The sequence below is a fragment of the Oryx dammah genome, unplaced genomic scaffold, assembly GCF_014754425.2.
Source record: "Oryx dammah isolate SB20612 unplaced genomic scaffold, SCBI_Odam_1.1 HiC_scaffold_24, whole genome shotgun sequence".
Classification (NCBI taxonomy): Eukaryota; Metazoa; Chordata; class Mammalia; order Artiodactyla; family Bovidae; genus Oryx; species Oryx dammah.
This window is the reverse complement of record NW_024070208.1, coordinates 21,874,757-21,945,331: the sequence shown is the minus strand read 5'-3', so window position 1 is coordinate 21,945,331 and position 70,575 is coordinate 21,874,757. Positions and strand designations below refer to the sequence as shown.

General features: G+C 41.2%; 2 protein-coding genes and 1 non-coding gene across 3 annotated transcripts in view; all 3 read right to left on the bottom strand.

Moving 5' to 3' along the window:
* FOXO1 (forkhead box O1) overlaps positions 1 to 453 on the bottom strand; it is a 92,763-nt gene extending 92,310 nt beyond the window's left edge. The window contains exon 1 of the mRNA XM_040267017.1: positions 8 to 453. Within this exon, the coding sequence (XP_040122951.1) occupies positions 8 to 376 (369 nt within the window). The 5' untranslated portion in view covers positions 377 to 453. The remainder of the gene's footprint in view (positions 1 to 7) is intronic.
* Positions 454 to 34,857: 34,404 nt separating this feature from the next.
* MRPS31 (mitochondrial ribosomal protein S31) lies at positions 34,858 to 61,555 on the bottom strand. Its single transcript, XM_040267016.1, has 7 exons — positions 61,255 to 61,555; positions 56,277 to 56,561; positions 51,959 to 52,114; positions 51,078 to 51,218; positions 48,489 to 48,568; positions 44,857 to 45,000; positions 34,858 to 35,165 (listed from the first exon to the last, which is right to left on the bottom strand). The coding sequence occupies exons 1-7, from the start codon at positions 61,377 to 61,379 to the stop codon at positions 34,936 to 34,938; spliced, it is 1,161 nt and encodes a 386-aa protein (XP_040122950.1). The 5' UTR covers positions 61,380 to 61,555; the 3' UTR covers positions 34,858 to 34,935.
* Positions 48,332 to 48,463, bottom strand: LOC120883426. The gene has a single exon (XR_005725783.1). It is a non-coding gene; the product is annotated as a small nucleolar RNA SNORA71 (small nucleolar RNA).
* Positions 61,556 to 70,575: the final 9,020 nt, after the last annotated feature.

The following is a 70,575-nucleotide window of genomic DNA, read 5'->3' as shown; positions in this document are numbered from 1 at the left end:
AGCCCGCCTCCGGGCCCTGGAAGTCGCCACACAGCCCCCCGGTGGCAGCAGCTGCGGCCGCTGCGGCCGCCGCCGCCACCGCCGCCGCCGCCGCCGCGGCCGCCGCCACGGAGCCGGGCGCCTGTTGGAAGTCCCCGCTCTCCTCCAGCAGGCTCAGGCTGCTCATGAAGTCGGCGTTGACAGCGGCCGCCGAGGCCGAGGACAGGCCCGCGGCGCCGTCGGGGTTCGCCGCCGCGCCGCCCGACGGCGCCGGGCTGGAGGTGGCCGAGTTGGACTGGCTAAACTCCGGCCGGGGCAGCGGCCAGGTGCACGAGCGCGGCCGGGGCAGCGGCTCGAAGTCCGGGTCGATCTCCACCACCTGGGGCGCTTCGGCCATGGTGACCCCCCCACCCTTCCCCCAGCCGCGGAACTTGCCCAGAAGTGAAAAAAGCGCAGCACCGGGCGGGGGGGGCGGCGCCGAGGGGAGAGAGGGCACCGAGAGCCTGTCCGAGATCTGCGGGAAGGGGTGAGGTCGGTGCAGCGAGCGGACGGAAACCCGGAGGGAGGCGCGGCGGCGGCGGAGTGGAAGCGCGAGCCCAGAACTTAACTTCACGGCTCCATCCGCATCTAGGCGCCTCCGGGTCCGCTGCACTGACGGGACGGTAGGCCAGAGTCGTCGGGGCCCCGACAGCGCTGGCGTCGCTCTCCGCGCCGAACGAAGGACGGACGGACGGACGGACGCCGCGGGCCGCTTGCTCTCCCCGGGCGGGCGCGACCGCGGCGCTGCTGCCTGTTGAATGCGGCGGCGGCGGCGGCAGCAGCAGCGACTACGCGGCCGCCCCGACTTACGGGATCTGCCGCCGCCCCCCGCCGGCGGCGGCGGCGGCGCGCGCGCCGGCCCGCCCCTGACGGACGGCCCCTGCAACCAATGAGAGTGCGGCGGCGGCGCCCGGGCCGCCAATGGGCGCCGGCCTGGGCGGGGCTCGGTTTTCCACGGGGAGGCGGCAGTGGGTTGGTGGGGGGTAGTAGGGTGTTTTTCTATTTGACATGCACACTCTCTCCCTCGCTCGCTCGCTGTGTTTTTTTTCTTTTTTTTGGCTCTCTGTTATTATTTTCTGGTAATTCTCGAGTGTTTCTGTGAGTCTTTCGCCTTCTCAGTGTTTTGATTGCTAGGAGGCAAACCAACGTGGAGGCGGCGGCGACACTTTGTTTACTACTGAGGAGCCCAGCCGAGTACTCGGGAAGCCCGAGTGGAACGAGCCGCCCGCTTCGCCTCGACCTGTGCTCGGGAGCCCGAAGCTGGGCGGGGCGGGGGCCGGGGACAATCAGCGCTCAGGGGGCCGCCGGGTGGGTGGGTGCGTGGGCGGGCGGAGGCGGCCTCGTCGGAGTTCTGCTCACTCGCCCCCTCTCGACTCCGCCCACGATTTCTCTGCAGAGAAACGTGGGCAAGTCGGTGGGGTTTGTTTTTGTTTGGTTTGGTTGTTTGTTTTTTTTTTTTCCCTTTCCCTGCGGTGTATCGAGTTCTCCGGCCCCGGGCGCGGGGCCGGGGTTATGACTGCCGAGTCGGCGGGGAGGACCCAGTCGCCGCCGCAGCGCCGGGAACCCACCTGTCCGCACCAGCGAGCTGAGCCTCGGCGGTCGGTGTAGACTAGTGGGGGGGTTGGCGGTGGGGGGCGCCGTTGGCCAGACGAGCCGCCCCGAGCCGAGTTCATGGGGGCTCGGCCCCGGCCGAAGACGATTGCTCATGCACACGCATCCTCAGAGCCGAAGGCAGCCTAAACCATCGTGCCCTCCGTGGGAACCTGTTCCCCTGGGCAGGAACCTCAGACTGTCCACTGAGTCAGTCCGGGACGACGGGGAAGGCGGGGTCAGAAGAGAGCACTTAGGGAGAGCCTTGTCACTTTATTACTTACTTACACTAAATTCGATTGTTTGCTTGTCATTGCTTTGCTATTTAGAATGCAAGTGCTGAGACGTTGAGAGGTGAAAACCTAACAGGGGACAGAACCAAAGGCTTGAGGCGAAGCCCTGCCCCACTCCCAGGTGTTGCTTTAGGCTGCTTGTCCCGCGTGTCAATCACTGCCCCCTCCCATCCCACCCCACCTCGCTCCATCTGGGCTCTAGGTCCAGGCTGTCCTGCCAAGATCAGTGGGGGCCAAAGGAAGACAATGGCCCTTGTGTCTCAGGGAGCAGAAGAAATACTTGTCAAGTTTTGTTTTGCTCTTTTTAGAAAGAATATGGAAGGCATTTCCTTTCAGAGAGAGGGGATCACTGAAGATGTACGACTGACGGTAGAGTTTTAAATATCTTTGTCCAAAATGACAGCTTCCAATCCACCACCACCCCACCCCCCGGCAAAAAAAAAAAAAAACTATGACAGTTCTTCAATTGAAAAAGTGGCATCTAAAGCAAAGGAGGCCTCGTTTAGAAAAGTTTGAAAAGACTTAGAGAAAGATTTGGTCCTCGTTGACATTCTCACCCGTCCAAACTCCAATTTCTTCATGATCCGATTATCACAACAGCTTCCCACTGATACTGGGGGTAGCTGGGGGTCGTGAGCGTGATGGATTGAAAATAGGGTTGGTTCCCACTCGCCTCCCGTGGTCTCAGCGTTTTCTATCAGATTGAGACTGTTCCGGCCTCCTCAGCCAGCCGCTAGAGGACCTCAGTAACCCAGAGGATGAGCCGAAAGGAAGGCGGTAAAGTGTACAACCACTGCTACCCTCTACCTTTCCGACTACGCTTTATACAGGCAGCCCCCATTCAGACGGCCGCACCCTACAGATAGGCGGTGCCCAAGTGGATCATGCCTGGCAAAGGAAGCCAACTGCAAATTTGGCCTTGCCTTCATTTCAATTCCGGTTTTTCAAGACCTCAATTGGAGGAAGGTATTTGGTTTAAAGTTTTCTTACAGACTTTCTCTCCAGATCCTTGAAATCTTCTGAGCTGTCATACCCAATTGTTTCTTTAAATGACAAATTTGCTTTTCTTTGGTCTTTCTTGAGTACCTACAGCACCAATGTCCCTGCCACATGGTTACAAAAAATTAATATATATTTATAGCTGCCTACCATACCATTGTATGTATCAGTTTACTCAGCCTTGCTGGAGGACATTTTGCTTGTTTCTATTCTTGAGGGATCACAAACTGTTCTGTAATCTCAAGAGAACTAAGGGATTTTGCATATGTGCAAATACATCCACAGGAGGAATGTCCAGAAAGATCACTGGGGTCAGCAGTCAAGTGCATTTGTAATTCTGAAAGTGAAGTTGCTCAGTTGTGTCCAACTCTTTGCAACCCTGTAGACTGTAGCCTACCAGGCTCCTCTGTCCTTTTCCAGGCAATAGTACCGGAGTGGATTGCCATTTCCTTCTCCAGGAGATCTTCCCATACCAAGGACTGAAACTGGGTCTCCCGCATTGTAGACAAACTTTACCATCTGAGCCACCAGGGAAGTCTGCCAAATTGCCTTCCATTGTGGGTATATCACGGAGAAGGCAATGGCACCCCATTCCAGTACTCTTGCCTGGAAAATCCCATGGACGGAGGAGCCTGGTGGGCTACAGTCCATGGGGTCGCTAAGAGTCGGACACGACTGAGCGACTTCACTTTCACTTTTCACTTTCACAAATTGGAGAAGGAAATGGCAACCCACTCCAGTATTCTTGCCTGGAGAATCCCAGGGACGGCGGAGCCTGGTGGTCGCACAGAGTCAGACACGACTGAAGCAACTTAGTAGTAGTAGTAGTAGTATGGGTATATCAAGATGAACTTTATTTTCAGCTAGACCTAGAGGATATTAAAGTTGGAAGAAAATCTGGAGATCATCCTAGAGGTGAGGCACCACACAATGAACTGAGACACAGTAAAGTGAACTGATTTGCTCAAGTTCACAGAAGTAACAGTGATGCTGTCGCGGTTAGAGCTTCAATTTCCTGCTTTCCCATCAATAATCTCAGTACGCAGATAGAAAATTATAAATACCACATAATACCAATGTGGGTTTCCCTGGTGGTTCAGACGGTAAAGAATCCACCTGCAATGCGGGAGACCTGGGTTGGATCCCTAGGGTTGGGAAGATTCCCTGGAGGAGGGCATGGCAACCTACTCCAGCATTCCTGCCTGGAGAGTCCCATGAACAGAGGAGCCTGGTGGGCTACAGTCCATGGAGTCGCAAAGAGTTGGACACGACTGAGCAACTGAGCACAGCTCAATCCCAAGGTATCGATAATCACAATAAAACTTTGTAGTGTATTTCTCAGTCGATCACATAGATTTTAGTAATTTTACTTTGAGGAAAGTAAAATTTACTGAGCTGGAAGTTTTGATTTAAAAGACTTTTTAAAAGGAGACACACAAAAAAATGATAGTGATAGTAAGATAAAAAGATTACAAAAGAAATTTTGTGGGTTTGGGGTTTTTTTTTTTTTTAGTCAAAACATGTAAATGTTTTCTTTGAAGGATGGAGAAGGATTTAGGTTGGCACTAGTTCTTCTTAAGAGAAAAAGGTTTATTTATTTTCTCCTTCAGTTTTTTTTTTTTTTTTTTTTTTAGGTAGCTGTTTGTTTTGAAGGCTTTTTCTAACGACTCTCACTTCTTAATAAGTAAGTGGGAATCATTATCATTGGTGCGTGTGGCCAAACTGGGAAGAAAAACATTTCATGTCAGGTAAGGACAATTAAGATGAAAAAGGAAGTTTATGCTCACAAAGTCCATCTCACAAACCATAGTGATAGTCTTTCCTCTGCCGCTTTTCAGAGTAGTTATTACATCATCCTTGACAGGAAGACTGAGGGGATGGTTTCCTTTGATCAATTCCAAGGCAGAAATTTCTATATTTACCCCTCACCACCACCACATTGATCTCTGGTTTAAATTCTTACATGTCAAAATAGGTAATTTAAGTCCAATTTAATGAGCAAAAAGCTTGGATGCTTATTCTTCTTAAGTGGATGGCACTTAACTTACTACTCCACCTTCTCTTCCCCAGAACTGCTCATTTTCAATATTCTGTCTGAATCGTAGGATACATTGTTATCAACTAAAAACTCTTTCTTCCAGTTGCCCAGAGAAAATAATCACCTGAAACGACACAGCTTTGGCTTCTTAAACGCATGTCCTGAAACCTGGCCTATAGCAAATATCAGAAGCAGTCATTCATTTTTCTTGAGGAATAATTCTCTTTGGATTTTCTTATTCATTCAACAAATATTTATAGAGCACCTACTATGTACAGGCTAGGTGCCATGTATCTCAGAGTACCCTATTTAGATGGCAAATTCCTTGAGGTCATAAAAGAGTGAGTGAGTGAAAGTCACTCAGTCGTGTCTCACTCTTTTTGACCCCATGAACTGTAGCTCCTCTGTCCGTGGAATTCTCCAGGCTAAGAGTATTGGAGTGGGTTACCATTTCCTCCTCTCGGGGCTCTTCCTGACCCAGGGATCAAACCTGGAACCCGAGTCTTTGGTATTGCAGACAGATTCTTTACCACTGAGCCACCAGGGAAGCCCAGGTCATAAACAGTTTATGTTATTTTGCTATACACGATATTTGATGTCAGAATTAAAACCGTGTCACTCTTTAAAGAATCAGCAACGCATCTTGACAATATTTTTTGAAGGAATTAAAGTATTTCATAGATACAAGGAGTGCTGAGGCAGAAAAGAATTGAAGTATTATCATAGTCACCATTTTGAAGAAAAATAATAAGATGAGGTAGAAAAACTGAATAAATGCATTTCTACATGTGTTGGGAATATGAGCTCTGAGCACCAGCCTTGGAGTTGGGATGATCAAAAAATACAGGCTACATCAGATTGTTTGTCTGATACAAGTGACACTCACTAATCTGTAACTGGAGACAAGCACTGGTCAAATCATAAACCAGAGACCCAATATTTTCAGTTCTCTTGTGAAGATGTTTGTCTTCTTCAATAAAATCTGTTCCTTTGCTTTAATTGTTAGTGAGAGGCTAGTTGTGGGTCCCTACAACAATACTAAAAATGTGTTTGGAAATAATCTAAATGACCAACAATAGAGAATGATTAAAGAATGACATATCTGTTCAGTTCAGTTCAGTCAGTCACTCAGTTGTGTCCGACTCTTTGCGACCCCATGAATCGCAGCACACCAGGCCTCCCTGTCCATCGCCAGCTCCTGGTTCATTCAGACTCATGTCCATCGAGTCGGTGATGCCACCCAGCCATCTCATCCTCTGTCGTCCCCTTCTCCTCCTGCCCACAATCCCTCCCAGCATCAGAGTCTTTTCCAATGAGTCAACTCTTTGCGTGAGGTGGCCAAAGGATTGGAGTTTCAGCTTCAGCATCAGTCCTTCCAATGAACACCCAGGACTGATCTCCTTCAGAATGGACTGGTTGGATCTCCTTGCAGTCCAAGAGACTCTCAAGAGTCTTCTCCAACACCACACTTCAAAAGCATCAATTCTTCAGCGCTCAGCTTTCTTCACAGTCCAACTCTCACATCCATACATGACCACTGGAAAAACCATAGCCTTGACTAGATGGACCTTTGTTGGCAAAGTAATGTCTCTGCTTTTGAATATGCTATCTAGGTTGGTCATAACTTTCCTTCCAAGGAGTAAGCATCTTTTAATTTCATGGCTGCAGTCACCATCTGCAGTGATTTTGGAGCCCCCAAAATGAAGTCTGACACTGTTTCCACTGTTTCCCCATCTATTTGCCATGAAGTGATAGGACCAGATGCCATGATCTTCGTTTTCTGAATGTTGAGCTTTAAGCCAACTTTTTCACTCTCCTCTTTCACTTTCATCAAGAGGCTCTTTAGTTCCTCTTCACTGTTAGGTAGAATCATATATAGTCATTTAAAATAAAGTGGACCAAGCATTCGCAATGGCATTGTGACGACACTGGTGATAAGATATTTAAGAGGTTAGAGGTATCACTATTGGCTAAAAATGTTAGCAATGGTTGTATCTGGGTGATGGATTTATAGGTGATCATTACTGGGCCCACAGAAACCCCTCATTTTACAAGTAAGAAAGCAGACACTGAGAAGTTAAGTAATAGACCCCAAGGCAATGGGGTCAGAATTCAGGCCTCATACTCTTGCCTGGAAAATCCCATGGACTGAGGAGCCTGCAGTCCATGGGATCGCTAAGAGTTGGACATGACTGAGCTACCTCACTTTGACTTTTCACTTTCATGCATTGGAGAAGGAAATGGCAACCCACTCCAGTATTCTTGCCTAGAGAATCCCAGGGATGGGGGAGCCTGGCGGGCTGCCGTCTATGGGGTTGCACAGAGTTGGACACAACTGAAGCGACTTAGCAGCAGCAGCAGCATTCAGGCCAAAAGTCTTTGTATCGCATTGCTTTTCACTTTAACTTTCTAACTGGAGGTTTTCAGATCACTAATGAAATTCAGCCTATTCTAAACACTAGGTCTTAACTATCTTCAAAACAATAAAATTACTCTCCCAAACTCCCAACATTACATTTAAATTTTTTCTAATGCTAAGGACTGCAAGTTGCCCTAAAAACGAATGGGTGGCACGTGCAATCCCAAGTTCTTTGAATGTCATGAATCTGAATTTTGCATGCATGGTTGCATCACAATGTGTTTTTACTATTTTATTTCTGTTTCATGTCATATTAAAGCTCTTAGCATGCTTCCAGAAAGGGGGGGACATATGTATTAAATAAGAAAAAGCTGCCATGTAGATCACAGATGGTACTACATTTTTGGCAGAAAAGAAGTTTAACAAGGCGTCCTACTTATTTACTTGGAAAACTAATATGTATGAATGTTCACGTTAAGCAGTAAGAATTAATCACCGTTTTACACTAATCCATTTTTTCCCAATCAAATTGCCCTATTTCCACAGCATAACAGTAGGGAAAGGGAGTCCAGTGGGATTGTAAACAAAACCCTAAAAAGAAAGTCCACAACAGTAATAAAAGAATGAAGCGAGAAGAAACAGCTAGCATTGTATAGTAACTACGTTAGTTACGTCATTTGTTGATGAAAATCAATAACAAGAGGTGATGACTGTGTAGTGGGAGCACGTGTTTTTAATATGATATGGATCGTCACCGGCTGCATCAGTTATGCTGTAGAAACAGGAGGGAAGAGTTTATCAAATTTCAGATTTGGCTGACTCATCAGGCCCACCCATATGTGAAGTCTGCAATGCCAGAGAATAAACATAGATGAAGAATGAGTATTTCTCTGGAATATCAGGTTTTTATTTTGTGGTAAATACAGCCTTTAAGACACACAGAGATACTCTACATTCTAAGGTTTAACATTTAAAAATGGAACTTCCAATTAGTTGATCACTGATATCACACTGGAAGGAAAACCTGATTTGTCTCCTGTGATGCTGTATGTACGTTAAATAATTTTGTGTTTGAGCAACAAACTGAAAACAGAACATTTGACAACTACATGGCACGCTTGCACTCCAGAAGATTCCAACCTGGAAAAATTCTTTCCACAACCCAGAACTAGGCTGGGTGAGATCCCACCCTTCTGTTTTTCAGATTTACATATCATCTGAGGTAAGATGATATGTATATTGATAAATATAAACATATATCTTCACTTCAAAATGTTTTCATTTCTAAGTCATAAATCATTCTTCACCCAGAATCAGAATATACACATTTTCTTTCTCCCCCAGGGTTAATAAAAACTACTATTTTCAACAGTAATTATGGATGAAGTGTTATATAGCTATTATCTGAATCAGTCCTCAAACCAATAATGTAGAAATTATTGGGAATTATATTTTACAGAAATTGAAACTGAGGTACAGAGGGCTAAGAAGTTTCCTTACTTTAGAAGCTTATCTAATTGTTGTCAGACTTGAACCAACCACTATCAAAATCCAGAGCTCGTCACCTGTTTCCACTCTTTTTGCCTTTGTAAATTCTTGGGGTTTTCTAGAGGCCTAGAAATTAACCAGAGGTTAATTTGATGATTCACATTTTTCCTTCCAGAAAATTGACATTTAAACATGTTAGGGGATGGAGGGATCTTTGTCAGCTATCAACTCTGCCTGAAACCAGTTTAGTTTATGTTAATGAAAGGAGTATAGACTATAAATAACAATAATAATGCTGATGTTTGCATTTGTATAACACAAATTATGTGGGGGATTCCAAGCCATTAGCACTTGCTTATTTGAACAGACAGCCTCAGACCATCTTCAGTAAGAGCAACCTGCCCTTCCGGAATGATTGGCTCATCTGAAACTCTTTCCAAAGCTCTCCTAAACCTGAATAGACATCAAACCAAATTCAACAGCTCTCTTGAGCTCTGTCCCCGACAAAGAAAGTGGTTACAACTGGATTTTGATCGAAAAGTCATTCCACATATTGAAGCAGGAGGTAGATGAGCCCCTCACAGAGTAAAGCAATTGGAGATGCCTTTTCTGGTGAATCAAAATTCCAAGATGAGAAGAGCAGGACAATTAGGCGAGGAGGAAGGGCCCTGCCCAGACCACACATTTCTTATTCTTGAGGTCAGGAGACCTCCCTAACCACACATGTGCAGAAAGATTCCTTGGAGGTCAAAGGGAACGCTAACTAATGCCAGGCCACCCACAGGCCTCTTCGGTAAAATCCATCTTGGCTAAGAGATGTGTGTGCACAGCTGGGAGGATCCTGACGTATACCAAGTATAGAATGTGTACCAAGCAAATCAAAATGACCGGACAAAGGAAACCCGGAAGAAATATCCCATAAAACTAATTCAAACTGCCACGGGGGGCACAACTCAGCGATACTCTCTCCCTGAGTCCTCCTGTATGTCTATCCACACATACTGTACTTTTTTCCTGTTAACAGATACTTGTTTTGTTACTTTCCGTCTCTGTGGAAATTCTTTTCCGCAAAGCTGAAGGGCCAGGGCCCTTGTCACCGACCCCTGGTCTAGTGGCTAGGATGTGTGCTTTCTCGACCCAGCCTGGACTGGCCGGGAACCCAAGCCCCGCTCCAAGCCGTTGCGGGCCCGAGGCCACTCGAGATCAGGAAGAGCTTCAGAAGCTTGGACTTAGCTTAGAACAAGTGAGCGTGTATTGTGCAGTTCAAATAGAGGACCTTATTCCCATACTATTTAATCCAGCTCTGTTTGCTGAACGCACTGGGGACTGATCAGAGCCATAACGTTCACTTACATGAGACAATAGACAAAATTAAGAGCAAAAAACAAAACGCTTGTGTTCCTCTTGACCTCAAAGTGAATTAGAAAGTGCCCTCTCCCCTCCGCCATCAAGTGAGCATAAAGTATCAGGAATATTTGTAAAGCACCTGTAGAAAAACTTACTTTGGAAGTGGGATGGGATCCTATCTTAATGCCCCCAGTTTTCATTGAGAAAGCACTAATGGAACACCCTTCTGCTGAGAGTTCAGGAGGCTGCCTCCTGTCTTCACAGAGAAGTATCTGCCACCTCCTCAACCCACAGATTGCAGCCTGGCATTAGTCAGAGGAGCTTATCTGTGGCTACCTTCCCTTCAGCCAATTTAAATTACCAATGAATCACAGAAGGAAAATCACCCCTCCGTGCTCTCCCATTTCCAGGAGATATCCTAGTTTTAATTAGCTGATGCATCCAGTTGTGAGAGTCAGAAGATGTTGAAGATTAATGCAACTTTTATATGATTATTGAGTAAAGTCAGTATGATCATCCAAATATATAATCTCTTTTCTTGAAGAGCTGTATTTTGCTTTTCATGATAGGCACAGACCCTCAAGGCCTAGGAAAGTAGGGTGGAGAAAGGAATACGATGCCTCCACCTTTATAAGAGAGCAAATCACATGTGTGCCTTGCTCATCTCTGCCGAGGCTAGTATGAGTAGAAAGCTGTGGACAGAGAAAGAGAAATATCATATGTCATCCCTTATATGCAGAATCTAAGAAGAAAAGATACAAATTAACTTTTTAGCAAAACAGAAATAGAAGAAAGGGCAACCTACTCCAGTATTCTTGCCTGGGAAATCCCATGGATGGAGGAGTCTGGCTGGCTACCAATCCATGGGACCTCAAAGAGTCAGATACAACTTAGTGACTAAACAACAACAACAACATTAAGAATCTAAGAAGAAATGATACAAATGAATTTATTTACAAAAGAGAAACAGACTCATAAACTTAGAGAAAAACACTTATGATTGCCAGCAGGGAAGAATAAGGGGGAAAGGGTAGTTAGAGAGTTTGGGATTACAGGTACACACTGCTATATTTAAAATGGACTTACTGTATAGCACATGGAGCTGTGCTCAATGTTATGTGGCAGCCTGGATGGGAAGGGAGTTTGGGAGAGAATGAATACATGTATATGTATGGCTGAGTCCCTTAGTCGCTCGCCTGAAATTATCACAGCATTGTTAATCGGCTATGTGCTGAGTCGCTCAGTCATGTCCGACTCTTTGGGACCCACAGTCTATAGTCCACCAGGCTCCTCTGGCCATGGGGATTCTCCAGGCAAGAATACTGGAATGGGTTCCCACGCCCTCCTCCAGGGGATCTTCCCAACCCAGGGACTGAACCCAGGTCTCCAACATTGCAGGCGAATTCTTTACCTTCTGAGCCACCAGGTATAATCAGCTATGTCCCAATACAAATATAAAGTTTAAAATATAAGAAGATTTGTTCAAAACGTAAAAAAAAATTTTTTCTTAAAGCTGTGGAAACACAGTGACTCTCATAGACCACGGTAACTGTTTTAGCAAATATGCGATGCTGTTGGTCCTACCCTGCAAAATATAATAAAATGAAATCACCAATGGACGGTCCAAGAAAAGCAGTGAAGCACAATCAACTGAAGTTCTTTTACTAAGTAGTGTTCAATTTATTCTGCATTTTGAATTTTTATCTTGGTATTACTTGCCACCTACATACCTCAAAGAGGTATTGTAAGGATTAAAATAACATCTTAAAGTGCTTTGAAACAGGGATGAAATGTTTGTTTTTTGACATCGGTACAACCGCGTGGGTAGATTTTTGTTACTAGACAAATGACTTCGGCTTAGGTAAACACATGATTTCTAAATCACTGATATTTGTTCTAAATCCTGCTATGGCTCCTTCATGTTTCAAGTGTTACGTACATTGGTTGCCCAAATCCAACTGATTCTTTGTAAATGAAGAGATAGTATGTATAACATCCATGGAATGTCATAGCAAGAATTTAGGGAAAGCCTCAAATCTCAAGGGTTTTCTTTACTTCTCCATTCCCTGCAGCTGAGTATTAAAAGGAAAAATTCGTGGAAATGACTTGAAAATTCTGAACCTTTGATGTACCTTTTTATATAGCCTGATATACCAAAACATTGCTATAAAGGCTTTAAAAATCCTCTTACATTATTCTTGATAGTCTCAGCAGGCAATTAAAAAGCGGTTAAAAATAAAGTTAGCTGACTCATTTTGGTAGTTTAGCTGATGATGATACTGACAGCTTCATTTAACAGATAATGTTATCACAGAAAACAGCACAACTTCAACAATAGAGCAAATTTTTCTAAAACAATTGCAAGAGAGAATTGATACAATATATTCTTGGTTTTCTGCAGTTCTTTTTGGGAGTGAAATTCTTAAAAACTAAACCCACTCAAACACCACAATGTATTTTATAAGAGTTAGATGTTGTCTCTAAGAAGCATAAAAGCTGGAGATGAGTGACTTTCTCATGGAAACAAAACAGTCCTAAAAAATTAGCTCTCTTTCAAAAAAAGAAAAACATACAGAATAATAACAGCAAAAAGTATTCTACTTAAAGGGAATTGGAATAAAATGGCTTTTGAATAAAGAATCTTTTTTCCTAGATGTGATTTAAAAAAAAAAAAACGACTATTAAAACACTAATTTAGAAAAGGGGCAGTAGCTTAATTTTAATGTTCAGTTTTAAAAAGAATTCACGTCTGTTCATGTAGACAAATTATTTCAGACAAATTATTTCTAACAAGAAACACCACCTGTATTATCAGATTCTGCAGTTATTCCTAGATTAGTTATTCTTGGCAATGGTACCGTAAAACTATGTCTCAGCCTCTGGTTTGTGTGCACACACACACACACCCACACCCACAGGAGCACACGTTCACATTCCTATGTATACACACCAGAATTCTATTAAAAGATTGTAAATGCCACCTTATTTTCACAGCCCAATTAAAACATACAACAAATTTATTCACCAATAAACAAAAATTGACAAGAACCATGGAAACCTCTTAAATTGGAAATCGGGAGGACCTGCCTGAAATTAAGAAACAAAAGAAGCTGCTAAAATTACACAGTAAAGGTGAGAATTTGTAATGTAAACGTTAACCCTGAACACTTTAGAGGTGTGAAAGTTTTTTATTAGCAACCTTGCTGATAAATTCTTGAACCGGTCATAACAGAAAAATTACTTTTAAATGGGTCGTGATGAAAAAATTATTTGGTGGTCATAATGGCTAAAGTGGGGCTTCCCAGATGGCATAATGGTAAAGAATCTGGCTGCCGACGCAAGGAGACACAAGAGACATGGGTTCGATCCCTGAGTCAGGATGACCCCCTGAAGTAGGAGATGGCAACCACTCCAGTATTCTCGCCTGGAGAATTCCACGGACAGAGGAGCCTAGTTGCTACAATCCATGGGGTCACAAAGAGTCAGACGTGACTGAGCAACTGAGCGCACACACACACACACACACACACACACACAGCCCTAGAAAACTAACCCACTGACTAAAGGATCAGTTACGTTTTTCTAAAAGTTAGTATAGACTTTTAACATTCCACTGGGGAACTAAAGGGCCTTAACCCAAAAATGCAGTTAAACAAATAAAGCCCTAACTTGAGAGCGAAGTCTCAACCAAATCCATGCTGGTAACAAATGGTTTATGAACAAGCAGCAGGGTCAGCATTAGAGGAAAACACACACTAGAGCTTACTCTGTTCCAAGCACTGAACCATATAAACTTATTTCGCCTCCACAGACCCTGTGGGGGAGGTACTCTTTGACAGGAGGGGGAAGGGGGACCAGGGAGGTGGAGTAACTTGTACAAAGTCACCTAGCTAACAAGGACACCTACCCAAGCAGTTGCTTTGAACCAATAATCTATGTGGTTTCTTTAGTTTGTAGATCTAATACCTATTACCACTCTGTCACAAACCCAATACAGGGCAAGGAAAAGTGGTAGAAGTTTAAAGAAACTACATTCAAATTCAAACACCACTTTGCAGAAGTGATGCTTTTCAACTGTGGTGCTGGAGAAGACTCTTCGGAGTTCCTTAGACAGCAAAGAGATCAAACCAGCCAGTCCTAAAGGAAATCAACTCTATTCGTTGGATGGACTGATGTCGAAGGTGAAGTTCCAAAACTTTGCCCACCTGATGCAAAGAACTGACTCGTTGGAAAAGACCCTGATGCTGGGAAAGATTGAATGCAGGAGGAGAAGGGGGCGACAGAGGATGAGATGGTTGGATGGCATCACCGACTGGATGGACATGAGTTTGAGGAAGCTCTGGGAGCTGATGAAGGACAGGGAAGCCTGGCCTGCTGCAGTCCATGTCACAAAGAGTCGGGAATGACTGAGCGACTCAATAGCAACTCCTTACTCCTCCAGGAAGTTTCCTTATCTGAGTAATGGGAATGGAAACACTTACTGCTGTGGGGCTCCACTGAGGTAATTATATAAAAGTACCTGCAGGTGGGATAAGCCTCAGGCATTGCAGATGCACTTACAAGGTCTGAGATTCCTTTTAAAGATATTCAGAAGGGCTGTCTGTTGAGTGGAAGTCCAGCATCCAGCATGGTCTTAGTCCCACCAAAGACTTAAATCCCCTTCCAGTTAGTCTCGTATCTGTAGTGCAGGAGGGCTCAACTGTGCCCACCCACACAAGTCCATCACTCCTTGCTTTCAGTAAACTGTCCAGCAGACAAGTAAGAAAGACAAGGAAAAAGAGGTCCTCACTGTCTTCTTCACCCCCAGAGGTCTTCTCTTCCTCCTTCACTAGGATTCTGGAGACCCCTTAGAGGTATCACACTTAGGGATGTGGATGAAAAGCATTTGTACAAGGGGGCTCACTGAGAGAAAGGGAAGGCCAGCCTATTGAATTAGGCAAGAATAGACCAGACCCTGTACGCGTGTGTAGTCGCTAAGTTGTGTCCAATCTTTTGCAACCCTACGGACTGTAGCCCTCCAGGCTCCTCTGTCCATGGGATTTCCCAGGCAAGAATACTGGAGTGGGTTGACATTTCCTCCTCCAGGAGATCTTCTGGACCCAAGAATCAAACACACATCTTTTATGTCTCCTGCACTGGCAGGCGGGTTCTTTACAACTCAGCCGCCTGGGAAGCCTGGGAAAATCCCATGGACAGAGGAGCCTGGAGGGCTACAGTCCATGGGGTCTCAAAGAGTCAGACATGACTGAGCAGACACGGACCAGAGCCTGTGGCAGTCCCCTCAGGAGCCTACAGAACCACAAGAAGCTGCCCACACCCAGATAAAGACCGTTCAAGCTCCCAGCGCCCCCCAACCCCTCCAGGTCCACGAGGCTGCAGGCATCCTCCTGCCGAACCAGCCTTCCCTGGAGCCGGCCTCCCATGTCGTCGCTGGATCCAGTCTGCCCAGATTGTAAACACTGGCTGTCCAGATAACCTCTGTGCAGGCTGCCCGCAGCCTGGGCCTCTTGAAATCACTACTGTTAAGCTGAGTTGTCGGTCAGTCACCCTCCTCTCTCAGACTTGTTCTCATCCCCGTTGTCCAGGCTTCTGCCGTCCACCTGTTTGGGTCGATGACAACATGTCATTGATTCCCTTTCTGGACTAATGTTAGCCTCTCGTCGGGGAGAGAAACACTCTTTGGAGGACTCGCTTTTGAAATCCACACTCCCCACACACGCTGGCATTCCTCTCCGCTCGCGTTACTGCAGCTGCTCCAGTGTCTGGAACTAAACTCTCATCTTGTGTCTGGTACAGCTGAATTACCTTGTCCCGGGAGTTTTCAACATCTCGGCGGGGACAGAGCGCAAGCCTACCCCACTGGAGACTAGCTGGACCGGGCCCTAGTCCGGTATTTGATAACAGTCTCAACGTGTTCAGTGCCATAGGAATTTCTCTCCCCTATGCTCCTAGTTTCTTTCCATACTGCTACAATTTGCAAAACAAACAACCAGAATGCCACAGGCCAGGCTAAATTCAGGGCACATTCTCTAGCTCTGCGGCATAGCCAAAGAGACATGCATGGGCTTGCTTTTCCCTCTCATGGAAGAAAACACTTCTAGAAGCTTAGCACTCACTTGTTTAGGACCAGATGTTCCTTCACCTCATGGTGTTGGTTGTTCCTGACAGTAAAGAGCAGGTCGTTCCAGGTCCAGGCTGACCAGGTCAGTGTGGTACCAACACTCAAGAGTGTAATCTGGCCATTCCCCACCATATACTCTTGCCATAATTCAAGTGGACTGACAAAGGGCCCAAGCCCAAACTACCATCTACCTGAAAGTTATTACAACCTAGGATTTTTAAAAAATATTTAATAGATTTTTTAAAGATTTTTTGTCCCCCTGTGGGTCACTTTTTAAAAAGTCTTTATTACATGTGTGACAACATTGCTTCTGTTTTATGTTTCATTTTGTTTTGGGTCATGAGGCATGTGGGATCCCAGCTCCCTGACAAGGGATCAAACTCAAAGCCCCTGTATTGGAAGGCGAAGACTTAACCACTAGACCACCAAGGAAGTCCCAATCCAGGATTTTAAGGTTATGTACTCTAGACCCTGGAAGGACTGATGCTGAAGCTCCAATACTTTTGGCCACCTGATGTGAAGAACTGACTCATCGGAAAAGACCCTGATGCTGAGAAAGATTCAGGGCAGGAGGAGAAGGGGATGACAGAGGATGAGATGGTTGGATGGCATCGCAGACTCAATGGACAGGAGTTTGAGCAAGCTCCGGGAGTTGTTGATGGACACGGAATCCTCTAGTGCTGCAGTTCGTGGGATTGCAGAGTCAGACACGACTGACTGACTGAACAACAAGACCATCACAGGATATAATAGACCACGTACAGCTGAGTCTTGCCATTTCTTTCCATCTGAGGGATCCCCATATGTGATTGTCCTCAGCCATCACGGGGTGTCAGAGAGCCAGCATGAAGTAGTGTCCACAGTTTCACTGATTCCAAACATATTAATTACAGCTGTCACATTAGTTTTCACACAGAAAAGGATTCTCTCTGCAAACTTAGCTAAGAAAATTTGCTAGCTAGCTTTGATATTCTAATTGAACTGTTTCTCTCCCCTGCCATTGCCCTCCATCATTTCTGATTAAGCTGATGGAGCTAAAGTTGCCAAACGTGATTTTTTAAACATTTAACGGTAATGTTTTAGTGCCCCCTACTGGTATGTGACATGCGTAGTCCATTTGTACACACACAAAAAGGCTCGCTTATCTTTTTAAAGTAATAAATTCATAAATAGAAAAATAAGTCTTTTTGAGCCTTTAAAAATTGCTTAATTTTTATACTATATTAGTTAAAAGCAATATAAATACTCCCCCATTTTTGTTGTTGTTCATTATACAGACATATTTTAACATTGTCTTATTTACATCTTTCTCTGTATCTAATTTTTAGTTTGGGTGGAAAAAACTATTTTAGAAAATGGCTCGTTTTATTTAATTAGAAAGCATACTCATTAAGAGAGAATTTCCCTTGCATCTTCACACCCTCTCTGAGGCTGCTTATTAGTCTGAAATAGAACTTTTGTTTCACTTCAGAAAAAGGGAGGAAGTAGGCTTTGCTAAGTAGGCTTTATTTTTTATTTTTTAAGAAATATTTATTTGGCTGCACCGGGATCAGGGGATGGATCAATCTTCAAAGAAAACCGATGCTTTGGATTTTCATGAACAATGACACTAGTTATGGAGGCAGGCCAGCCTAAAGGAGATCAGTCCTGAGTGTTCATTGGACAGACTGATGTTGAAGCTGAAACTCCAATGCTTTGGCCACCTGATGCGAAGAACTGACTCATTGGAAAACACCCTGATGCTGGGAAAGATTGAGGGCAGGAGGAGAAGGGGGCGACAGAGGATGAGATGGTGGGATGGCATCACTGACTCAATGGAGATGAGTTTGAGTAAACTCCAGGAGCTGGTGATGGACAGGGAGGCCTGGCGTGCTGCAATCCATGGGGCTGCAAAGAGTCGGACACAACTGAGTGAACTGAACTGAACGGAGGCAGGTTGCCGAACAGCCATTATGATAGAATCCAAAATCCCTGTGCAGAGAGTAGACATTCCTCATAAGAGATAGGGAACAGACCAGAGATCAGTGGACGGAAGACCCACTAGAGGGGACAGGATGAAAGGCAGAGATATGGGGGGCGGGGGGGGCAGTAAGGGTTGGAACCAGAGTGACAATTAATTAAAGATGGACAGAGTCTTGTTCCTGATAAAACAAACCCTGTTTTAGATAGTAAAATAATTTGGGAACAACGATTTGCACATGGGAATCTTTTTTTTTCTCCTCACATTATTTGGGTAGAATGTGCAATCAACTAGGGCAGAGGGAGTCCATAATGCTTCGAGCTCTGTGTTAACTCTTGGCCAAAGGGGAGAACATGTAAGCGAGGGTGTAAGACCACTCCACAGTGCTCCACAGCCTACTGGAGCTTGGTCTGCCCTGAAAGGTCCCAGGGGCCCAAGAGGGGAAGATAAGCAATGACTTGGGGTTTCCACTTCAGTCAGTGAAGGGCGGGCCTGTTTTTGCAAAGCTGGAGGGAAACAGGAGATAACTTCATGTCAAAAATGGGCCAAGGGAAACCTTTTCACTTAACAATCTTCTGCTAGATCTGGAAAATTAGCCCTAACAGTGAAAGCTGCCCTCAAAGTATTATGTCCTCACAAAGAGCAAAATTTCCCAGGAAATTTAAATTGCCCCAAATACTCTCCTCAAGGATTCTTGAAGCTGTTTTCAATCCTTTAGACTTGATCGTCTACTCAGACTTTTTTTTTTCCCTTCTCCTACTTTAAATTTTAAAATTCTTTGGAGGAGCATTTGTCATATAACTTTTATTTCTGTCATTTATTTCCACCTCTCGCTTTTAAAACCTTTCAAGTGAGACGTGAACATTTCATCAAGGCATATACTTAAGATGTCCAAAACCATGGAATGTCTCCGTGTGTTCTGCCAAAATCTTAATTCTAGGTATTTTAACTTCAATTTTAATAACTGCCATTATTAGTCATACTGTGGGGTGGGGGGACTGCTGCCTTAACTGACAGTTCTTCTCAAACCAAACCTACCCATTATAATTTCGCAGGAAGTAGACACTTGAAAACTGTCTCCAGGGCCTGTTTTTCATAAGGTCAGAAGCACATTATAAATTTGACTCCACTTTACATCTCAGCTCGGGGGAAGGGAAGGGACAGGACAATTAAAAAAAATAATAACCAAGCGTATTAAAATGCAGATCTTTATGATGAAAGACTTCATATTCATCTGCATTCCATAGTTTGACTAAAATATCTACCTCAAAATAAAAGAATACAAATAGACTGTCACCTACAAACACATTATGGCTTATACAGTCTTGAATGGGAGTGTGGAGCTTCTTGTTTTGAAATCACAACTCCTCCAGGTAGGTAAGGGTTTCCCTGGTTCCTCAGTGGTAAAGAACCTGCCTGCCAATTCAGGAGGCACAGGTTCCATCCCTGGGTTGGGAAGATCCCCTGAAGAAGGAAATGGCTACCTACTCCAGTATTTTTGCCTGGGAAATCCCATGGACAGGGGAGCCTGGCAGAGCTACAGTCCATGGGGTCACAAAACAGTCAGATACGACTTAGCTGACTTAGCCACCAAACAACAACAGTGACAGGTAGGTAAAGTTGGAAGCTCAGACATAAAAAGCAGTTTGCTCTAGGACTTTCCTGGTGGTTCAGTGGCTAAGACTCTGCACTCTGAATGCAGAGAGCCCAGGTACAATCCCTGGTTGGGAAATAGGTTTGCCATGCTGCAACTAAGACCTGGCACAGCCAAATAAATTAAAATTCAAAATAGTTATCATTAAAGAAAAACAAACAAAAAAATAGTTGCCCTGATTTTCTTTATGCTGAGCCCTACCACGAACTTAAGAGGAAACCTAGGATTGCATAGTTGTTCAAGGAGAGACTCACTTATGCTTCCTTATGCAATTTTATGAAAAAGAACTATCATTTAGTTCCTGCTTGTTATGTATCAGGTAGTGTTTTCAGTACTGTATTACACAGCATAGCACAACAACCCTATAGGCTGGGAATCAAACTTTACAACTGTTATCAAATGGGGAAACTGAGGTACAGAGGGGCCTCCCAGGTGACTCTAGTGGTAAAGAACCTGCCTGCCAATGCAGAAGACAAAAGAGACATGGGTTCGATCCATGGGTCTGGAAGAAACCCTGGAGGAGGGCACGGCAACCCACTCCAGTATTCTTGCCTGGAGGGTCCCATGGACAGAGGAGCCTGGCGGGATGCAGTTCATAGGGTTGCACAGAGTCGGACGTGACTGAAGCCACTTAGCATGTATGCATGCCCGAGGCACAGAGGCAGTAAATAATTGCTGCCCAGTGGCACAGCTCATCAGAAGCCTGGTTACTTGTGTCACTGACCTGAATGACCTAAGCGCTGCATGGACACTGGGCCACACTGCCCTGTGGCATCAAGGAGAAGGCCAGGACCAGCTCTGCAGGGAGAGCCTGGAAGGAAGGCCCCCAGCAGCCAAGTGCTGAGCTGTGTCTTTAAGGTGACCCCTGTTAGACAGAATGGGAGTTGAGTAGTGACACTTGCAACTTACAATACAGTTCTTCATCACAGAGAGTACATGTTTATATATACCTCACTCTTTACCACCTGGTTGCAAACTTTTTTAAAGAACTTTTTTTATGCAGACCATTTTTTAAAAAGTCTTCATTGAATTTTTTGTTGCGATATTGCTCCTATTTTCTGTTTTGGTGTTTGTTTGTTTGGTTTGGCCACGAGGCATGTGGGACCCTAGCTCCCTGACCAGGGATGGAACCCACTCACCATGTACTGGCAGGCGAAGTCTTAACCACTGGACCACCAGGGAAGTCTCTGGTTATGCACTCTTAAAGATACCCGCGGACTTCCTCTCAGAATACTGGTTTTAAATGCGTAAAACAAAATATAAAGGACCATAAAGGAAGCCAGTTCCATTGAAATACACTCATCAAAATATTTTTAATATGATATAATAATGAGTTATTCTTTTGCAACAACAAGATCCAGTGGCAGGTCTAATAATTACTGTAATTTTGAAGTGGTAATGAGCATATATTATATTTTGAGATAGCTGCAACAACTCTAATGTTGATGTGAAAATAGACTTCAATGGGTGACAGAGTCTTAATACTGCTATTACTACTGTGTTTTGTTGTGCACATTCATAATTGAAGGAAATGCTAATTTTCAGTTAGAGGTGAGTGGAAATAAGGAAGTAATTTTTTTCCCCTAGGTTCACAGACATCCCTCATCCTGAACTCTCTCCGTAGACCCATCTCCTCCCCCAGTGAGACTCTAGATGCCAGGTTAAGACCCCGTTCCAGGGGCAGTCAGTTGAATTACTTCATTAATTCAGGAGCTATTTATTGCACGTCAGTCTATGCTAGACATGGAGATATAAGGATAACCAAGCTGCAAGGTGGTGCAGTGGTAAAGAATCCGCCTGCCAACGCAGGAGATACAAGAGACGTGGGTTTGACCCATGAGTCGAGAAGATCCCCTGGAGAAGGAAATGGCAACCTACTCCAGTATTCTTGCCTGGAAAATTCCAAGGACATAGGATTTTGGCTGGCTGGACTCCTTGAGGTGGCAAAGAGTCAGACACGACTGAGTACACACCAGAAAGCTAACCTATAGGTACTTCCCTGGGGGTCCAGTGGCTAAGGCTCCACGCTCCCAATGCAGGGTCCCAGGTTCAATCCCTCATTAGGGAATTGGATCCCACATGCTGCACTTAAGACCTGTGCATCCAAATAAATAAATAACAAATAAAAATTTAAAAATAAAGCTAAAGTGAAGTCGCTCAGTCGTGTCCGACTCTTTGCGACCCCATGGATTGTAGCCCACCAGGCTCCTCCATCCATGGGATTCTCCAGGCAAGAATACTGGAGTGGGTTGCCATTTCCTTCTCCAGGGGATCTTCCTGACCCAGGAATTGAAATTGGGTCTCCCGCATTGCAGGCAGACGCTTTACCTTCTGAGCCACCAGGGAACACTAACCTATACAATTGACTGCTCTGCTTCAGAATTGTTACTGGAGACACTGCATGATCCTATGCTGGTAAGTTTTCTGATATAAAAGCTTTATAATCATCAAAGAATGTCCTCCTTTTGTGCACACATCTTGGTTTCTACATGTTTTTCCTCCAGTAAGAGAAACCTTAGAGAAGTTATTGGGTCCAGGGTTGGGGTAGGGACAGGATAAGCCTGTAACATCTTGGGATAGCCGACAACAGCAAAGTTCTCTAAAAAGATGGGAGCGTGTCAGAAAGACACAAGCGCCAACCCGAAAAATCTCCCAGGCTAAGGCTGCGACAACTTGAGCAACAAAGCCAATAATGGTAGTACAAGATCTTCATCTATAGAACAAAATTAATATCCATAAGTCTGAACTGATGTGGTTAAATCACTGAATAAATGCGGAGGAGGGGGGCAACTCTTTTTCAGAAGAATCCCAATGAGTAAATGTAGCAGGTAGTGGGAAGCAACTGTGTAACCCAGGGAGCTCAGCTCGGTGCTCTGTGCTCACCTAGATCGCCTGTGTCACCTCTGTCACCTAGATGTATGGGATGGGGATGAGGTCGGAAGGAGGTCTAAGGGGGAGGGGATATATGTGTACCTAAAGCTAGATTCACTTTGCTGTATGGCAAAAGCTAACAGAACACTGTAAAGCAATTACCTTCCAATTAAAATTTTTTAAAAAATGTAGCAGGAATGTGGAAAATATAAACTCCCTGTGAGAAAATCATAGTAATAATTGCTACAGGAAAGGTCCACTGATGGACGTTAGTGGGGCAAAAGTTTGAAGAGAAAAAGGATGTTCATAAAGTCTCAAAGTATCTCCAAGACATTTCTCATCGCAAGGGGGAAAGCAGTAAGTTTACAGTTGAGAAACCCTGCAGACACCACCTTAACCGAGTGATCAAGCTTCACTGGTAGTGAGTCCTGTTGACATTGTGTACCCCCGAGATGAAATAATGAGAACAGAGCTTCACCTCTGTGGCATTCTTCTCTCAAACCTGTAACCTCAGTCTAATCATGAAAAAAAAAAAAGGACAAACCCATCAGAGGAACACTCTAGAGAATAGCTGACCAGCACTCCTCAAGAGCCCATGGGATGAAGAGCCCCTATTTGCAGGGCAGGAATAGAAATACAGACTTGGGAACATGGAGCGGGGAAGGAGCGGGCGGGACAAATTGAGAGAACACAGACACTGACATATATTCTCTACCACGTGTAAAACAGATAGCTAGTAGAAACCTGGTGTGTAGCACAGGAAGCTCGGCTTGGTGCTCTGTGATGACCTCGAGGAGTGGGATGGGGGCGTGGTGGGAGGGAGATTCAAGAGGAAGGGGATACATGCCCACATACAGCTGATTCATATTGTTGTGCAGCAGAAGCTAAGACAACATTGTAGAGCAGTTATATTCCAATAATAGAAAAAGGAGAGTCCATGGGAGACAAGGAAGGACGAAGGCCCTGGTTCAGAGTGGAGGAGACTAGGAAGACACAGGAACTGAATGCAGCGTGGGATATTGAGTCGTATCCTGGGACACAAAAGGAACGTCAGGGGAGAAATGATGATGCTCAAATACAGTCTGTGGTTTAATCGATAGGATTGTACCAGTGTCAATTTTTTTTAATTTTTTAAAGAATTATTTACTTGTTGGCTACACTGGGTCTTTGCTGCTACATGGGGGCTTTCTCTAGTGGAGGTGAGCGGGCTTCTCATTGTGATGGATTCTGTGGTTGGGGAACACAGGCTGTAGGCACTCGGGCTCAGTACTTGTAGCTCATGGGCTTAGTCGTCCTGTGGCATGTGGCGTCTTCCTGGACCAGGAATCAAACCTGTGTCCCCTGTGTTGGAAGCATGGAGTCGTAACCACTGGACCACTAGGGAAGTCCCTCAGTTTTTGCATTTTGATCACTGAACTATGGCTGTGTAAGTTGTTAACATTAGAGGGTGATGAGTGAAGGGTATATATAAACTCTACTATATTTGCAACTTTTCTGTAAGTCTAAAATTATGTCAAAAGTAAAAATATTAATTGAAAATAAAATAAGCTTCACCTGAAGCATGATTTTCGCTGTACACATTAGAAACCACATCCTCCTGGTTATGGCTATGCTGAGCATTTGAATTTTTTTCAGCATTTCCTCTAGTACTGGACTGCTCTTCATCGAAATCATGTGCTTTCATAAAAATGGCTGAAATGGTTTTAGAACAACTTGCATTTGCTTTCATCTTTGAGTTTATGGAATTCACTGCTGTTCATTCAGAAAATAATTCTTATCAGCTTAAGCTATTGATTAATGTCAAAGAGGTATGACACAGTGGAAGAGCCCCTGATATGAATCTGGGGTTTATGTCTCAGCTCAGCCATAAATGAACTATGAGGGACTTCCCTGGAGATCCAGTGGTTAGGATTCCCTGCTTTCACTGCTGGGGGCCCGGGTTCCATCCCTGATTGGGGAACTAAGATCCTGCAAGCCTCGAGGCGTGGCCAAGAAAAAGTAAACGAACTGTGAAATCACTGGCAAGTTACTCCCTCTGAGCCTCCATTTTCCACACCTATGAAATGAGAGAACCAGTCAAAGATATTTGTCTTTCTCAGCTCGGGGACTCTGTGCTTCATAGTCATAATTCTTGGCTCCTGTTAGCTTGACCTCCATCTCCAAGTTAGGCCAAAAGTTTTGGTATAGAAGCAACCAAAGACTGTAAATGCCTGTAGCTCAGTATGTCAAGGCATGAACCAACGTTAATTTATGCAGCAGAGGTAACTGGATTCTTAATTCTTAATATCTTGGAAGGAGAGGGTGGGATGATTTGAAAGAGTAATAAAGATGTTAATCTCATTTAGATCTCTTGATTTTTCACAATAATGAATAACAGTGAGCTATTTTCACATGGTGATATTCAATCCATTTGAATCAGATGAATGGAGAATCAGTAAAAGATGTTTGTCTTTCTCAGTTTGGAGACCTTTGTGAGGTTCCTCTTTTTGGTGGTAGGGTTCGTGTCTGACTCTGCGATCCCATGGACTGTAGCCCACCAGGCTCCTCCTCTGTCCATGGGATTCTCCAGGCAGAAACACTAGAGTGGCTTGTCATTTCCCTCTGCAGGGAATCGTCCCGACCCAGGGATCAAACCTGCATCTCCTACACTGCAGGCAGATTCTTTACCACTGAACCAGTTGGGAAGCCTGAGGTTCCTCTTGGGGCCTCGCAGTATGCTAGGTCTTGAACACAAGACCTCACAGAGGTGACAAAAGCCAACACAACCCCAATCCTTAAGGACATCAGGATGGGAAATACTGTAAAGGAAGCGGAGAGCCGTGATAGACAATGAGAAGGTAGGAACCTAACAAGGCAGGGAGAGGAGGCTTTCTCGGGAAGGGACAGACTGTCAAGGCCAGGGAGTCCTTACCAGTGCATTTATTGTCTGGCGTCTAGGCGAGGCCTAGAACATGGCAGAACCCAGCAAATGCTTAACAAGTTAATGAATGTGTGATGGATGTGAAGACACTTTACAAGCTATGAAAGTAATACGCACAATCTATGCCAAAACCAATATAGAATTGTAAAGTAAAAATTAAAAATAAATAAATAAATAAATAAAAAGAAAGTAATACGCAAATAGAGACACAGCCATAGAGAACAAATGTATGGATACCAAGGGGGGAAGGGGAGGTAGGATGAATTGAGAGATGGGGGTTGACATACACACACTACTGATACTATGGATAAAATAGATAACTAGTGAGAACCTACTTCATAGCACAGGGACCTCCACTCAGTGCTCTGCGGTGATCTAAATGGGAAGGAAATTTTAAAGAGGAGTTATATGTACACATATAGATGATTTAACTTTGCTGTAACAGTAGAAATTAACACATTGTAAAGCGACTATACTCCAATAAAAATTTTTAACAAAATAATGCACAAGTGTTAGCCATTATTGTTTTATTGATATGAGAAGACCTGCTTTTTTTCTGTTTCACTGGGACACCGAGGGAATCCCTGGCGGTCCAGTGGTTAAGACTCAGTGCTCCCAATGCAGGGGGACATGGGTTCGATCCCTGGTCAGAGAACTATGGTATCATCAAAAAAAAAAAAGTTCACTGGGACACCCTGAGAGGTATCAAAGCAGATCATGGAGAAAAGCATTCATTAAGAGGATCTGCTCCTTTGCACAAACCTGGGCCCTTTTCCACAGGAGAGAACTTGACGCTCTCAGGTACGGGACTGAATACCCAGCGATCAGAGGACAAAATCCCATCCCAACACTTGTCCATCCCCATTTCTGCCTGGGAAAGCAAGAGTCCACTAAACAGTGATGAAAATAGTGAAGAAAAAAATGTTATGGATATTCAAAGGTGAGAAAAATACATCGTAAAAATTAAGGATTCTGTTTCACAGATAAGAGGTGATGATATAAATGAGCAAGGAGCCAGCAGTCCTGAATGCTGGATAGTGGAAAAAAAAAAAAAAAGACTCATTTTTTATTCTTCTTAACGCTGGGATCCCAGGGAGGAGTACAGAGAAAGAAAACCAACCCTATTTTCAAAGCATTTATATACTAGTCACTGTTACATACATTGTCTCATTCAATTCTAACATCTACAAATCCCTTGAGATGGGAATTAAAACCACTGTTTGCAAAGGAGGAAACAGAGGCTGAATAATGAAGTCATGTTCTTAGAATCACAGCTCCTACTGATGGAGCAGGGATTTTTAACTGAAGCTTCTGACTCCAAAGTTGAGAAGAAAAACAAAAGAAAGGATAGAAAAACACAGAAAGGGCACTGCAGACTTGTCAACAATCCAGGAGCCATAACGCAGAAAACCAGTCGGGCCATTTTTGTTTGCTTCCTTGTCCTCTGAAATGTTCAATCAGTGAATAAATAGCACATACAAAGATAACTATTTCAGACCAGCTTTTGCTCTCCATTTTAAAAACAAGACAGAAAAATTACCTTTGTCACAATTAAAATTGGTAAAGGAAGAACAAACAAACAAACAAAAAAAAAGAAAATTGGTTAAGGTAAACAACTATCAGATACACAAAATGCTCCCTCTTGGGTTGGATACAGGCTTCCCTGGTGGCTCAGACAGTGAAGAATCTGCCTGCAATGCAGGAGATCAGCATTTAGTTCCTGGGTCAGGAAGATCTCCTGGAAAAGCGAATGGCAACCCATGCAAGGAGATCCAACCAGTCCATCCCAAAGAAAATCAGTCCTGAATATCCATTGGAAGGACTGATGCTAAAGCTGAAACTCCAATACTTTGGCCATCTGATTCAAAGAACCAACTCATTGGAAAAGCCTCTGATGCTGCAAAGGATTGAAGGCAAGAGGAGAAGGGGATGACAGAGGATGAGATGGTTGGATGGCATCACCGACTCAATGGACAGGAGTGTGAGCAAGCTCCGGGAGTTGATGATGGACAGGGAAGCCTGGCCTGCTGCAGTCCATGGGGTCGAAAAAAGTCTGACATGACTGAGCGACTGAAATGGACTGAACTGATATTCTTGCCTAGAGAATGCCATGGACAGAGGAGCCTGGAGTGCTACAATCCATGGGGTCACAAAGAGTTGGACATGGCTGAGCACACACAGGGGAGTATTAATTCCTGAAACCATAGTGTTTTCTAACATTCTATACTACATTCTTTCTTCATAAAAATGCTACTGAAACCTTGGAAAACATTAGTCCTCCCTTTCTTTTGCAGCTAACACAATTAAAAAAAAAAAAGAGGCTGTAAATCACTAGCGTATTCCAGCAACTGTTTGCTTTCCCTAGTATGAGCCACTTACCACCCCACCGCCACCACCATCACTAATATTCTAGTTCAAGGAGGTATTAAGATACCTCGTAAATCATACCATGTTCAGAAATAGCTTAGTCCTAGAGTTAACATGGAAAAGGCAATGGCACCCCACTCCAGTACTCTTGCCTGGAAAATCCCATGGACGGAGGAACCTGGTGTGCTGCAGTCCATGGGGTCGCTAAGAGTCGGACACGACTGAGCGACTTCACTTTCACTTTTCACTTTCATGCATTGGAGAAGGAAATGGCAACCCACTCCAGTGTTCTTGCCTGGAGAATCCCAGGGACGGCGGAGCCTGGTGGGCTGCCGTCTATGGGGTCACACAGAGTCAGACACGACTGAAGCGATTTAGCAGCAGAGTTAACGTATTTTAGAAAGGTTTGCTTCAGCCTCTTAAAACCTGGTTACTTAGAATGAAATCTTCCTAATGTAATAGCAATTTGCATACATGTATAAATGCATAGGTTTTTTTTTTAAAAAGCAACTTTAGGATTAAGATAGTTTTGTTGTCTTTATTTGCATACTTTAAAACTGATTACTCAAGCAAGTTTCAGAGCACTTTTAAGAATAGGAACAAGGTAAGAATCTAAGTATAATATATTCTTTAGGACCAAGAATCTCAAGACAGTACATTGTTTAGAATCAAGTGAGAAAGTAGACAAAGAAAGGGTGTTTTTAATGTCATGGTATCTTGGGATTTCCTTGGTGGTCCAGTGACTAAGACTCTCTGGCTCGAAATGAAGAGGGCCCCGAGTTTGATCCCTGGTCCAGGAACTAGATTCCACATGCCTCAACTAAGAGTTCACAAACTGCAACTAAGACCCATGCAGCCAAATAAGTAAATACATATGTATATTTTTAAAACATTGTTAATGTCATGGTCTCAACTGTGGGGATATATCCTTCAAACCAATGGCCAAACCCTGCATATCTCCCAGTTATATATCCATTTATATTCATTCTTTTAAATATCATGAAATGTTCCTACATATAAAGGCAGATCTGTAATATAACTTTTAAAGTGTGATAGTAAAATGACCACATGTGAGCCTACCACCCAACTTTGGAAATAGAACGTTAGTGTGTAGGCTCCCTGGGCAGCCCTCCTCCATGCCATAGCCTCTCTCTCCTGCCTCCATGACTTAACAGTGTTGTGTTTATCATTCTCATGATCTTTATTATAATCATATTTAATGCTCTGCAATATATTCAGAATTGTAAAGAGGAGGATATTACATGCATTCTTCTGCAACTTACTTTTCACTCAACGTCTGAATTCATTTGTATTGATGTGTATAGCTCTATTTTCACCATTTTTGCTTGTATAGAGTCCTGTGGCATGAATAAGCCACAGTTTATTTATTAGCTCTCCAGGTAACAGGCACTTTTCTCCCCTGATTTTCACTACTTTGAACATTTTTTTTTAATAGGTGACATTATTTTCTTTTAGCCTGTCTTTTTATCTTAAAAATTTTATTTTCTTGTTTGTGGCTGTGCTGGGTCTTCCTTGCTGTGCGGGCTTTTCTCTAGCTGCAGGGGCGGGGGCTACTCTTTTGTTGCCGTGCAGCAGGCTGCTCATTGCTGCGGCTTCTCTTGTTGCAAAGCACAGGCTCTGGGGCACGCAGGCCTCAGCAGTTGCTGCCCTGTGGGCTCAACAGTTGCAGCTCCCAGGCTCTAGAGCACAGGCTCAGTACTTGTGGCACTCAGGCTTAGTTGCTGTTCAACATGTGGGATCCTCCCAGTTCTGGGATGGAACCCGTGTCTTTTGCATTGTTGGGTAGACTATTTACCACTGAGCCACCAGAGAAGCCCTACTTTGAACATTTTTTTATGTGCCTCCCAGTGCATATCTACAAGTGTTTCTTTAGGTATATACACAAGGAGCAGAACTGATTGTTCAAAGATTATATAAATATGTATACATATGATGATAGATGTTTATATATTTATGTATAAATATTCAAATATATAACTGTTTCATGTATAATTGTTATATATTTATATATTGTATCTGTATATAATATATATATAATAGATTATAATTATGTAATTCCGAGAGTGTGCCAATTTACACTCCTACCAACATCAACATATGTGTGATATTATCTAACTTCTAATTTTTTAACCATTTAAAGAGTACAAAAATGTTATGTTAATAAATATGGTTTTTATTTTTTTATAGGTATACTGTTTTATTAACATTCAAACCAAGAGTTCAAGCAAATGATTAGTGAAATAAAATTATAATAGGGAGAGCTTTTAGTGGAGCAATGTATTGAACACTGCAGATTACACAGACAACCTCGAAGGTGGTGTTGACTACGTATTCGGCATTAGGACAAGCCCTGGAATTGGAAGTAAAACCCACCAGTGACTGAACAGGAGTCCTTGGTTGCTGACAAAATCTTCGACTTAAGACAAAACTGAGGGAGTCTGTAATGAAGTCCAGGATCAGTAAATGAGAGCAGCTAGTCTAACCACAGATTCCTGCCCTTAGATGGTTTTCCCAAGCAGGGTAAATATGGTTTTTACAACAATTTTTTAATTGAAAGATTCTTTAAATTCTAGAGTGCTTTAAAATTTTCAGAAGTTTCACACTCTGATTGATTTTAAATAATCACATAATAGACTTCTCTCCTGCCTTCCCTCTCTCCACTGGTAACCACAAGTTTGTTGTCTATGAGTCTATTTCTTTTTTGTTTTATTCACTAGTTTGTTGTAGTTTTTAGATTCCAAATATAAGTGATATATAAGTGATAACATTTGTCTTTTTCTGACTTACTTCAGCAACATCCACTTGCTGCAAACGGCAAAAACGTATTCTTTTTTATGGCTGAGTAGGATTCCATTGTGTATAGGTACATCTTTATCCGTTCATCTGCTGATGGACACTTAGGTTGCTTCCATAACTTGGCAATTATAAATAATGCTGCTATGAAGCATTGCGGTGCATCTGTCTTTTTGAATTACTGTTTTCTCAGTATGGTTTTCACTTGCATCTCCCTCATATTTTCCATATACTTATTAGCCATCTATATTTTTTCTTCTATGAAATGCCGTTTTATGTTTTGACCATATTCTTTGCAACCATTTGTTTTCTTCCAGTTGATTTTTAGAAGTTCTTTGTAAACTCTACAAACTACTCATTTGGTGATTATATGTGAAGCATTTATCTTCTCCATGTTGGACACTTGTCGTTTTGCTCTTGGTGGTGTCTTTTTTGATTTAAAGGTCTAAATTTTAACATAGCCAAATGTATTAATGTTATTCTTCGAGATTGTGCTTTTGGTTATCTTTCTAAAAAAATACTATTTGTGTATTTGACTGCATCTGGTCTTAATTGTGGCACACGGGGTCTTCACTGTGGTGTGCAGGCTTCTTTAGTTGTGGTACGCGGGCTTAGTTGCTCTGCAGGACGTTGGATCTTAGCTCCTCCACCAGGGATTGTCCCCTTTGTCACACGGCAGATTCTTAACCACTGGAAGACTCTGCTTTTGGTATCTTAAATCCTTGCCTACACTGGAGTCATACCTTTTTTTTAAGTTTTCTTTTAAATATTTATAATTTTATCTTTCTCATTTAGGTTTCAAATTCAATTGAATTGGATTTTTTTGTATTCTGTGAAGTTGAGAATCTACTTTCTTTCCTTCAGTTGGATAGCCAATTATCCTAACACTATTCATTGAATATGCACTCTTCCCACTGATTTGCAATGCCGACTTTGTCATATATTGTTTCCATATACTAATGGGCCCATTTCTGTGTTCTCTATGCTCTTCTGTCAGTTTATTTAATCATCTGTGTGTAATATCCTGCTGTCTAATCATCATAGCTTTATACTAAGTATTGATAGCTTAAAAATTAAGGCAAATTCCTTATCTCAGTCTTCAAGTGTTTAGACTCTTCTTAGTTTTTTGCTTTCCTCTATAATTTTAACATAAATTGTGAAGTTCTATAAAAAAAAACCTTGTCAGAAATTTTAATGAAATGTCATGAAAGCTATAAATTTGGAAAGAATATCTTTATGATACTAAGTGTGCTTACCCATGAACTGTTTTATCCATCTCCTTACCTATTTTTAAGTTTTTATTACTTACTACATTTCATTAAAGTTTTTAAGTTTTCTTTATAAATATCTTGCTCACTCATGATTTTTATGGTACTATAAATGGTATCTTATACATTTTATGTAATCTATTTGTTGCTGGTATATAGGCATGCAACTACAAACTTGCTAAACTAGCCTATTCTTTTATCGATTTGTTTTCTACACAAACACAGGCTCTTAATAATGGCAGTTTGTTTCTTCCTTTTTTATAATATCTATTGGTGCATAAGAAAGTACATCAAACTTAGTGACTTAAGAGAACATACACTTATTATCTCCATGTTTTTGTGGGTCACTTAGCTGGATCCCCTGCTCAGAGTCTCACAAGGCTACAATTAATGTCAGTTAAGCTGCAGTCCTTTTTAGAGCTTAGACCTCTCTTCCAAGATGACATGACCGCTGGCAGAATTCAGTTATTTGAGGCTGTAGAACTGACGTCCCCATTTTGTTGTCGGTTCCTAGTGACTCCCTCAGTTCCTTGTCATGGTGCCCGTTCATAGCCCTTCTTACATGGCAGTTTACTTCTTCAAAGCCAGTGAACTCTCTCATCCAGTCTTCCCAGGTGGCTAGGTGATAAAGAATCTGCCTAACAATCCAGGAGCCACAGAAGCACTGATTCAATCCCTGGGTCGGGAAGATCTCCTGGAGGAGGAAATTGCAACCCACTCCAGTATTCTTGCCTGGAGAATCCCACAGATAGAGGAGCCTGGCAGGCTAGTCTACAAAGAGTCAGACACAACTGAGCACACAGGCATCACACCATAACCCAGTCAAGAGTGACTACACCCAACATCTTTGCCATATTCTCTTGGTTAGAAGCAAGTCTTAGGTTCTGTCTATTCTCAAAGAGAGGATGTGATTCACTGGAGATTATCTTTGGGTAATAAGGTAATTTGCAGTGCCAGTTGCTTTTCTTGCTACAGTACAGTCTAGGCTTCCAGTATATTGCAGACAATAAATTGTGGTCTCATCATCTTCAAGGAAGTGGTTTAATGATTCACCACTAAGATGTCTGCTGTAGGTTTTTTTGTAAATCCCATTTACCAAGTTAAAGAAATTCTACTTGAAGTTTTCTAGTTTTAATGATAAATGACTGTTGAATTTTATCAAACTATTTTTTCTACACCATTTGAGGTATTTTTTTCCCCCTCCATTGTCAAACCACCCTTGCATTCCTGGAATAAACTGTCAACTTTTCTTTCCTATTCACTGCTGGATTTTGCTTGCTATTTTGGATTTTTCAAATGTCTTCACAAGTGCAATTCATGTTTGTTATTCTAATCTCTTGAAATTGAGTTGGAATTCCCTTTTTTTATATGCTTTGGAATAATTTATAAGGTTAGGGTTATTTGCCTCCTGAATATTTTTAACTCTTGAAATGGTCTGAGCTTGTTGTTTTCTTTCTGGGAAGATTTTAAAAATAGAGATCCTATTTCTTCTACAGTTATTATCATTTCTCTTTATCCAAAGAAAACTTCTGGCCCATCTGACTATACAAGTGTTACTATATTGTCTTTACCTCTCTTTCATATTTTTCTCTCTGCGGCATGTAGCAAATATTTTAGATCTATTTTCCAGGGTCTATTGTTAAAACCCTTCACTAAATTCTCAAATATGTTTAGTCACTTTTTTTTTTTTTTTTACTGAGACATTTTGTGCACATTGGGAATGGTGGCACGACCCCTGGTGTTTAGTCACTTTTATAGTCTCCTGGTCTATACTTCATTCCAAGTTAGACATAGATTCTGAATATAAGCCCAGTATTTGAAGGCTTTATGAGTCTGATTCTGTTAAGTTGGTACAAATTCATGGTGCTTTCTTATGTATTTTGTCATTTGAAGAATGGGTTTATGGTGAGTTTCTTCACATTCAATTTTTGTGTGTTTATGCAAGGGCCTGAAACACCACTAGTCTGAGACCACTCCACTGTCAACTAAATTCTTATTTTGAGGTTTTTTTTTTTTAAAGAATCCTCAATCCTATCAGTTGTATGAACTTGAATCGCACTGCTATGTACCATAATAGAAATTATTTCTAATTTTGGTATGATGACCCAAAATACTAAAAGTGATTAGTAGAAGTCCTTTGTTTCTATCTACAAGGTTACTTCACTACAGTGATCCAGAGTTAGGTAAAAAAATATGTGTATATGCAAATATTGGGCTTCCCCTATGGCTCAAGGGTAACAAATCTGCCTGCCAATGCAAGAGATGCAAGAGATGCAGGTTCAATCCCTGGGTTGGAAAGATCCCCTGGAGTAGGAAATGGCAACCTGCTCCAGTATTCTTGCCTGGAAAATTCTATGGACAGAGGAATTTGGAGGGCTACAGTCTGTGGGGTTGCAAAGAGTCAGACACAGCTGAGCACAAATATGCAAATACAGAAACTGCATGTTTACATATAGTCTATGCATGTAATTTTGTAAATCCTCTCAACTGTTATAGCCCTCTGATGACATCAGATATATGGCTAATTATATTTCAAAGAAGTACGCTTACTGCATGAAAAGAAAAAGGTTAGAGAAAGTTGTCTTATTACTAATTCTAAGATATTCTTTTTGTTTAGAACTACTAGTTGAATCCATAAAAGCTGGTGATTTTTTTCTATGCAGGAATATTTTTCAATTACTACCATATATACTTTTAAATAATTTAGTATTTATACCATTCAAATCAGATACAATAAAGAACACTGTATATTAAAACTTCTGGTAAAATTATTTTATTTAGTTATAATATGAATCTCCAACAGCTTGAAAGAAAAATTTCCATGGTCTTCAACTAAAGTGTATGCCACTTTCTTTTAGAATGTCCTGTTTTTCATTGAAATAATTTCTAAACCACTCTATATGTTCAACCTTCTGTTTAACACTCAGATATGGGTTTTTGGAAAGGCCACAGGTCACCAGCTCCATGAAGTGGCGAATTGGTCCTTGTTTTGGAAAACCCTCCAGATGTTTATCCAGAAATATATGTTCATGAAATTCTGAACCATCATCATCAAAACCTAGGAAATGAGACAAATACATTACAATTTTTAATGTAAAACCTACACCAATACAGTATATTAACACATACATATGGAATTTAAAAAGATGGTAATGACAACCCTATATGCAAGACAGCAAAAGAGACACAGATATAAAGACAGACTTATGGACTCTGTGAGAGAAGGTGAGGATGGGATGATTTGAGAGAATAGCATTAAAATATGTATATTACCATATATGAAATAGATGACCAGTCCAAGTTCGATGCATGAAACAGGGCACTCAAAGCCAGTGCACTGGGCCCACCCAGAGGGATGGGGTGGGGAGGGTTGGGGAGGGGGACACATGTGCACCCGTGGCTGATTCATGTCAATGTATAGCAAAACCACCACAATACTGTAAAGTAATTAGCCTCCAATTAAAATAAATAAATTAATCCAAAAAACCCCACTACACTATAAAACTAACATTAATGAGGTAGTATTACAGTTAAAGGCATGAACTTTAGAGTAAGACAGAGGTTTGCTCACCAATTTAACAACCATGTGACTGGGCAAATTAACTTCTCTGAACATCAGTTTCCTCAGGCACAAAATGAGTATTAGAACAGCACCTTCTTCATGGAGTTTTTGTAAAGATTAAAGATTAAATAGACAGAAAGCTTGTAAAACTCTTACACTGCTTAGCATTTTACCAATATTCAAAATGGAGCAGTAATTATTACTAATGGATATTTTAATATCTAAAGAAACCACTAAGAAAACTATACAAACTACACTAAAAAATACATAAAATAACATGGAATCTTAAGATATATTCAGGCAACTCACAGAAAGCCAAGACAAGACAGAGAGAGAAACAGAAAAATGAACAGAAAACAAATAACAAAATGAGACTTAAATCCTAACAGATCAGTAATTACTTAAACGTAAATGGCCTATAACCAATCAAAAGAAAAACATGATCCAACTATACGCTGTATACAAGAAACTCACTTCAAACACCTATAACATAGGTGATGAAAGTATGGAGGAGGACGTGTCTTGCTAACATTAAGTTTAAAAAGGAATGCATGAGTGGCTACATGAACACCAGATAAAGTAGACTCCAGAGCAAATATCAGAAAGAGGAACCTTACATAAGAAAGGGATTAACCCACTAAGAAGATAGCAGTCTGGATTACGCATTCACCAAACAAAAGTTTCTAAATACGTGAAAGAAAAACTGATAGAAACATAGAAAAATCCACAATTATGGTTTTACTATCCCACTGTCAGCAACTGATAAAACGGCCAAGTAGAAAATTAGCAAAGACATAGAAGAACCAAATATTAACCAGCAGGATTACACTGACATCTTACAGAACACTCCAAACTAGTGCAGAACACAAATTCTTTTCAAGCAACCATGGAACGCTCACCTGGTTTAACCATACCCTGGGTCGCAAAACAAACGTCAACACATTTAAAAGAACTGAAATAATACACAGTATCTTCTCTGATAATAAAGGAATCAACACAGAAATCAGTAACAGGAAAACAGCAGGAAAATCTTCAAACAGTTAGAAATTAATACAAATAATTCATGGTAAAAAACACAATTGAATGAAAAGGTGCCCATGTGCTAGCCAAGGAGAGAGACCTCTGGAGAAACTAACACCGCCGACACCTGGGTCTTGGACTTCCAGCCTGCAGACTATGAGAAAGTCTGTTCTGTTGTTTAAGGTACTCGGTCTGTGATATTTTGTTATGGAAGCCCTAGCAGACTAACATGGATCCACACGAATATGCCAACTTTCCACAAAGATGCATAGATGATTCAGTGGAGAAAGGACAGTCTTTTTGATGAATGGTGCCAGAGAACTGGGTATCACTGAGCAGAAAGAAAAAGAATCAAAGCTTCGTACTTCAAATTAACAAAGAATGGATAATGGTCTAAACTACATATATAATATGGCATAGCCACTCTGAAAACAACTTGAAAGGTTCTTTAAAAAGTAATATTTAACTACCATACAACCCAGCAATTGCACCCCTAGGTATTTATCCCAGGAAAATGGAAATTTGTATTCATACAGAAACCTGTACATGAATATTTATAGCACCTTTATTGTTAACAGGCAAAAACTGGAAACAACCCAGATGTCTCTTATCAGGTGAATGGTTAAACAATAAGGTACATTCGAACCATGAAATATTACTCAGCAATAAAAACAATAGCAAAAAACCCCTACTGACACATGTAACAACTTGGATAAATCTCCAGAGAATTAATTATCCTAAGTGGGGGGTGGGGGCACTCAGGAAAAAGGTTACACACTATGTGATTCCATTTATATGGAAAAAATTAGAGAAATGGAAAATGGATTTGGTGATTGCCAGGGATCAGAGACTAGGAAGGGGAGGCAGTGGGAGGTGAGTGAAATGTGGCTTTATAGGGTATAAGAGAGATCCTAGAGGTGACAGAACTGTTCTGCATGCTGACTGTGGTGATGGTCACGTGAACCTACATATACGGTACAACTGCACAGAACACACAAACACACTCGCCAACAGCGTGCATGTGAAAGTGGTGACATCTGAACGTGGCTGAAACACTGTCGATGCTGACTGCCCGGCTGTGATGCTGTCCTGTGCTTATACGTGCGATAACTACTAGGGGAAATGGGCACAGAGCACATGGACTATTTATCATTTCTTACAACTGCACGTGAACCAATAATTATCTCCAACACAGTTTAAAAATGCTCTCTCATCAGTTAGAACTATCTTCCACTTATTGAAAGAGATTTTTAAAATTTTATTTGAACATTTAAAGATCTAGTCATCACTTTTATAAAAACTGAAACACACAATAAACAAATCAAGGCATTAGATTGCTAAATGGCCACACACTACTACTATGCTTGTATATATAACCCTTTGCAATGTGCCTTTGCCCTTCTTTCCATGAAGAGGTAGATACAGCCTGTTGCTCCAACCCTTAAATTCGAGGCTGGCCAGGTGACCTGCTTGGTCAATGGGACATTACCAACTCAATGCAAAGGCCTGAAAAGCCTTTACTATTGTTTTAGGAACTCTTCTACAGCTAGGTGAACAAGCCCAGCCTAGCCCATGAATGATGAATGACATATAACCCCCTTATCGCCTCCCCTGACAACAGACAACACCAGCTAGATGTGTGAGAGAAACCAATCAAGAATGATCCAACCCCAGGCACCTACCCAAGCCAACCAGAAAACACATAAGCTCATGAGCAGTTATGACTTAGCTGTTGTTTTACTAAGTTTGGAGTGGTTTATTACATAGCGAAAACAGAATTGGTTAAGGTTTTCCTAAGACTTCTTCAGGCTCCCCTAGTGGCTCAGACAGTAAGAATCCACCTGCAGTGTAGGAGACATGGGTTCAACCCCTGGGTCAGGAAGATCCCCTGGAGAAGGGAATGGCAACCCACTCCAGTATTTTTGCCTGGAGAATCCCATGGACACAGGACACCAGTGGGCTACAGACTTAACGGGTTCCAAAGAGTTGGACATGACTGAGCGACTAACACACAAGACTTCACATTCAGAATCCAACTCTTCTGAACTAGCTTTTCAACCCTGAGTTGTCAGTGGCCATGCTTTCCAACATTCCATTGAGAACATCTGTGATGCAGCATTTCTTAAGGGCTCCACTGTGGCCTCTTCTGATGCCCCCAATGCAAATTTAGATGCATTTCCACAACAGGCAATGACAACTACCTCTTCACTGAGGCCTGACTAGCATAATAAGATACATCAGTTTCAGAGATATTTAAAACTTTGAAAAACAAAAGTATGTTGTATTCGATGAAATGCAGGAAAAGAGACATGCAGGAATATTTTAAACAGAAGTTGTACTCTAACCCATAACCCTCCAAAGTTCCTATTCACATTTTTCAAGGCCGATTACTTCCAAGACTAATCACTTCTAAGGTGTATATCCTTCTAGCCCTTTTCCTATATTCATGTGTATTTTTTCAGACAAATTATTGTTTTAAAAAAATCTTTCCTTGAATCCCATTGAGAATTCTCTACGGTTATCAATAGTTTACATCACCAGGCAAGCATGTTGTTCCATCTTTACTTTTTTTTGTTTTTGTTTTTAAGGCATATGCACCTGGGGATGGGAATGGGGAAAATGCAATATAAAGGTAAAAATGGAAACCAGTCTCACTCTGCTCAAGATCTTTCCCATATCATCAAATATTGCTTACAGTTCCACATGACAGTATTCTTTTAAAGAAAAAGTATCTGTATGGCTAATATAATATGAAAAACAAGGCAGGTTTCAATGTTCAGTAACATTTGGAACAGAGTATGTTAGGGCTAAAAAATAAGGTCTGTAGCATTAGAAACATCAAGGTAATAATTGCTCTCAAAAATCTGAGGGTGACTCCTGGAATGAATGTCATGGTTGTTAGTTATTAGCATCTTTAGACATACTTAAGATATAAGACTTAAGACAGAAAATTGTGCAAGAGAAACTATTTTGAAAAATAGTTGTACTAATACAAGATCAATAATTAATTTATTAAATCATTAACAGACCAACTATCTCTGACATAAAGTCATAATGAGTTAGACAAATACAGAAATTATGACTATGCTCTATTAGGGGGAAAAGCATCTAAGGGCATAGGTGATCTTATCTCGTTACTCTTTCTCTAGATGATAAATCAATCATCTTTTTAACTTAGAAAGTATAATGAACAGATCGTTCCTGAATGTGTCAATGAATGAAGAAAGCCAAGTAGTACTGAGAAGTATAAAACAAAGAAAAAAAAAGAAAGTGATAAAGAAGGGATACTGTATACAAAACTAAGTTCCAGATAGATTAAACAGGAAAAAGCTAACAGATCTACGTCCAAATTAAAATCTCTGTTGGTTAAAGACACTCTGAACAGTTAAAAGATAAGCAATAAGGACTTCTAGTTAAAATGTAGTAGATTGAACACATGACTTTTAAAATCTCTGCTCCCTTTTAACACCTACTAAATGGGAGTAAAAGGAATAAAAAGTTAAAAAGTTCAAAGATAAACAGAACAGAAAGTGAAACCGTAGCAGGAGTTATCACCAAAATGTTAGAAGGAAAGTGGACAGATAAGTAGAAACTGACTCAGCTGAGTTGAAAAATGCCAAAACCAAATTAAGAAGCAAACAGACATCAAAGGCTTTAGAAATTAATGGCACCATATACCACTGAAATTAGGAATGGGGATGAGGGATAAAAAACAGAAGACTAATTAAAAACTGGTTTAGGGGATAATTAGATTTCCCAAGATCCATCTTCTACCTGTACCTCTAGATAACTACACCATCCATCTCCCAAAGAAGATGGGCAGTTTTATTTTTTGGAGAAACTAAAACAAAAAGAAGAATGAATCATTTAATTGATAAGTAGGGCAATTAAGTCTGTATCCTGATTAGTGAATAATTCCTCCCCACTCCCACCAATGGTGGAGTCATCCTCACCAGTTGGAGGATCAACTGGCTATCTTATTAGAAGAGAATGTGTCCATATTTATTGCAGTTTAAAATATGCCTATTGTTTGACCCTTGAATTAACATACTCAGACATGGACAGAAGGATATGTATAACAGGATTCACTAAAGCTCTATTCATCTATAGGAAAATGGTAAAAATAAATTCCAGTCATTCATACAAAGGCATAGTACAGAATACATAATAGTTCCCATTTTCTAGAACTACTAAAACAAAGTTGATCTCTGTGTACTGACAAGGAAATGCTTAAGACATACTGCTAAGTAAAAATAAATAAAATTAAAAAGCTACAGGACACTATATGTATCATATGGCCCCATTTAGACCAAAACAAAGATAAATGTGAAACTATCATTTAAGGTGGATGTGGGGACATACATCAAACTACTGGCAATGGTTGTTTCAGGAAAAGGGACGAGAGCTGAGGGGTAAAGTTTATTCTTTATTCTTCTATATTACGTTTTTGTGAGTAAACTTTCATACATTCATTTCTATAGCTTAAAATACTTTTTAATAAGCAAAAGAAACAATATATAGTAAGGAAAAAATAAGAGTGGAAAATTACAGACAAGAAGGAAACCCCAGTGGTGTACAATTAACTAAAGCAAATAGGTTAAATCTGTGTCTAATTCTACTTAAAATATTAGTAAATGCAATTCAACACATTATTGACTGGAGACGTATTAACGTATTAGTTTCTACAAAAATCCCCTGGTCAATAATGTGTTAATATTACTGACTACAGCTAAAAATACAGTATAGCAAATAAAAGGTAAAATCCAGTGAATAGCAACGAACAATTTGACAAAGAGTGTATTACAGCACTGAAGCAAATTCACTTTCACTTTGACTTGTTTTCACTTCTATTTTGTCAAAACTATTATTTCTTTTCCTGGCAGTACTCTGAGGCTCTTGTTCACTGGCCACCATCTGAAACAACCAGCAGATTGTTTCAGACAACACAGACCTATCATCTTTATATTTGCCCCAATTTTCTCCACACTGTATCCTCCCACATAACCACCACTGAGTTTTATGGTAATTCTGAGCTTTTCTAACTATTCTTGCTAGCTCATGTTATAGCACTCATTCCAGACACCCAGGCAAAGGATGGCATGTTGTAAGTGAACAAATTTAAACCAACTGAAAAATAAAAGCATGACTGACATCCATGACTGAGCTTTTTTGCCCACAGAAGCCTCCAAACTGAGAATTTCTCTTGGAGGGCATTTCAAAGACACCTGTAATTTGGTGGAATATACATGGCTGATGAATATTCAAGAGCAAGACTCTTGTTAACTGGGTAGTGATAAAAATGGGATTAAATTTAGATAAAGCCAAAGCTAAAATAAAAGTGATCTTATTGGAAAATCTACTGGAAATAATTCCATCTAACCATTCTTATATGGAGAAGGCAATGGCACCCCACTCCAGTACTCTTGCCTGGAAAATCCCATGGATGGAGGAGCGTGGTAGGCTGCAGTCCATGGCGTCACTAACAGTCTGACATGACTGAGCGACTTCACTTTCACTTTTCACTTTCATGCATTGGAGAAGGAAATGGCAACCCACCCCAGTGTTCTTGCCTAGAGAATCCCAGGGATGGGGGAGCCTGGTGGGCTGCTGTCTATGGGGTCGCACAGAGTCGGACACGACTGAAGCAACTTAGCAACAGCAGCAACCATTCTTATAAATCTCTGGACTGGAAAAGCATATCAGAAGGGATAAGTCAGGTCTTAACTGGCAAAAAAAAAAAAAACCATCAAATTGAAAAGACAATTTTTACATTTTAAGTAGCAAAACAAACAACAGATTTTTTTTTTTTTAATGTAACAGAAAGACACAACACTGGGAAGTAAATTGTAAACACAGGACATGCCTTTAAGATGTTTTCAGCATTGTGTTCCCAACCTGACATGGTAAGCCCCTGTTTTTTCTTTGGGGGCAGGGGGAATCTTTTTCCAAAAGTATCAAAGTAAATCTTCATGAAACTAGTATTATTAGGAGAGAGAGCATGATATTTCGTTACTCTTAAAACTGAAGTATAAGAAACATAAAAGAACATTACTAAAGGGCTAAGACTCCGGGTTCTAAGGCCAGTCCTCTTATTAAAGTATTGAGAAGATAAGTGTGTACTGAGGGGGGTGATCAAAGTGAGAAAGTTTCCACAGTTCCCTTCCTGTTTTTCATTAAGATAACAATTGCCTTCAGGAGCTGGAAATGAGATACCTCCCTTTCTGATCCCAAAGCATCAATAATGTGTACAGTGTACACATGGACACTTGTCACATTTATCTCCCCAACCTGACCAGAAAACATGTTTGGGTTTTTTTTTTTCCTTTTTCAGAAATCACACTTTCTCGAAAACGAGGCCAAATCTAAGCTAAATTCTTTAGCATCTGAACACGCAAGATTTTGATGAACTGAAATATTTCACTGCTGATGACAATGTACCACCAAGTCATGCTTTCCTATGATCCTATTTGGTGGTGCCTAGAAAATACACAATATCCTTGTGAATATTTTAAGATTTTAAAATGTTATAGAAGACAAAATAGTTATAATAGCAAATCCCCTCACAATATCATTGTTGTACAAACAGGGATGATGATGGTGACTTGTATAAGCTGACTTGTTTTTCAAAAGAATCCCATAAAATAAGTCCTATTATTATTTCTATCATTTTATAAGACGGAGGACCCGAGGCTGGGAGAGATTAAGCCTCACTCAGGCACTTGACCTCTAACCACCACAGTTCTCTGTTTCCCTTAAGTTGCATATTCTATCTCAATAACGGGTTTTAAAACATGTCTGTCACCATGAGGACCTGGAACATCCAAGCTTCAACAAATAGAGAATGAAGTCTTCCCTTAACATCATAGATTGTATTTCTTAGGTTTTTTTTTTTTTTTGCTACTTTAAAATTCTATGATCACACACAAGAGGAGAAAGGAACTAACACTTATTCCTAAGTATTATATGCCAAGAACTGTGCTGAGCAACTCACTAACTTATCTGATTTAATTCTTACATTCTTCCAATGAGGTTTCTTTAATTTACAGATGAAGAAACTAAAGCTCAGGAGGTTAAATTATTACCTCAGAGGCAAATGGCTAATAACTGACAGAGTTGGAATCTGTATTCAGGTTTACACAAACAAGTCTGTGGATTTGGGTTTTGTTTTTTTACCTTACCCTGATACCTTTCAGAATGCACATTATGCAATAGATGAAACACAGATTTCTATATTATTGAATATATCATACAAATATTTAAAATATTAAGAATTTGCTAAAGGATGTGTAAGCCCCTAAAGTTTTCCTATATAAAATACTACTATATGAAAATATAAGACTATTTAAACTTCCACCCCACTTATCCAAATAAATGAAAGGTTATCAAAAATTAAAATATTACAGTGCAGAATATTACAAAGGTTAAAATATGGACTACGTTTTCCTAAGACTTCCTGAGGTGTCTGCAATTTCTAGCTAATCTTACCATAAAAGTAAATGAATCTCTAACTGAAAATACACCTATAAATATTCAATGACATGTTTAGCTGATGATATCATGAGTGCCATAAAAAATAAATAACAGAGTTAATACTGTTTTCCTTTTGACTGAGGAAGAGGTAACACCTCCAGAAAGATCTCCAGCAAAGTAGATAATATTTATTACCAGCTCAAAGTATCTAGGTATGCAGCCAGAGTTCCAAGGAAGTTCAAAGCCTCCAAACATATTTGCTTTGAGAGGTTTTGAATACAAGAAACATGTGCCTTGTTAATGCAATGGTTTCAAATAAGATACTAGTGTACAACTTAAAGAGATGTAATGTTGCCCCAAACTGAAGGATGATCTTACCCAGTATTTAATGTACTAGAAGATTTACCAAGTTATCTCCTGCTTAGCAAGCACAAAACTGTCATCTGTGGTTTTCAACACCTGGATGTCATAGAAATTCATGATGTCATTTCTGCCATAGAAATTTACTTTATTGAACAATCAGAATTAAGTGAAATCTTAGTATTCCTCTTAAAAACACCATCAGATTTCTTTTAGGACATCACAAAGATGTCTACACTAAGTTTTAAAATTCAGGTAAATATCCAGAACCTACAACTGATCATCTACCAGATTAACCTCAATCAGAGTTTTATAAACGTCTGATGTTAAGACTCACCCGCTTCATTATTAATGGGGAACTCCCACAATTTCCCCTCTTTTGTCCACTGGATCATCTCTTCAAAACCATTCTGAAAGGGCTGTTCAGTGACTGCTGCTAACTGCTTGGCGAATTCTACATCCCAAAGAGAAGGTGCTGCCTCTGTAGAATAAAGACATACGAAATATGCACAGTTCTGTGTAATTATCTTTCTTTTAAAAATGTTATCATCACCTCTGAACTGGCAATATATTTTCAGATCTTGAAACTCATAATTAAACAGTATATAATGAAAGGTCACTCTCTGATAGCTAAAGTGGAAACAAAAACTATATATAAAGACTACAACCACAATAACTGTAAGCCTCAACTTTTGTTTTTACTACAATGCTAGGTAATTAACCCCTAGTCTCACAGTCCCCTCTACTGGAAAGGAGAAAAGAAACATCCATGTGTTCAAGGATCCTTTTGATGAATGTGAGAACTTTTATACAACATGTGATTTCGATCTGTAAACTCTAGACTGTTTTAGTCTGTCGAGATAAGTTACTAATGTAAACTAAATTACAATAACAATGACAATGATAATACTATTAATGTATACTGGGCATTTACTCTGTGCTAAATGGTTTTTATATATTAGTCCATTTCATCCTCACAACCAACTCTGTGAGTAAGGTAATATAATGTTAGCTTATTATGATCACTATATCACATTTTAATCATTTATTTCCTTTGGAAATTCAAGACATCTTTGAAGAATGAGTCATATTCTCACCAACTGTTGCTGGTGGAAATGTAAAATGGTACACTGCTTTGTAAAAGAGTTTGGCAGTTTCTTAAGAAGTTAAGAATACACCTATCACACCATCATTTTACTCCTATTTACTAAAAAGGATCCATATATAGATCTGTACATGGAAGTTCATGTATGACTGTGCCTGACCACACACTGACTGCTACCTATGAATTATGTTGATCTTTTACATGGGATAAGGAGAAGATTTCAGCAGTTAGGCTAATTAGCCACAGTTAGAGTAATCATAACAGAAACTAATTATTATGGTTACAACTTTTAAATTTATTCAGTGGACACTGATCAACTTAAGTTTTTTCCATAATCATCATTAAGAGTCACAACTATTTATTGAACGCCCACTGTGTTCCAGACAGTTGTTTAGTCGCTAAGTAGTGTCCAACTCTTTTGTGACCCTCTGGACTGTAGCCCACCAGGCTCCTCTGTCCATGGGATTTCCCAGGCAGGAATACTGGAGTGGGTTGTCATTTCCTTCTCCAGGAGATTTTCCTGATCCAGGGATTGAACCTGTGTCTCCTGAGTCTCCTGCACTGGCAGGTAGATTCTGTACCACTGAGCCACCTGGGAAGTCCATCCAGACACTACTTGACATTTTAATTATATTATCTCATTTAATCCTTGAGATGTATGTATTACCCAGACTTCATAAGTGGGAAAAGGGAGACTCCGAGAGGTTAGTAAGGCAAAATCTGAATTTGAATAATCAAGATCTATGTAACACCAAAACTCTTTCCATGAGGCTAAACTGCCTCTCAGCTCTAGGTTACTCCAGGATAAGCAGTTGGGTCTAAGACACGCAGCAGTGGTAAGAACTTAGCAGGGAGCAAAATCTGGGAACCATGGGATGGAAGAACTCATTCAGTCAGTCAATAAATAATTAACGAATGCAACATGTCAGGCATTATTTTTATCAACACATGGTAGGGAAAGAGCAGTGAAAAAACACTAAATGTAAGTTTGCACATTGTTGCTATGACTGAATTTAATTGGGAACAAAAGACTTTCTTCAGATTCATGCAAGCAGAGCTTATTAAAATGCCTTCAATAGAGTACATTTATATAAATCTGTGCATTACTTTCCTTAATAGAGCATAATCACTTAATTTTATTTTAGAAAATACATACACCTTCAGTACCTCTGGGTCAGCTCATCTTAAGTTTCAGGAATAGGATACCTGATTTTAAAAAGCAAGCTGGCTCCTTCAAGAATCCATGTGCCTCTTCTGGTTGTTCATTAGGCAGGCAATACAGCTACCCACCCTGTCAACAGATTCCCTTTCAGAGGCAAGTTTAAGAGTTGCCACTTTGTTATTCTCTGGAGGTCTGGTGGTTTAAGATTCACCTTGATAGACCAGGTTCAATCCCTAGTCTAGTCAGGGAACTAAGATCCTGCTAGTGCACAGTGTAGCCAAAAAGAGTTGCCACCTCAACAGGGGAGAGGTGATCCATTCTCCATGTCTGTGCTTTTGCACTTCCTTTTCATCAATCATCTATGACAGAATGCAGTTGTCACAGTACAAGAAGGGGGATGGTCACCTAGTTTCATCTTCAGTTTAAATGAACAGTGACTGAATTAATGCCTTTTCTCCATGGTATTTATTTATAGCTCATTTTGTTTAAAAAAAAGATTTAAGATAACAGATTCCTATTATTTGTAAGCCACTTGGCTAGGGACTATTCATTACACAAAAATCAGTGAGACCTAGTCACTAATGTCAAGAGATTTATTGAACAGTGGGAAAATCAGGTGTTTTTATAACTGATAGAGCCACTGGAAGATAGCCTAGGAACTTAAATATCAGAACTAAAATTATTTTTACCAAGGTTCAAAAAGCTAACTTACAACGTTTAGAAATGAAAGTCACTTATAAGCATAGACCATTTGTATGGAGTTTCTTCACTTACTTTATCAGTAAAACAAATTTAATGTCAAGCAAGAGGACACTCTTAGTTCTTTTTTAATTAGGATTAAAATGGTGACTAACGAATTTGACTTCTTGCTGAAAGAGAGAAGAGAACAAAAACTAACCGACTAAGTGTGTTAAGAAAAAACACTACAAGTCCACTAAATACATTTTCTGAATGCTCTCCTTCCCATCTCCTAAATAATCTCTAAACCATTTCTACAAGTTAGCATCTATAAATGACATTCCTCTTCTAGATAGTAAGATGCCTTAGGGCAGACATTACAATTTTTCTTTACTAACAACACAGAGGTATGTTGCAAATAGTCTAATAGTTGATCATTAACATTTTAACCCAGGTTAGCAGCCACTCTATAGATCTGGATCCCTGAAGCAGACAGTACTTACCTCCTGTGTCCCGTGGGGCTGCAACATTTCAAAGGGGAAACCTGACCAACACAAGTATGTTAACAACTACGTGAATAAGCAAGATCCAGGTAGACAGGGCTTCCCTGACGGCTCAGTGAATACAGAATCCACTGCAATGCAGCACATGGGGGTATGATCCCTGGGTTGGGACAATCCCCTGGAGGAGGAAATGGCAATCTACTCCAGTATTCTTGCCTGAAAAATCCCATGATCAGAACCTGGCAGGGCTACAGTCCATAGGGTTGCAAAGAGTCAGACAAGACTGAACATGAATATGAATAGTCAAAGATAGAACGTTTCCACGCCTGAGAAATAAATAGTGTTACTTTTTTTTTTTTGCTAGTGTGTGAAAACTCCAGGATTTGGAACGGATGGCTAGGCTCTTCAAACATGGGGAAAGATCTTTCAGCAACTCCTCTCCCTCCAGTATCAATGACCAGGGCACAGGCAGCCCACGATCACTTTCGATGCAGGAGAACAGTCTTATTTTCTTAACAAACCTGTTTCAGGTGCCTCTTCAGTAACTGCCTTAAGCTCAAAAATATTAAGTCTCTTCCCCTTGTATATACTTTTCCTAAAACTGAAAAAGAAAAAAATTATTTTAATGAATATTTTTATACATGGTCAACAAAAATTGTTTATGAGAGGAAACTTTTATATGAAAGTCAATATAAAAATTTAAAGTAAAAAAAATTAAAAATTAATTCCACTGACCCACACCAGACATTTGAATTAAACCACATGTCTTTAGGACTGACAATTAAAAATAGGAATAAATTCACTTGAATTTTTGCATCATAATACAGCAAAGCAGTTACAACAATTTAACTTCCAAAATACCTAATTGAAAAGATCAACTTTGTTTACTACAATTTTTATTTGCTCCATTGCATATTAAGGTTTTAGAAAATCTGATGTTGTGGAAAGATATCAAAATATGCTAAGTTAAAAACTGTTAAAGTCAATATTTGTCTTCATTTAAGGGTAGAAAACACTGCATGCTTCTTAATTACAAATTATAATTATAAAAGACTGCACAGAAAAATCAAAACATCTCCACTTGCAAAGTGATCATTCTGTAATTTTAAAATTATGATTAACTTTATTTACAAAACTATTTAATTAACTCAAAATTAATGTCACAGAGTTAATAGGTAAATTTTCTTTGTTTTAATCAACTGCTTTATGCATCAATTCATGTTCTTATCTGAAAAAATTTCCTAGCAGATTAAACACTAGGTTATAAACTGGAAGGTTAGCTCTTAAAATAACTTTGAATTCTTCTCTGGATCAAATTACTTTTTTCTACTAAATTAAACTAACTGAAAAAAATTAAAATATCATGTTAAAATTAGATAAGTGAAAAGTGTTAGTAGCTCAGTCGTCTCCAACTGTTTGGGACTCCATGGACTGTATGTAGCCTGCCAGGCTCCTCTGTCCATGGGATTCTCCAGGCAAGAATACTGGGCTGGGTAGCCATTTCCTTCTCCAGGAGATCTTCCTGACCCAGGGATCGAACCTGGGTCTCCTGCCTTGCAAGCAGATTCTTTACCATTTGAGCCACGCCCTAGGGCGTGATATTCAGCATGTCACAGGCAGGCAGACCGACTGACAGGACTATGGAAGATGTCCAGTCCGGAATCAGTCAGATGCACGGTGCAGGCCAGCGTGGCTCCAAAGCCGGCACTTGTGATTCACACTTCTCCATTTCTGATGGAAGCAGTCAGTTGAGGCCTGGGTTGTCTCAGGTTGCTCCAACCCAAGTCACAGCAGGTGAACAGTCTGGTGTATCACTGCTTCCCCTTATTCTAGAGTCCTGTAAGCAGCTTTTTAATGCAGGCATTATAAGCACATAAACCTCTTCCCTACTTTTTTAGCTTCCGCCTTGTCGCCTTCTAATTTTTGATGACTGCTCAAATCATTAAAAATCAACCTATGATACAGCATTCTGATGTAGTTGCATGGAATCATTTCAAAGAAGACTGACTCGGAGACTGATTTAAAGATGACTACAGTTAAATATTTTGGGAGAAGCTCTTTGTTTGTGAAGTTTTCTAGGGTGTTTTGTGGGATTGTTTTTTCACTTGAGTACAGTTGATTTACAATGCTGTGTTAGTTTCTGCTGTACAGCAAAGTGAGTCAGTTATACAAATAAATATAGCAACTCTTTTTTAGATTTTATTCCCATATAGGTCATTATTGGAGGAATCGTAAGTTAAATTCCAAGTGACACATTCTACTTCACTCAATGTCATAGATATACAAATTACTTTAATTCAAATAATCTTCCAAAGTCACTATAACATCTGAACTTCCTTTATTAACTGCTGACCATCTTTTCCAATCCTCTTGTATAAATTAATAATTTAATACCCAGAAGGCGCTAACTCAGGTTCCTGAGATTATATGTAGAACAAAATCCACGGAATAAGCAACACACAGAAAACACTCCAATTGTAAGCACATCCTGCTATAAAGTTCAGTTCGTGTTTGTCAGACCATGCTAAATATTCGGCTTTCTCTCCCCAACTATCACTTCAAAGGCTTGAAGGAGAAAAAGCACAAACTTTACGTAAACACAGCTTTCTACTATAAAATAACTATGTAAGACATGGCTTAGCATCTTTAAGAACTACAAATTACCGAATTGAGATTGCCACAAATAAGCTACCACTTAAAGGTATTATAATGGATCTTCCTTTTTTTGATGGTGGATCCTTTCTCTGAGGTGTGAAGAAAGATGATTCTAGAAAAAGGTAAAGGCTACATGAACATGCTACATCAGAATGAAAAATAATGCTTCTCACAAAACATTCGTTTGTTCAGAGTCTGGTCAGCTCCACTTACTCTAAACAGGAGACCGCTAATCAGGGTAAATGTGAGGCGGGGCCCATTTTGATTAATGAGATAGAAAATGGAAGGCTGCTAAACCCAGTACATCTTTTCCTCTCTAGGAGATGGTAAGCAGAGACTACGGAGACAGATGTAAATGTATCCATGACGCTCAGATACCCAACAGCAAGAATATACACGGCAACAGAGTAAATCGACAGTTCAACAAATCAAATAAGACTGCAGAGCCTGAGTACCTTTTTCTCAGATCAGCCGTCTTCTCTTGGTCAACGAAATCATCAGCCCCTTCATCAAACTGAATCTGGTGCACTGGTCGTGTGCTAGCTCTTGCTGTGGAGGATCTGGCAACTTTCATATCTGATATGATGTTACTGAAACTGAGAAAAGAGAAAGGTCAAGTGTGTTAGAAGTCTTAGCTATGGAAGAGTAATGAACTTTCTGAAACATGAGATTCATATAATTCTTATTTCACGTCTATGTACTAATAATGAACAAAAAAGTTATGTCTAAATAAAAGACTATATGTTGTGTATCAATACCATAGACCACTAAGATTGCTGCTGCTCTTTTAGAAGTGCTATTTAGAAATGTTCATTCAAAACATCATTAAAGGTGTCACTCATGAGAAACTGTCACACACCCAGAGAAGTGGAAATACAATCAGTATCTTTATCCCTATCACCTAGATTAAAAAGCTGCATTACAGCTGAAATGTAGCCATTTTTATTTGCTGCCTTACGTTTGTTCAAATACAAATAAAATGAGCGATCATATTATGCATAAAATCAGCATATTATTTACCTAAAAAAAAATCTTCTCAGAGAAATTCTTATTCTGTTACTTATTATTTTTAATAACATTACTGAATGTACCACTTCTTTTTCGGGGACAAGAATTATATAACTTCTCAAAAGAAGTTTTAACCATTCCACTGGTCTTGTAAAACTGTGATCTTCCTTATTAACATGTGAGTTATAACAGAAATCAAACTGCTAATATTTACGAAGCATACTTTATATCCAAATGGATATATTACATATATTGCCCAGCATGCACTGAGTGAAGCCAGCCTCTTGGAGGTATCAGTGCCACTGGCACGGCTATCTGACTCACTAACCTAATTTTGGGTTTCTCTCCATCCTTCTGAGCCTTCGAGTCTTCCTCGTGCTGCCGGAGCTGCCTGAGCAGCTCCGACTTGGTGGTCTGCTTGTCAAAAGGGAGAGAGTCAGCAACTGCAGACGCAGCCGCCACCAACTCCGGGCTCAGGGACTTGCTTCAGAAAGAGAACATGGAAAACAAATGAGAGAGAGGCATGACTTCAGTGGAAAGTCAAATTTGATTTCCTGGGTAAAAAACTTCTTGTCATTCGAAAAGTACCATTCAATTTCCAACAAAATCAAGGATTCTTAACACAATATTGTAAATCAACTACACTTCAATAAACTTAAAAAAAAAAAACGAATTCTTAAATATGAGGTATCAGTTTTATAATAAGTGTTACAATGCTGAAAGTTCAAGTTAATGGATCCTTAATGCAGCACAATACTAACTCAGAACAATATATGAAGGTGGAAGGATGAGGGATCAGCCTCAAAAAGGATAAATTTGTGGATTTTTAAATTAGATGTCATTTTATTTCAAAAAACAATATAGACTGCAAGCAAATATAAAAGTCGTGAAACCTGTTTATATAAGCTTTAATCAAAACCTCCCCAAACTGGAAACAACCCAAAGCACTATCACCAGAACAGATAAACTGTGATATATATCCATACAACGAACAGTACTCAGCCCCCGTCACATGTATGAAAATGAATGGAAAAAGCTGGATTAAAGAAAATTGTATCTTGCATGATTCTACTTATATCAAAAGGCCAAATTAAGGTGAAAAAAAAAAATCAGAACGGCAGCTGCCTTAGGACAGAAGGTTACTGATGGGGAAGCTGAAGCTGGGGAATGCTTTGCACCTTGGAAAGTGTGGGTGTTCCACGCGCACATCAATTTGTGTTAATATCCTGCCGCTAAGATCTGTATACTTTAATGTATGTAAATTTTACCCGGCTGGTGGGGGGAACCATAAATCATCAAGTGGGAGATGGAAAGTGAGTGAAGGTATAGATGACACAAGAATGGCAAGATGTGGTAACTATCAAAACTTCATCATAGGATTTTACTTTATATTTTACATTTTCCATAAGCTAAAAAAAAAAAGGCTACTCTTCAGTAAATTAGGGTAAGTTACGAGAAAAATATGCCAGCTACAAAAAAGAAGTTATTTACATTTTTTAACTCACTGAAAATAATTGCCATCTCAATGAGTGGGATCCAAATTACTGTTTTACTTTACTTGGCTTTCTATCTTGGGAAACGATGTATAACATGAAAACTGAGGTTCCCAAATCCCTGAAGCTTGGCCTCAAAGAGACCCTCAAGGAAGCTGTGAGTGAGAGCTGTATGTAAGTCAGTGTTACCCGAAACTGAAAGAAGAAAGGGGACCTTAGAGAATAGGTGGCTAAAACTGGAGCAGGCAGTTGGTTGGTTACAAGGATATTAGTTAAAGCAGGAGAAATTTTGGCTACCACTGTGCCCACCAGGGGTCTTATCAGGTTTCATGATATATTTGGCTCCAAAGCTGTGGGCATGACTGTAAAAACCTAAGATCTTAGAAAGATTTAAGACGGTGCCTTAGAGTACGTTTCAGACAACAGGAATTCTAAGAAACTTAAAGATGTGGTTCCAGGACCTCTCACAGGGAGCTCAATATAGACCTGGACCTTGGTTCCCAAACTGTGCCCTAAGGCACCCTAGAGTACCACAGGGAAATATTAGCCATGTCTGCCAGCGACTGTGAACTACTAAGTCAAAGTAGTTCACGGCCTTAACATTAGACTACCGCATTCCTTTCTATGTCACTGTATCTTTGTAAAGACGGTTCTCCAGCAGCTGCTGTGATAAAAAGCACAAAGCCTTCAAAAATCAGTATGGAACAGGAATGAGTGACAGTGTCGAAGGCTAGGTCATAAGAACTACACAATTCCTAGGGGCTCGTTTTCTCTCCAGACACTCCCCAAATGAAGGTGGAGGAAAAAAAAATCAGAACAGCGGCTGCCTCAGGACAGGTTACTGATGGGAAGATGAAGATGGGGTCCAGCCACCATGCAGTGAGGAGGCCCAGGCCACACACAGGTGTTTCTGTAACAGTTCTGGCTAAGGTATCAGCTAACAGCCAGTATCAACTAGCAGACCAGAGTGAGCAAACCCACAGATGGTTCCAGCTCCTGAACTTCCGAGTCTTCCAGCTGAGGCCTCAGACATTGTGGGGTGGAGCTTAACCTTCTTCATTGTGCTCCATCCACACTGCTGACCCACAGAATTCATGAGCATTAAAAATGGCTGTTTTATGCTGCTAACTTTGGGGGCAATAGTTACACATCCATGGTATCTATATAAATGTGCATAGGTTTCAATACATAATACAAATAAAAAAACTAAAAGCAGGCCATGCACGAAGCAATGACAGTGCATCATGAATCAAAGACAATGATTAACCTAGTTCTGTGCATCTGTCGATGTTACTCGTTCAGTCGTGTCCGACTCTGTGCAGCCCCATGGACTACAGCCCGCCAAGCTCCTCTATCCGTGGGATTTTCCAGGCAAGGTAACTGGAGTGGGTTGCCATTTCCTCCTCCAGGGGATCCTTCCTGACCCAGGGATCAAACCTGAGTCTCCTGCACTGGCAGGCAGATTCTGAGCCACCAGGACAGCCCAGTGGATCTGTGCATCTGGAATCCCTTAAAACAGAGCAGTCTGAGCACAGAATTCTCCTAAGCTTTTATGCTTGTCTCATTCATACCTAATTGGAAAGCAATTTTTAAAATTACCTTTATTGAATCTCTTCCCTCATAGCTCCGTTGGTAAAGAATCCGCCTGCAATGCAGGTAGACCCCGGTTTGATTCCTGGGAAGATCTGCTGGAGAAGGGATAGGCTAACCCACTTCAGTATTCTTGGGCTTCCCTTGTGGCTCAGCCTGCAATGCGGGAGACCTGGATTCGATCCCTGGGTCGGGAAGATCCCCTGGAGAAGGGAAAGGCTACCCACTCCAGTATTCTGGCCTGGAGAATTCCAGGGACTGTATGGTCCATGGGGTCGCAAAGAGTCAGACACATATGAGAGACCTTCACTTTCACTTTTCACTTACTGAATCTCTGCAAAGCAATCAACACATCTGAACCACTTCATTAACAGTTAACTAAATTATAATAAAGCAAAAGGGATCATAAGCAGGTCTGGAAACTGGGAAAAAACCCTCATTCTTCATAAATATTTTAAAATGTGTATTTGAATATTATCTAATTATATGTATATATATTTTAATTTGTTTTATATTGTTTCTAAAAAGGAGGAGAAGATACTTACTACGGGCATTTCCTGTTTGAATTAGCCTACTCTCTACCTAGTTATGCCTTCCAGTGGTAGTTTTAATACAATATAGAAATCAAACAATTCCATTAAAACATTAAGTCATGGTGGCCTGAAAAGGAAGGAAGTCCAAAAGGGAGGGGATATAGGTATATATATGGCTGATTTATTTTCCTGTACAGCAGAAACTAACACAACATTGAAAAGCAACTGTAATAAAAATTAACTAAAAAGTGTTCAGTCACTCTGAGTAGAGAAATCTGTATTATCTGTTTATTCTGCTAAGTGACAGACAGGGATCTTACAGCCACATTTCTTATTACTGACGATGTCGTTGGTGCAATCATTATTTATATACTTATATATAACTAAAACATAATCTTTATTTTTTATTTTATTTTACGTTACAATTCTGTATTGGTTTTGCCATACATTGACATGAATCCACCATGGGTATCTTGACATAGAAACTACAACAAAATGCTAAAATATCATGACTGTACTTAAATTCAGTAAATTATACTCTTTTCACAAGCACAAGGAATTATAATACTTTTAAGAAACCACGTAAGCTGAGAGCCCTGGAATTACTGGTCAAAGGAAGTCATATAAAACAGCTGTAATTAACATGCCAAAATTCTACCCTAGGTGGAATTTTTTAATGAAATTTCAAATAAAGAAGTCTTCCAGAGATACAAAGCTACCTTCAAATCAGGATGTAAATAATGTGTTAATAAACAGCTTAAAGCAATTAAATGTGGTTAACAACTGATAAATATGTAAAAGAATGTGGAATTCTCAATTAGATCACTATTCTTTTCCTCTCTCTAGACTCTACACAGATATCCACTTATTTTCTCATGTAATTATTAGTCTCTGTGTTTACAAACTAATATTTAGTCTTTATTAATTCCATACCTCCAATGTACTCTAAAAATTTTTTTCTGAAAGAAAAAGTTTACTGGAGTTTCCAAAATTACTTTAAAAAAAAAATCCAAATTGCAATTCAATTTACCTCTTTCTGGGGGCATCTTCTGGAGATTTTTGAAGTCTGCCAATTGCAGCTTCCAAACTTTTTAGTTGTCCTCTATTGGGTGGCTTTGTTGTTTGTACATTTACTGTGCTTAATTCAACTTTCATGCCCTTAATAATATTTACCAAGTCTTTTTTCTTATTCTCCTTTATACTCTGTTGGTTCTCCGTTTCTTTGGAAATTTCACAGGCTGGAACAGACTTATCATCTTTCTTGCTACAGATCACGCTGTTAGTGCCAAAATATCTTTGGATATTACTTTTTGTCCTGAAAAGATTAAAGGAAAAAAAATGGAAATATAATGCAAAATAACAGAGCCAGGGCTCAAAACATTGCTTCAGTGGATTTAAATTTCTTTCAGTTCAAACCCTTCCCTTTTGCTTATTCTTGTTGTTAGCCACCATAAGAACAGCACTTAACATTTCTTGAACACATACTGTGTGCCTAGTTTTGTGCAACATTTTATGTATATTTTCTCACACCCACATCAACTCCATAAGGTACGTATTACCCCCATTTTGCAGATAAGGAAACTGGAAACCAGAGATGTAACTTACCCAAGGCTATGTAGCTCAGAGCTCACTAAGGCCTAAGACACACTGGTGAACACAAGTAAGTTACAGGTGTGCTGAGATGCTGCCCACCTGAGCCCAGCAAAGGCTATTCGGGGCCAGCAGCTCCTGGAGTGCCTGCCTGTCGCCTCCTTCCATTTACCTCAAGGTTTGGTATTAATACAAATATCACTGTCTATGTGTTCCATAACACTAAAAACTTTGCAAACCACTGACATGGTTAATAAATTTCAATGTATTATTCTTAAACCCAAAACTAACAGACTGCCTAGTTTTTGTTCTTAACCTGACATAAGAATATCTCACAATTAAACAATATGAAATAAAGAAACTTCTATCATTAACAAAGGTTACTTTCTTAAAAAAAAATCCTGGCTATGATTCTAATCTTTTCGACTTTCTCACTTGAGCTACCAATGTCATTTAACCAATCACTCTTTGTAAACTAAGCTAAAATGGGACAGAAAAAAAAGATTTAGTGGCTAGAGTTGCCATTCTGCTTTCTTCTTTATAGATTCATTTATGAAAAAGAACAACACAAACGATCCCATCTATTTCATGCAGAAAAAGATTTCCCAAATGTCTAAGGAACCCAAATGTCTAATTTTATATTTTGTGGCATTAAGAACCTTTTAATATAGTTAATATTGAAGCACCTTAAAAACTAGTGAATGTGCTAGTCTTGGTAACAGGGTATAACCTATGAAAGTCATTGATTAAATATAGTGAATATCTACTCTGTGCTGGGCACTATTCTAGGCACTGATGATACATTAAAGAATCTCAAGGTCCCTACTTTCACGAAGCTAATAGGCTAGAACACTTTCACAAACTTTAATAACTACCTAGAGGACTTACTGAAACACAGATTCTTTCGTTCTACCAACAGTTCTGATTCAGCAGATTTGGGGAGGGACTTGTAGTCTGCGTTTCTAACAGGTTCCCAAGTAATGCTGATGCTGCCTGTCAGAGGACATCTGAGTAGCCACGTTACTATGTCATTTAATCCTTACAATCTTACAGGACAGGCTGTATTATTATATTTTTCCACATTATAGAAGAAGCTGCTGCCCAAATAGGTTAAATTAATGGTTCTTAACCTCTAGAGGTTATATGAATCAAAAAGGGACCTTATTTAAAACATGGATTCCTGACATTCTCAGTTGGTAAGTCTGGAATCAGGCCCAAGGATCTGCATTCAATCAAGACTTGGTGCCACTGATCTCAAGAAACAGCATAAGACAATGGGTTAAACAGTATCTCAAGTTTTCACAGCTAGTAAGTGGTAGCTTACTGTGTGCCTGCTCAGTCATTCCAGTCTTGTTCAACTCTTTGTGACCCTATGGACTGCAGCCCGCCAGGCTCCTTTGTCCATGGGATTCTCTAGGCAAGAATATAGGAGTGGGTTGCCATACCCTCCTCCAGGAGATCTTCCCAGCCCAGGGATTGAACCCAAGTCTCTTTCATCTTCTGCACTGCAGGCAAATTTCTTACCGCTGAGCCATCGGGGAAGCCCTTTATGAAACCCTTTAATGAAACCTTTATGAAATCCTTTAATGAAAGAGAAAATGGCTTCTTCCAAAAATGCTGAAAGAAACTCTTGATCTGCTCATAAAACTGTCAGAGGCTAACACATCGAACAACTTAAAAATCAGAATGAAAACCAACTGCATAATCAGTATCCTTATAATCAGTACACAGGAGCCTCAATATAATACTCAACACGTGGTACCTATGAATTCAGGAAAACGCTAATCACGATTTCCCATGTGAAAGTCAAATTAACACTAAAGGTATCATAACAGAAAGGTGACAATCAGGAGACTGAATCTCACATATAACCTGTGCTTCAATGTTTTCTTCCAACACTGCTCTAGCACTACTGAAAGTAACGTATATTATTCCAGGAAAATCACGTATGTATCAGTTCACTTCAGTCGCTCAGTCGTGTCTGACTCTTTGCAACCCCATGAATCTCAGCACGCCAGGCCTCCCTGTCCATCACCAACTCCTGGAGTTCACTTAAACTCACATCCATCGAGTCGGTGATGCCATCCAGCCATCTCATCCTGTTGGCCCCTTCTCCTCCTGTCCTCAATCCCTCCCAGCATCACAGTCTTTTCCAATGAGTCAACTCCTCGCATGAGGTGGCCAAAGGATTGGAGTTTCAGCCTCAGCATCAGTCCTTCCAATGAACACCCAGGACTGATCTCCTTTAGGATGGACTGGTTGGATCTCCTTGCAGCCCAAGGGACTCGCAAGAGTCTTCTCCAGCACCACAGTTCAAAAGCATCAATTCTTCAGCACTCCGCTTTCTTCTCAGTCCAACTCTCACATCCACACGTGACCACTGGAAAAACCATAGCCTTGACTAGACGGACCTCTGTTGGCAAAGTAATGTCTCTGCTTTTGAATATGCTATCTAGGTTGGTCATAACTTTCCTTCCAAGGAGTAAGCGGCTTTTAATTTCATGGCTGCAGTCACCATCTGCAGTGATTTGGGAGTCCCAAAAAATAAAGTCTGACACTGTTTCCACTGTTTCCCCATCTATTGCCCATGAAGTGATGAGACCAGATGCTATGATCTTCGTTTTCTGAATGTTGAGCTTTAGGCCAACTTTTTCCACTCTCCTCTTTCACTTTCATCAAGAGGCTTTTTAGTTCCTCTTCACTTTCTGCCATAAGGGTGGTGTCATCTGCATATCTGAGGTTACTGATATTTCTCCTGGCAATCTTGATTCCAGCTTGTGTTTCTTCCAGCCCAGCATTTCTCATGATGTACTCTGCATAGAAGTTAAATAAGCAGGGTGACAATAGACAGCCTTGATGTACTCCTTTTCCTATTTGGAACCAATCTGTTGTTCCATGTCCAATTCTAACTGTTGCTTCCTGACCTGCATATAGGTTTCTCAAGAGGCAGGTCAGGTGGTCTGGTATTCCCATCTCTTTCAGAATTTTCCACAGTTTATTGTGATCCACACAGTCAAAGGCTTTGGCATACTAGTCAATAAAGCAGAAACAGATGTTTTTCTGGAACTCTCTTGCTTTTTCCATGATCCAGCAGATGTTGGCAATTTGATTTCTGGTTCCTCTGCCTTTTCTAAAACCAGTTTGAACAACTGGAAGTTCACGGTTCACGTATTGCCGAATCCTGGCTTGGAGAATTTTGAGCATTACTTTACTAGCATGTAAGATGAGTGCAATTGTGCGGTAGTTTTAGCATTCTGTACAACACTAAACAAATAATAACTAGTATTTTAATAGTAACTGCATAACACTAAAATAATAAAACTCTAGTCCGACCTAACTTTCTCCTAGTCATGTATGGATGTGAGAGTTGGACTATAAAGAAAGCCGAGCACCGAAGAATTGATGCTTTTGAACTGTGGTGCTGGAGAAGGCTGTTGAGAGTCCTTTGGACTGTAAGGAGATCAAACCAATCCATCCTAAAGGAAGTCAGTCCTGGATATTCATTGGAAGGACTGATGCTGAAGCTGAAACTCCAATACTTTGGCTACCTGATGCAAAGAACTGACTCATTGGAAAGACCCTGATGCTGGGGAAGACTGAAGGCAGGAGGAGAAAGAGGATGAGATGGTTGGATGGCATCACCAACTCAATGGACATGAGTTTGGGTGGACTCCAGGAGTTGGTGATGAACAGGGAGGCCTGGCGTGCTGCGATTCATGCGGTCGCAAAGAGTCGGACACGACTGAGCGACTGAACTGAACTGATGCTGCACATCTTTTTCTTGCCTGGCTAACTCAAACCCACGGGCCCCCTTCAGATTTTACCAGACTTCTTTCCAGAAAGGACACCCTGAACCTCCCCTACAACGGTCAGGCGTCTCTGCTCATCCAGGTATTACCTGTTCGACGAATTCTGCCGTCTTCTGCGCTACTCACATTATCTCAGCGGTTACTACTCCACTATACTTGAACTGCCTACTTGGTGGAACTCTAAGCTCTGCGATGGCAGGACTGTGTATTCGGAGCATAACCCCAGTGCTGGCTGGCATAAAGATCAGCGCTTTCAATAATGAAGGTAGGAATAAGACCATCACATCTTGGGAGGTTTTTTTTTTTTTTTTTTTTTTTTTTTAAGTACGTAAAACAGAAGAATTTCGCTTTCTGGAACCTGGATCAAATGAGGGGAGAAGCGGGAAGAGAGATGAGGGGCGGCCCAGGCCTGGGCCCGCAGCTGTTCCCCACGCACGCTATGACCTTGGGCAAGTCACCTTATCTTTCTGGGATTTTCCCTTGCTCAGAGTTAAAGCGGCGGCTTCTAAGCTCTCGCGGGTCATAACACGAACCCCAGGACGCCGGAGAAAGATTAAACTTGAACGTGCCGGAGCCGGGACAGGGCCCACCAGCGCGGAAACGCGGTACCTGACAGTTCCGTGCGGAGAAGCGAGGGGCACAACGATGGCTGCCGATGCCTCCGGGCCTGCGGAGCACAGAGGGAGCTGGGAAAGCGGGCGAAAAGGGAGCACCGCCGAGACCCTCGAGAACATCTCCGAGAAACGAACAACACTTAGGAACACCGGCGGATGACGCGTTCTCTACCAAACACGCCCCCCCGGCTCCCGCTTCCGTCCCCCGGCCCGGCGCGCTCCTCTCCCTTAGCGTTCCGGCGCACAACAAGGGGAGAGTAATTATGTTCCGGATTCGCCCGGAGCCTAGCCGCTGCATGCAGGCGACTGCACCCCACAGAGATTTTAGTCCCAGAGGTGGAGTCAACTGAGGTTAGCGAGGGTGCGGCGCAGAGGATGGGGGGACCCTGATCTCCCAGCTGAGAGTGGCGGAAGCGATCGACTGTGCAGATGCTGCCGATGAAGCGCAGAACTGACCCCAGGGTGCGGCGTCTGGGGGCCAAGAGCTCGACTCTCGGTGATGAACGGTCGCAGCGTTCATCATAGTATTCTCAAAATGATCCATGGCGGCCAAAACGGTTAAAAAGCCAAGTTACCGTGGGCATGCGGTCCGATAAATTCCTAATTCTTTTCAGTCTTTGTTTTTGACGGAGAGTCAAAACGTAAACCATATGTTTCATTTATCCAAAATGGCCTGAGAGATTGAAAAAAAAGATGCAAGAGAGAGATGTGGCTTTTTCTGCCCTTTATGAAGGCAGTGAACAGTGACCCAGAAGAGATGAGGGGTTCCACAATCTGGAAGCCCATGAGTCATGAAAAAAAAAAAAAAATGCCGGCTTTTAGGTCACATGGAAACCTCTAGCTTAGGATCCCATAAGTGTCGGTTGAATAGTGTGTGTGTATGCCAAGTCGCTTCAGTCGTGTTCGGTTCTTTGCGACCCTATGAGTCCGCCAGGCTCCTCTGTTAATGGGATTCTCCCGGCAAGAATACTGTAGTGGGTAGCCATACCCTCCTCCAGGGGATCTTCCCAACCCAGGGATTACCACCACCCCACCACCCCCGCCCCCGTCTGATGTCTCCTGCATTGGCAAGGCGGTTTACCACTAGCGCCACCTGGGAAGCCCTCCGTTGAATATTAACATCAACATTTTCCCTGCCACTTCAAAAAAAGAATCAAGATTGCTAGGGGATTTTTTTGTGATGCTGTAAACGTTGAGCAGATCTTACTAAGATCCACTAACCCTGGCAGAACCCTTATGACAATGCTAAGTACAGTACACTCAAGGATGCTTTCCTTTTTTTTTTTTTTTTCCTTCTGCCTACAAGAAATACACTATATTGTTTGGCTGTGAGGTTGTTTTTCTTCCAGTTGTGTTGAGATATTATAATTGACAGCATTAAGTTTAAGGTGTCCAGTGTAATGATTTGGCTCGCATACATTATGAAATGTTTACCACAATAAAGATAATTAATAGAGTAGTTCTCAGTTCAGTTCAGTTCAGTCGCTCAGTCGCGTCCGACTCTTTGCGACCCCATGAATCACAGCACGCCAAGCCTCCCTGTCCATCACCAATTCCCAGAGTTCACTCAGACTCACGTCCATCGAGCCATCTCATCCTCTGTCGTCCCCTTCTCCTCCTGCCCCCAACCCCGCCCCACCCCCAGCATCAGTTCTAACTGGCCACAAATTAAACTGTAAGAGAAATTCAGTACATTCTAAGAAAAATAAAATAGACCCGTCCTTTGAAAAACGGTAACTTGTGCAACTGTCCAGAGCAATCATTTATGAAAGCAACAAAAGCATGGCCTAGAAGAAAATGTTTTCCTCCTCCTTTTTTCTGGTGTCGATTCATTCACTGGTCATTTTCTTCCCTACCCCCTTGAAATGCACTTTCCAGAGCCAAAAGCCTTTGGCAAGAGGCAGTAAATCAACTGAAAGAGGTCCAGATATACATCAGTGACTTTGTCCTAAATGTCTCATGAAATTCTACACTAATTGACTTGACAAGTCTGCCATGAAAATGAAAAAATCATTCTATATTCCAGTTATTGATTGCTACATAACACACCACCCCAAAATTTAACTTAATTGCTTAAAACAACAATTTATTATCTTTCATGGTTCTATGGTTGACTGGGCTGAGTTGGGTGGTTCCTGCTTGAAGTATCTCATGTGGTCGCAGTCAGGTAGTAGTTAGTCTGAACTGGATGTCCAAAACAGTTTTTTCATTCATATATTTGATGGCTTAGATGGAATGACTGGAAGATACAGGCTGACTGGGCAATTCTCCCCCACCCTACTCTGTCCACATGGCCTCTGAGATATAGCAGAATATGCCAGCTCAAAATATGCCCCTTTGGTGTAAAGATTATTTTGAGCTGTAAGCATTTAAGAAGAAGCAAACACACACCCCAACCTCTCTGCCCTCCCTATGTCTGCTCAAAAGCAGGATATAAATTTGCAAAGGTGTCCCCTCCCTTGTCTACCAGGAAGGACAAAAATTAATCACTGAAGACAACTCTAGACCCTTGTTGGCCCAGAGATGGTTCAAAAGGAATCCACATGACCAACTTTACTCACTAACCTCTATCTTTCATTACTTTCCATATATGTTTACCTTCTTACAATATGTTGCCCTAGAAACTCAAAGCATTTGCTATGGTTTTGTCCCATCTCTAAAAATGTATTGCTTTTTGTTACAATGCTCTATAACCCTGAATTATAACCACTCTTTGAGTTACTCATCTCTGAGTGCTCCCATGTATATGCATGATGCATGTGTTAATAAATTTCTGTTTTTCTCTTGTTAACCCGTGTTTTGTCAGTTTAATTTACAGAGGCCCAGCCAATGAAACTATGATAGGTAGATGGAAAACAGATCCTTTTCCCTCCCTATACCTCTCTACTTGGCTAGCTTGGGCTTCCTCACAGCATGGCACCTTAGGGCATTTGAATTTCTTACATGGAAGCTGGCTTGCCTTGCAATGAGGATTCCACAGATGTGGGCTAAGGTTGCACAGCTTTTTATGACCTAGCATTGGAAGTCACCTAGCATCACTTCTATGATATTCTATTGGTAAAAAAAAAAAAAAAAATCAGTTGCAGGGCCATGTTCTAAGGGAGAGAACTACGCATGTGCGTGCTAAATTGATTCACTCACATCCGACTCTCTGCAACCCTTCAGACTGTAGCCTGCCAGGCTCCTTTCTCCATGGGATTATCCAGGCAAGAATACTGGAATGGGTTGCCATGTCCTCCTCCAGGGGATCTTCCTGACCTAGGGATTGAACCTGTGTCTCCTGCACTAACAGGTGAATGCTTTACCACTGGACCACTGGAGGAAATTACATTTCCCTTCAAATTCCAGGATGCATGGCTTATTCCAGGAGGCAGGACCATCTTTGAAGACTTGCTACCACATCCAAGCACACTTTTAATTAAGGCCATTCACCTTACCAGTATATTCTTCTGGGTTTTTTCCCCCCATTTCCAACCATCCTGATGGTCTTTTTAAAGACTTCATATTTTAATCTATATAGAATTTTGCACCCTTCTGGGTACAAAAATTTGCATTGCCAGCTCCAGAACTCCTGTAGAAAAAAATTTGGTGTGAGAATGTTAAATTACCTAGAAGGCTATTAAATGATGTCCTTTAGAAGGATATCTTATGATGTCAAATGTGGCACTCCTGGAGAATACCAAAGTCAACTTTTTTCAGTAATTACTACTTCTGGACCTAAGAGTGAATTTTCATCAGTCAACCCTTATCAGATACTTTAGAGAGAATATATTGTGGTTCTTAAAAAGAACTATAATATATTTTTACATGCAGGTGCTAAAGAAGATGAAATGAAAGAATTTAAAAAAAAAAAATCAGGAGAATATTGATCCCGGTCAATTCGTGGTGCTGCAGACCTCTGGAATTTATAATTCAAAGGTGGAAATCTAAGTAAAAGGAAGATTGATATTGCATTCCATTATCATGTGAAGCCATACAAATACCTAGCATTTGATGTTGAGAAGAGTTTTTCAAATGTTCTGATTATGGCACATCCTTGGGAGAGGCCAGCCTAAGAGTTTAGCAGGGGTCATATCCTGACACACAGATAGGCATTCTTGGCTCTCTGTAGCAGGATGAGCAGGCAGGAAGGACCAACTTTGAGAATTAGAACTGCCCTCGAGTGTCACCGGTTACAGAAGGAAAGGGCGGGGCTGGCTGCCAGAACCCAGTATTTGAAGTTTGTGTTGATAGCTGCTTAGAGTCCAATATGAGTTATATATATTTCCATGTAAAACACACCCACGCACACACACTCCACCCAAATTATGTATACTACTCTAATTCCAAGGCATTCCCTGAATAAACAGTCGTTTGAAACGTGTTAGCTAATGAGCTCGAAGTGGGATTCGATAACTGGTGATTCACTAAGCTGAAAAACTGTTACACATAGTATTAAAAATTACATCGAAATAGTGAAACAGGATAAATTATACAGTATTACCAAAGAACAACACAAAATATTTAAACAGTAGCTTAGCTTAATGGTACTTGCCATTTCAGTTCATGTTCATGAACTTCCTTCCCATAATATCTATCTATCCCAGATTCATTTCCTACATTATTTAATTGCTATGCTAGGCACTTCCCTGGTGGCTCAATGGTAAAGAATCTGCCTGCCATGCAGGAGACACGGGAGACATGGGATCGATACCTGGGTCAGGAAGATCCCCTGGAGAAGGACATTGCTACCTGTTCCAATATTCTTGCCTGGAAAATCTCATGGACAGAGGAGCCTGGCAGGCCACAGTCCATAGGGTCGCAAAAAGCTAGATATGACTGCAACCGCTGAGCATAGGAACTTCTCTAGTGATCATTAGGACTCCATGCTTCCACTGCATGGGGCTGGAGTTCAACACCTGGTTAGGGAACTAAGATTCCTCAAGCTGTGCAGCACAGTCTAAAGATAAGTTTCAAACAAAAATTATTATGCTAATTTTATGATGCACCTTAGATCTGAGTAAATGATAGATCTGGGAAAGATCTAAATGAGTAATACACCTCTTTGAAGGTGTATTTCCCGAACGTTTCTGTTCAGGAAAAGTTAAGAGATATTATGCTGACCTAACGTTTGCTGCCGACCTGTTCCTGCTAGTGGACCACAATGGGACAGAGAGAAAAGCCACTTCTCCCCAGTCGCAGGAGGGTGGAACACAAATGTCACAGCACAGCTGTTTTACAGATACTGTGGCTACTTGCTGACACATTCATTGAAAGGTTTGCTGCTTGTTTTACTCCGCTTTACATCAGACTTGCTCTGTCTGCATATACTTCATAGGAAACCAAATATAATTTAGATGATGAATTGCTTTTCAGGCACTAGCATCACCTGTATATGTGACTTCATTTGCCAATAAATATGTTGCTTTGTTGTCTGTTATATACTAGTTTTCATTGATACCAATATATTTATTTTAGCTATACAATTTTCTATTTTATTTTCATGGTCAGTGGACATAATTTTTTTCCATTGTGGTTTATCATAAGATATTGAATCTAGTTTCTTAGACGAATTAGGACTTTGTTGGGAATTCCCTGACAGTCCAGTGGTTAGGACTCGGCTCTCAATGCTAGGGCCCGGGATTCAATCTCTGGTCAGGGAACTAAGATCCTGTAAGTCGTGTGTTATGGTCAAAAATAAATAATTAAATAAAGTAGGATTTTGTTGTTTATTTTATGTATTGGTTGACTTTGTTGAATACCCAGGATTGATGATTTCGTATTTCCATTTCATAGAATCAGTGTACTTAATTTGATGTGCAAAATAATCCTTTTTCCTAAAATCAACTCTAAATCAACTTTCAATGTTTCTTTGCAACAGAGTACACAAAAGTAAAACTTTTCCCACAAAATCGGGAGGTGCCATATATATCTCCAGTGTAGTAACTACTGACAGTAACAACATTAACTGCCATACTGAGCACTGAACAATTTATATCTGTTATCTCACTTAGCTTTATTTTTTTAATGTATTTTATTGAACTGCAGTTGATTTACAATGTTGTGTTAATTTCTGCTGTAAAGTGATTCAGTTATACATATATATATACACACATATATATTCTTTTTCGTATTCTTTCCCATTATGGTTTATCACAGGATATTGAATATAGTGATGTACAGTAGGACCTTGTTGTTTATCCATCCTATATATTATAGTTTGCACCCACTAATCCCAAACTCCCAATGCATCCCTCCACCACCCCCTCCTCCCCCTTGCAGATCACGTCTGCTCTTGATGTCTCTCAGTTTTCTGAATGACATCAGGATGATCCAATGCAGGATATGTGTCACAGCAGATCATGACACCATGGAACATGGAACAAGGACAGTCAATATTTGGAAATCCAACTAGGCCAAGTCTCCAGAGGCACAGCTGCACTGGAGTTTGCTCTTGGTGAAATAAGCCTGAAGAATAAACTCACTTATCTAGCGGTTTTAGCTAACTGCTTCAGTTTACTTTCAAGCCCCCTAGCAAAGTGTTAAATCAGTGTGGGCAAAAGCTAAAGGCACAGAAGGAAAAGGAGAGTGAGACAGGACCACCCACCCAAGGCAAAGCTTGTCCTGAGGTTTCTTTCTCGGTCTGGGTGGGGCATGGCTGTGTGCATGGCAAAGATGTCATATTTGTCTTCTTTCTTCCGAGGTAGAGGAAGAGCAGTTTGGTCTCCACACCTTCCACAGTGGGAAATTTTTATCTTTTTCCCTGTATGTGCATATATTTCTCGCTAATCTGCTGTGCTGTGTGGTTGGTCGCTCAGTTGTGTCTGACTCCTTGCAACCCCACGGACTGCAGCCCACTGGTCTCCTCTGTCCATGGGGATTCTCCCAGCGAGAATACTGGAGTGGGTTGCCGTGCCCTCCTCCAGGGAATCTTCCCAACCCAGAGATCGAACCCATGTCTCCTGCATTGCAGGTGGATTCTTTACCGGCTGAGCCACCAGGGAAGCCCAGTCAAATTTATAGACCAGGGCAAACTAGAGTATCAAACACAGCCTAAAACAGATGAATATATATGTGAATTTATATAAAATAACTACAGATGTATGGGATCAATATAAACACGGAGCATTTATTATGTAAAAACAAGGTTGTAGTCCCCTTGGAATACAAAAATGAGTAAGAATTCATTCCTGCTTCAAGAGCCTAATGATCTGGGCGGGCCCCCAAGCAGGTTAGAAGGTAATAGGAAAAGACACACAGGGCAATAGAGCAAAGTGACACACGCACAAGCTCCTGTGGGCACCCAGGTGGAGGAGCCCCCAGAGGACATGCGTCTGTTCCCAAGGTCTTCAGCGCCCAAAACCAAGGACGGGGGCGGGGGGAGGGGACTGTGAGACCTGCAGGCACCAAGTACCCAAGATGAGACGGAAGAGGAAGTGGTTTTGTGCCCTTCAAATTAGACTGTCTCGATGCTTGCCATTTCCCTCTCTGTGTAAAATGACTCATTCTCAGTACGTCTGTGTTTGTGTTAGTTGCTCAGTTGTTTCTGACTCTTTGCGGCCCCATGGGCTATAGCCCAGCAGGCTCTTCTGTCCATGGGATTTTCCAGGCAAGAAAACTGGAGTGGGTTGCCATTCCCTTCTCCCATTCTCAGTACATTTATCTGTAAAATTTCTTCGGACTTTCAGTCTATCAAAGAACAGCATCGTGTCATTCTAAGGTGTGTTGCACAGCAGAAGACAGAGAATTATGTTGACAGCACTTAGCAAGTGATTTCTGGAGGTGACAGAGATGTTTCCAGGCAGAACTGTTCCCGCGCCACGTTTTGCAGGATCTGAAAGTTCCCTGGCTCCCTACCCCACGCCTTCTCACACTCATTCTCTCCAGGCGCCAGTCTCTCTGCTGCCCTTAGGCTTCCTGGAGCCTCCGCCTTGGGCCTCCCCGGGCCTCCCTGGGCCTGGCCTGCTGGTCAGGCTCCTCTGCAGAGAAGTCATCCCCTCCCTCCTCCACTGGTCAGACTCCCTCTCTCCTGTTTGTCCAGCAGGAGGATGGCTGTATCATTTCACTAACCTACAGTCATGTCTCAAAGCCCAAACTGCTAGCTTATTATATGAGCTTTTGCAAGAAAGTTTAATTTTTAAAAGAAGAGGATTTAAGTTCCAGTAAGCAAAGGCGGCAGCTTCAGTTAAGATTGTGTTCTCTGCTTTCCTGGCCCCTCAAATTACAACCTCAGGGAAATGACTTGTCTGAATTAATTTGCTCTGACCCTTGGAGGCATTTGTAATGTTCAAGTGCCCTCTGGAGGCAAGAATAATTTCACGTTATATAAAATAAGGATGCAGTACATGCATGCATGTGTGTGTGTGTGTGTGTGAGGCAGTGTGTAGTGTGATGTGTGTGTGTGAGACAGTGTGTAGTGTGACGTGTGTGTGTGTGTGAGGCAGTGTGTAGTGTGATGTGTGTGTATGTGTGTGTGTGTGTGGTCTCTGGTGTGGGGTGTGTGTGTATATGTATGAGGAGGGTGTGATGTGTGGGGGGTGTGTGCGGTCTCTGGTATGGGAGAGGTGTGTGGTATGTGTGTGTGAAGAGGGTGTGTGGTGTGGTGCTGTGTGTGTGTGTGCAGTCTCTGGTGTGGGGTGTATGTGTGTGGTGTGTGTTTGTGTGTGTGTGAAGAGGGTGTGTGGGGTGTGTGTGGTGTGTGTGTGTTTATGAGGAGGGTGTGAGATGCAGTGGGTGTGTGTGGTCTCTGATGTGGGGATGTGTGTGGGGGGTATGTGTGTGTGTGAGGAGGATGTGAGGTGTGGGTGTAGTGGGTGTGTGCAGTCTCTGGTGTGGGGGATGTGTTTGGTGTGTGTGTGTGTGTGAAGAGGGTGTGTGGTGTGGTGCTCTGTGTGTGTGTGCAGTCTCTGGTGTGGGGTGTGTGTGTTCATAAGGAGGGTATGACATGTAGTTGGGGTATGTGCAGTCTCTGGTGTGGGGGGTGCGGGGTGTGTGTGGTGTGTGTGTGTGTGGTATGTGTGTATATGAAGAGGGTGTGTGTTGTTAGTGGATGTGGTATGTGTGATATTATGTGTGGGGTGTGAGGGTGTGTGTGTATGGGTGTGGTATGGGTGTGTGTGGTGTGGTGGTGTGGTATGTGTGGGATGTGTGTGTGGTTGGTGTGTAGTGTGGATGATGTGTGTGGTGTGGGATGTGTGTGTGTGGAGTGTGTAGGGTGTGTGTGGTGTGGTTGGTGTGTGTGTGTGGTGTATGTGTGTGGTGTGTGTGTGTGTGTGTTTGGTATGGCGTGTGTATGTGGTGTGTGTGTGTGGTGTGTGTGTGGTGTGGTGTGTGTGTG

Coding starts and splice junctions, on each gene's coding strand:
- MRPS31 (XM_040267016.1), bottom strand. CDS start 61,379: ATGTTCTCGAGGGTCTCGGCGGTGCTCCCTTTTCGCCCGCTTTCCCAG. Junction 45,001..48,488: donor TGAAGAGGCACCTGAAACAG/GTTTGTTAAGAA, acceptor TTTATTCTACAG/AGGCAGCACCTTCTCTTTGG. Junction 35,166..44,856: donor CCCCATTAATAATGAAGCGG/GTGAGTCTTAAC, acceptor CTCATTTCCTAG/GTTTTGATGATGATGGTTCA.